The sequence below is a fragment of the Bombina bombina genome, chromosome 6 (genome assembly GCF_027579735.1).
Source record: "Bombina bombina isolate aBomBom1 chromosome 6, aBomBom1.pri, whole genome shotgun sequence".
NCBI classification, from domain to species: domain Eukaryota; kingdom Metazoa; phylum Chordata; class Amphibia; order Anura; family Bombinatoridae; genus Bombina; species Bombina bombina.
Window position 1 is genome coordinate 646,259,276 of NC_069504.1, and position 72,089 is coordinate 646,331,364.

The window sequence follows — 72,089 nt, forward strand, 5'->3', positions numbered from 1 at the left end:
GTGCATCAAAAATCGTAACAAAATTCTTCACCAAAAATCATATTTTAACAAAAAAACTAAAATTTGTGTGTAATTTACACAGGAATAAATCTAATTAAATATGCACAGTGTAAATCGTAATTTTAGTGCACTGGATGTGCAAAAATCACAGCAAAATTTGTACTTAGATATACAAAATGCAAAGCGTAATTGTTGTTTTTTCGTAAAATGGGCTGAACATGGGCGTATATGAAAATGTCTCTTTAATCCAGCATAATTCTATAAAGATTTTTGCACTGCAGATCTCACAGTTTTTCTTCGCCGACTAAAAGGTGGCAAGCTTTTCTCAAAACACTCAAAATACTTATAATCCTAATAGAAAAACACATATATACAAAAATATAGGCAAATGTACGATGCTCTATGTAGAAAGCAGCATAATGTGAGTTATATTGGCTGCAGGATTTTAATTTTAAAGTGCTCCCCCTGCTCCCTGATAACTTCGCTCTAAGAAGCGAAGTGTCCCTATCCAGCGAGCTCCTTTACTTTCAATAGAAGCCATCTCGCCACTCGCAGGGCGTGCCCCTTTTTTACGATCATTTCACCGGGACAGCCCTGCAAGAGTCGGCAATAAAAATTAGCTTTGAGTAGGCGATGTTTATAGCATCAAGCCCTTAGTCTCTTATTCACAAGGGGGAACTGATCAGAATAAAGAGAAATTGTTCGACTGAAGGGGACTATAAAAAACAGGCTACTTTAGCATTACAAAGGCTTAAAAGTAGTGGTTACACAGAAGAGGTCTTATCTAAAGCCAAAAATAATGTGGATAAAATCCCTAGAGAGGAACTATTACACACAAAGAGATCTAGAAGAGATAATGTGAATGATAAGAAATTGAAATTCATTACCAGCTATAGTTTGGAGTTTAATAAAATGTGTAATATAGTTAGAGAATATATACCTATTTTATACTCAGATCCCATTCTAAAAGAAATTATACATAACAACAACAACAAAAAAAACATTTAAAAAAGTATCACCTGCAGTTTTATACTTACGTATAGCACACTGGGAAGCCACACTAATCCCACAGAGCCCAGGGCCGCATTAATAGGATATTTAGCGCCATGCTAAACCTCCTATTGGTGTGGCCCTGAGCTCTCTGAAGAAGGGTCGAGATTAGCACGGCTTTCCAGCATGTTATAGGTAAGTATTTTATCTTTTAAAGTTAAGTTAAAGGAAATTAATATATACCGAATTTCATTAGTATATATTTGTTTTCTTTAAAATGATTGTATTAATTTGTATATTACCCATATTTTTGTAATGAATATGCATTTGTAATTAAACTAATGCACGTCTAATTAGTATTAAACAATAGTAATATACTTTATATGATACTCTGTATAATGATTTTGAGGATAAATAGGTAGATAGATAGATAAATAGATAGATAGATAGATAGATAGATAGATAGATAGATGATAGATGATAGATAGATAGATAGATAGATGGACAGAAAGATAGATAGATAGCTAGATGGATGATAGATAGATAGATAGATAGATAGATAGATAGGATGAACCTGCAACCTGCACTAATAAGAGGCTCATCTGCATTAGGATTGCACACATTCTGTACACTCCTATGTATAGATTATATACTATAGACTTGCTGCATCCCCCCCCCCCCCCCAAACACTTGTCCTCTGGTGCACTAATGGTAGTTCCGCCCCTGACAAAACTGTTTTTGTTCGCTAAAAATGTGAGATAGTAGCTGTTTAAATTTAAATTCAAACTAATGTAGTAGTATAAATTGTGTACTTCCTTCTAATGGCTGATAGATTCTCCCTGGTAATTCTCATTGGCTGATGGGTTCTTTGTACTGATGCTGGTCTTTCACATCAATGTCCCTTTATATTTTGTGGAGGGGGGGAATAGAAATTAGAACGTTGCTTAAAATTGCTCTACCTGAAGTTCAATATCCCTTTAAGTGAGCTGTGTCACAGAATATATATTATTCTAACTTACATATATTGGTCTTAAAAGGCTGTGAATCACCTAGATGTATAGAGAGTTGGTAACATTTGACAGGTTTTGCCACAGATTTAATACTTTGAGTTCCATTTGAAAGTCCTGAATAAAATCCTACATTTTATGGTTCATGAGTATTTTCAATTTGAATGTAAGCCAAATTATATATACTGGCTGCAGTTACTTATGATCTGTTATTTACTTGTACTGTTCTATATCTCCAGCTCTGGAAATAAGGTAACTACTAACTACAACACCTAGCTGTATTCATGAAAACAGAAAAAAAAACACATTTATGGAAGATTTTCTTATTTGATAATGGTATGAATATATCCAAAACATAATCATTATGAGTCTTTTATAATGGACATTAAATACTTACTGTTCCACATATGACATTATATTATACTTGTATGGGGGAAATACACCATAGTCATTTGTTTATAGTTAGTAATAATCATTATCATACACCACAGTACATAATATTTGCCTTTGAACAGCTTTAGCCAAAATTTATGATTCTGATGTATAATAATGGGGTTAAAAAAACTTTAAACAATTTAAAGGTGTATTCTGCTTCACATATGTTCCAATGCTGTTGCCCTTTATCTATCCATCATTATGGCAAAATGTATCATTATTACAGTTTTAGTTTTAGTAGTGAACCTGTCCTCCTGCAATCGTTACATGCGATGACGATGAAATGTAACTTTGTGCAAATTGTGTAAGAGCAGTTCATGTCAACCACTCCAAACAAGTGAGTATAAGGGTGATTGGTCTCTCCATCTCTGAGGTAGCAGAGAGGCAAAAGAAGCAGTTTCTGCTACTTAAATATGTGACCTGCTCTGCATAGCCTAAAAATCTGTGACTGCAGCTTCATAAATGTGTGCCTTAGTATGGCAATTCATATATATGTGTGTATAGAGTTTCATTGAAAAAATTCATTGCATTATTTCTTATTGTTTACCAGCACACATAAACTTTTTATCTGCACCTTTTAATAATTTGGTTTGATCCACTTTCTACAAATATTAAGACCAGAAGTCTACATCCTATAATAATTTACCCTAATATACTGTATATAAGTAAAGGATCAACAAATAACTATTGAGACTATAAAAGATATCAAATGTGCTCCAGCCTTGAGCTAAGTAGTTACATTCTGTAAATATCTATGATGTTATACTAAACACTCAGATCACATTATGCTCAATGGCAATGTTGTAAATTTTAACTTTTTTCTGTTATATTTTTTAAGACAAAATATTCAGTATATGATTTGTATTATTTAAATGAGAAGACAATGTAGATTAGGGTATGAATATCCTCCAGGTATAGCTAAAATAACATACGCCTAGATTACGAGTTTTGTCCGTAAAGACCCGCGGTGCTAACGCTGCTTTTTTTTCCAGCGCACCCTTAAAGGGACATGCCACCCACATTTTTTCTTTTATGATTTAGAAAGAGAATGCAATTTTAAACATCTTTCTAATTTACTTATATTATCTAATTTGTTTTATTCTCTTGATATTCTTTGATGAAAAGCATATCTAGATATGCTCACTAGCTGCTGATTGGTTGCTACACATAGAAGCATCATGTGATTGGATCACCATGTTCATTGCTTGTTAAATTATGGAAGTAAATTGTAATGTTGTTCAAATTTCTATTCTCTATCTGAATAATGAAAGAAAGATTTTGGGTTTAGTGGCCCTTTAAGACAACGCTGGTATTACGAGTTGTCTGAATGGCTGTGTTAGCCTCAGAAAAGGGAGCGTTGAGCCAAATTTAGCTTCCCTTCAACTCTCAATACCAGCGTTGCCTACGGTAGCGGTAAGCTGGAAGAAACGTGCTCGTGCACGATTTCCCCATAGGAAACAATGGGGCTGAGCTGGCTGAAAAAAAACCTAACACCTGCAAAAAAGCAGCCTTCAGCTCCTAACGCAGCCCCATTGTTTCCTATGGGGAAACACTTTCTAAGTCTACACCTAACACCCTAACATGAACCTCGAGTCTAAACACCCCTAACCTTACATTTATTAACCCCTAATCTGCTGCCCCCGCTATCACTGACACCTACATTATACTATTAACCCATAATCTGCCGATCCGGACACTGCCGCAACCTACGTTATCCCTATGAACCCCTAATCTGCTGCCCCTAACATCGCCGACACCTATATTATATTTATTAACCCCTAATCTGTCCCCCCAACGTTGCTGCCACCTACCTACAATTATTAACCCCTAATCTGCCGACCGGACATCGCCGCCACAATAATAAATGTATTAACCCCTAAACCGCCGCACTCCCGCCTCACAAACACTATAATAAATTTTATTAACCCCTAATCTGCCCTCCCTAACATTGCCGCCACCTACCTTCAATTATTAACCCCTAATCTCCTGACCCCAACGTCACCACTACTATAATAAAGTTATTAACCCCTAAACCTAAGTCTAACCCTAACCCTAACCCCCCCCCCTAAGTTAAATATAATTTAAATTAAACTAAATAAATTTACTATAATGAAAAAAACTATTCCTATTTAAAACTAAATACTTACCTATAAAATAAACCCTAATATAGCTACAATATAACTAATAGTTACATTGTATTTTAGGATTTATATTTATTTTACAGACAACTTTGTGTTTATTTTAACTAGGTACAATAGCTATTAAATAGTTAATAACTATTTAATAGCTACCTAGTTAAAATAATGACAAAATTACCTGTAAAATAAATCCTAACCTAAGTTAAAAATACACCTAACACTACACTATCAATTAATTAATTAAATTAATTAACTACAATTATCGAAACTAAAATACAATTAAATAAACTAAACTATAATAAATAAAAAAACAAACACAATTACAGAAAATAAAAAAAAATTACAAGAAGTTTAAACTAATTACACCTAATCTAAGCCCCCTAATAAAATAAAAAAGCCCCCCAAAATAATAAAATGCCCTACCCTATCCTAAATTACAAAGTATTCAGCTCTTTTACCAGCCCTTAAAAGGGCTTTTTTTGCGGGGCATTGCCCCAAAGTAATCAGCTCTTTTACCTGTAAATAAAAATACAATGCCCCCCCAACATTACAACCCACCACCCACATACCCCTACTCTAAAACTCACCCAAACCCCCTTAAAAAAAACTAACACTAACCCCCTGAAGATATCCCTACCTTGAGTCGTCTTCACTCAGCCAAGCCGAATTCTTCATCCAAGCGGTGTAGAAGAGGACCTCCATCCGGTTGAAGTCTTCATCCAAGCAGGGAAGAAGAGGTCTTCCATATGATTGAAGTGTTGATCCAAGCGGCATCTTCTATCTTCATCCATCTGGAGCGGAGCGGCAGCATCCTGAAGACCTCCGACGCGGAACATCCATCCTGACTGAACGACGAATGACGGTTCCTTTAAATGATGTCATCCAAGATAGCGTCCCTCGAATTCTGATTGGCTGATAGGATTCTATCAGCCAATCGGAATTAAGGTAGGAAAAATCTGATTGATTGATTAAATCTGCCAATCAGATTGAAGTTCAATCCAATTGGCTGGTATGCCTCAGGATGCTGCCGCTCCGCTCCGGATGGATGAAGATAGAAGATGCTGCTTGGATCAACACTTCAATCGGATGGAAGACCTCTTCTGCCCCGCTTGGATGAAGACTTCAACCGGATGGAGGACCTCTTCTACACCGCTTGGATGAAGAATTTGGCTCGGCTGAGTGAAGACGACTCAAGGTAGGGAGATCTTTAGGGGGTTAGTGTTAGGTTTTTTTTAAGGGGGGTTTGGGTGGGTTTTAGAGTAGGGGTATGTGGGTGGTGGGTTGTAATGTTGAGGGGAGTATTGTATTTTTATTTACAGGTAAAAAAGCTGATTACTTAGGGGCAATGCCCCGCAAAAAGCCCTTTTAAGGGCTGGTAAAAGAGCTGATTACTTTGTAATTTAGAATAGGGTAGGGCATTTTATTATTTTGGGGGGGCTTTTTTATTCTATTAGGGGGCTTAGATTAGGTGTAATTAGTTTAAACTTCTTGTAATTTTTTTTTATTTTCTGTAATTTAGTGTTTGTTTTTTTATTTATTATAGTTTAGTTTATTTAATTGTATTTTAGTTTCGATAATTGTAGTTAATTAATTTAATTAATTAATTGATAGTGTAGTGTTAGGTGTATTTTTAACTTGGGTTAGGATTTATTTTACAGGTAATTTTGTCATTATTTTAACTAGGTAGCTATTAAATAGTTATTAACTATTTAATAGCTATTGTACCTAGTTAAAATAAACACAAAGTTGTCTGTAAAATAAATATAAATCCTAAAATACAATGTAACTATTAGTTATATTGTAGCTATATTAGGGTTTATTTTATAGGTAAGTATTTAGTTTTAAATAGGAATAGTTTTTTTCATTATAGTAAATTTATTTAGTTTAATTTAAATTATATTTAACTTAGGGGGTGTTAGGGTTAGGGTTAGACTTAGGTTTAGGGGTTAATAACTTTATTATAGTAGCGGTGACGTTGGGGTCGGGAGATTAGGGGTTAATAATTGAAGGTATGTGGCGGCGATGTTAGGGAGGGCAGATTAGGGGTTAATAAAATTTATTATAGTGTTTGCGAGGCGGGAGTGCGGCGGTTTAGGGGTTAATACATTTATTATAGTGGCGGCGATGTCCGGTCTGCAGATTAGGGGTTGATAAGTGTAGGTAGGTGGCGGCGACGTTGGGGGGGGGGGGCAGATTAGGGGTTATTAAATATAATATAGGTGTCAGCGATGTTAGGGGCAGCAGATTAGGGGTTCATAGGGATAATGTAGGTGGCGGCGATGTCTGGTCGGAAGATTAGGGGTTAAAAATTTATATTATAGGGTTTGCGATGTGGGGGGCCTCAGTTTAGAGGTTCATAGGTAGTTTATGAGTGTTAGTGTACTTTATAGCACTGTAGTTAAGAGCTTTATGTTCCGGCGTTAGCCCATAAAGCTCTTAACTACTGACTTTTTTTTGCGGTTGGAGTCTTGTCGGTAGAGGGTCTACCGCTCACTTCTTCCAAGACTCGTAATACAGCATTAGGCAAATCCCATAGAAAAGATAGGATATGCAATTGATGTAAGGGGATTTGCAGTAGCCTCGAGTCGCGGAAAGAAAGTGAGCGGTAGACCCTTTCCTGCCTGACTCGTAATACCAGCGTTAGATAAAAAGCAGCGTTAGGACCCCTTAACGTTGCTTTTTAAGGCTAACGCAGAACTCGTAATCTAGGCGATAATATCTAATCATATAAATAATATAATAATTGTAGTTACGATAGTGAATTGAGCACAATAATTTTATTTCTCTCTGTGACTGAATTCTTAAAGGAACATTAAACCCGAATTTTTTCTTTCATGATCCAGATAGAGAATACAATTTTAAACAACATTCTAATTTACTTCTATTATCTAATGTGCTTCATTCTTTAGATATCTTTTGTTGAAGAAATAGCAAAGCACATGGGTGAGCCAATCACACGAGGCATCTATGTGCAGCCACCAATCAGTAGCTACTGAGCCTATCTAGATATGCTTTTCAGAAATGTATATCAAGAGAATGAAGCAAATTAGATAATAGAAGTAAATTGGAATGTTGTTTAAAATTATATTTTCTATCTAAATCATGAAAGATTTTTTGGGGGTTTAACGTCCCTTTAAATCCCCATAAAATGTAATAGTAATATCATGATTTATCAGTTGGACTTAGATTTGAATGTTGTTGAATCTGTTGATATCACCAAAAAACCATTTCAGTGAACACATTAAATCACTGTTGCTCTGATATTTTGCATATAGATGGACTCCCAAGGATAACTCAGGACTGACTATATTACAAAACATGGAATAATTCTGTTACACTGTGAGTCCTACCTTGTTTTCAGATTCCCATGTTAACACTGCAAGACCAATATAGACCAAGAAACCTGACAAAAAAGAACCATAAAGTAAGAGAATTCCTGCACTTGTCCAAATAAAAGAGGACCAAAAGTGACAATTATTCACACCTAAAGGAGAAACCTAGAGAGGTCAGGGTTCAGTGAGAAAGTCTAGCTGGGAAAAAACAGAGAATTGATTAGACGCATGGCTAAGACAGTGAAAGGTCACATGATGTCAAATAGTTATAGTTATTTAATGACATATCAAATCATGCTTATACAATATTGATTAAGTTCTATATGTGAGCTACCAAAGTTGGATTTTTGTCATATAATTCCAAAAATAATATAAACTTTGGCAATGATTATTACTATTATTATTTCATTTTAAATAAGTTTGTACACATAATTGAATATGGCTAATATTTCTAAATAAAGGGACATTAAACAATTGGAGATTGTACAGTACTAAAAATATTTAACTTTGCAATAAACGTTTTTGTATTTATCTTGTCCCCTTTTTTTTTGTCATTTTGAGTTTCCCTTTAACATTGAAGACTGCTACTGTAATGGGCGCTACTAGGTTGGAACCTAGGTGTTCTCACTATCTATCTTATCTACAGAGGACAATTAGTGGCAGGGATATATATATATATATATATATATATATATATATATATGTATATATATATATATATAGAGAGAGAGAGAGAGAGAGAGAGAGAGAGAGAGAGAGAGAGAGAGAAAGAGAGAGAGAGAGAGAGAGAGAGAGAGAGAGAGAGAGAGAGAGAGAGAGAGAGAGAGAGAGAGAAAGAGAGAGAGAGAGAGAGGAAGATAGATAGATAGATAGATAGATAGATAGATAGATAGATAGATGTAAAACAGACAATAGAAAAGACTGGATGGAAACCCTGTTAGATAGTTATTTTAACAATTCTATATTCCACACAGCCTTGTTTGCCCACTCTCTTTTATTGAATGAGAAAGATAAGAGGAAATCTTAGCTTCCAACATGGAGGTTCCCATTACTTTACAGAAACTGAAGTACTTTACATAAATGAAACATTTACACATATATCTTCAATAGTTAACTAACATAATTTAATATTAATATACTTTATTCTCAGTCTAATCTTTGCTTGAAATACATCATTATATCTCTAGCATTTAATATCCCTTTGCTTAGTATTGCCAAGTAGCCATCAATAAAGATAAATGCAAACCAACTCACTGTGGTCAATTGTATGAACCTGTGGGGATGCTACTGGGTTTCAGTCTTTATTGAGCATGTTCATATGTTTACTGGAAATAAGCAACCATAGCCTAAAATGATGACAATATTTTTTTATCAGGTTTGTTTATAGGAAATAGATTCACTGAGATCATATATCATGGAATATTTCTTTAGCCACCATGAAGCTGTAATAACTATATCACAATAGCGCAACTTTTAACCAATAGCTGAAAAAGAGACTGTGCACACAGGTTGTTCAAAAGCTTTATTGGCTGAAATATTTCATCAATGGTATTTAAATAATAATGTACAATCCTAAGAATGAAATATTACAACAATTATTTAAGCTTATGCTTCAGAAATAAATATGGGAATACTCAGTATAGCCTTAGGTCTTATCTGCCATCAAAATCTATAGTTGTACTTTATAAAATGTATATTGTACTTTTTGTGTACTTGTGTGTGTGTGTATAATATAACTTGTCAAAAGTTATAGGGAACTGTGAGGAAGATGCTTGTATGATCTGCGGTAGTTTCCTGATTTCTGTGATGAATAAAATATTTACCATGGCAACACTGTGTTTACATTGTATATTGAGGGTGAATCAGTCCAGCTACTTACTAATTGATCCCATGACAACTCATCAGATGGTCAAGTAAAGGCATAAACTATATGGTGAATTAATATTTTAAATATACATCTATTAAAGGGCCGTTATAGTGGAAAAATTACATACTCTATTTTCATGAGAGCATGTAATTTTAACACTAGCGACCCTGCAAATCTATGTGTTTAACCCTCTTAAATGGGTTAAACACATTGTTAAAGTATCAGTCGACACAGCTGTGAGACTGCCACTGCTGATTAGTTCCAGTGGCAACTTCCACTCAGGGACCAGTAATTCTTTGTGGTACTTTAACTATGTGTTTAACCTTATTGTGTTTGTTAAATGTAAGGAGTTGCAGGGTCACTAAACTTGTAAAATTAGTGCCTTACTTAGCAAGTGTTTTAATGACATCATTTCTATATTCTTATATTTTGATAAACATAAGCGCTGCGCAAAAACTCTGATCTTTATTTGTAAAATACAATTGAGTCTATTGAGGTATGACATGCCCTCTTGTGCTCAATAGTAGGGATGGGCGAAAGTGTAAATTTCCGAATTCGAATGTTAGAACGAATGTTATTACCGAAAATCGAATTATAAATCCGAATGTTGATAAGAACGAATATTCTTAAAAATTCTATAATCGAATGCTATTTACAGTTTTCAAATGTCACTTTCGAATTCGAATGTTTATAATTATATTGAATGTCCACATTTGAAATTTCGAATTTAACATTCTATTTAACAAATACTAGTCAGAAGTTCAATAGTTCATGTGGTAGGGCGGGAATCTAGTAAACTGATACATAATAGATTCAAATATATCATTTCTAATGTTTCTATATAGAATATTGCATAATTTGAATATTACATTTAAAGAAAGCATTAGAAATACTATTACAAATATAAATGCAAATTTTTCTAAACTAATATTTTCGAATGTAATCGTAAAATTCGAAACCGAACATTCGAAAATCGAATGTTAGAATGTTATGTAAACATTCAAAATTTGATTCGAACGAACGAATGTGTTAAAATTTGTTTCATTTGTCGAATGTTGCGAAACATTCGACCATCCCTACTCAATAGGTGATTTTAATGTGAAAACCAGATAATGGATGTTTTTTTCTGTAGTGATTCTAATATATTAATTTAAATAGTTATATAGCATGTCAAGTTTACAACTCAATTTAAGACATGAAGACCTATATCTTGATGAAGGAAAGTTGAAGGCTTTTTTTTTATTTTGTATAAGCTTTATTTCAAACGTAATATAATGACATTTTACACTCTTCTTAAAAACATTGTTGAATTACTGCTGTGCTATTTTGGTGAATACATAATGACTGTGAGTTCAGTTATTTCTAATTAATGATATATTAAGTTTATTAACAGCATCCATATATGTTGCCAATAGCTGTACAGTAGTGGGTCCCAACCATTGCTGTGCCAATAGCTAGTTAACAAATCATAAATGAGTGGTGGGAACAGACTAATTATTAACACATGACAGTGTGACCAAGTACATTTCTTTTTCCAGACCTCCATAAACATTAAAAATTAAATATCTGCCTTATATTACAGGAACCTACACAAATATATTGATTCTGCTACCTTCCTAGTTGTTCAAGATTGTTTGAATTCTGTAAACCTGGTACATTTGATGAGCTTGACAGATTAAGTATCATGGTTTTCAGACAGAAGGGTGATGCTGGTATATGGCCAGTGCTGAAAGGGGGTTGCCATTATAATAGTCCTATAACTACTGCAAAGTTTGACCAGCCAGAAGTGGCCATCTATAAAAGGTTTGGCTGGCACCATGACTCTTGTGCTCCTTCACATTGTGGGAATCCATTCTATAGAAAATAACATAATTTCCTATTACAAATTATACATTTAAACATATATGGCATTAAAGGATTACTTTCTGTTATAATTTTTAAGCTAAACAACTAACATATTAAAGTTAATAAACATTAATTAAAACCTACTGACCTATATTTTCTCCAAAACGAAGTTTCATAACGTTCTTAAAGTTATATCTTTTATTCGCCGATGATGTCACGTTATCTTGCCCACTATTTTCAGCACTGCGTGTTCAAAATACTTAAACCAATAACTTTGTGTTTAAAGCGCCATTTTGAAACCTAGGTATTGTAAACGGATTGGTACAGAGCAAAGGATACCCACGGAGTGGGTTTGGAAAACAATTAAATTTGCAGACAAGATTTCTGATATACGGTAGAGATATGTTAATGAAATGCTATTGATAAAAAGCGTATTTGGGGTAGTTAGTTAGTAACAGACATAGAAAATATTTACTTACAGTGGCCCTTTAAGTTAACTGTACCCTGTAGGTGATAGCACAGTACTGCTGAAAAAAATGTAATAATGTTGGGTTTCTATCGAAACATTGAGTTTGATCAAGCAAGACTAAGTTTCCAGCATTTGGCAGAAAACAAAATTCAACATAACTAGCATGTAAGTGATAATAAATGCCAATTTAAATTCATTTAATCTAAATCTGGTTCAGTGCATAATGTGAATTAATATAGTAATGGTTTCTGGTTATGAGCATAAGTTTTAGGGGCATCTTTCAGGCATCTAGTTCAACTTACTTTAGTTCTATTGAATCTCAGCCACTGTATGGGCTGAATGCATAAGGTCAGACCATCAGAGTTTGCCAAAGCCAGTATTTCTATTCTGGTGTTGTGTATATATATATATATATATATATATATATATATATATATATATATATACAGTATATATACAGTATATATATATATATATATATATATATATATATATATATATATATATATATATACATGTATGTTTTAATAAAATAGCCTGTACACATGCTGCAAGAGGCTCAGATAAAATTATTGCGCATGCACATATGTCTGTCACTTTTTATATGATGTAGTATTTAATAAAATAAAACTTGCTGGCATGGAAAGAAATCACACAAAATCTTTTATTTAATCTTTTTGAGCATTACTTTGCAATGTATGGATCTCTCTATTTCACACATAGCAAGATAAATAACCCAGAAGCTAAAATTTGCCTCCCTAAAATTATGTGAGGGGCCTTGCAGTACTGACAAGTCTTCTTAGATAATCTCTCTAGACCAGAAAACTTTAGAGAATTGGGCCCTTAGGGTCATATTTATCAAAGTGCGAGCGGACATGATACGATGTAGCATATCATGTCCGCTGCACATCGATAAATGCTGACTTCATCAGAACTCCTTGCGCAATACAGCCCCCTGCAGATTCGTGGCCAATCGGCCTCTATCAGGGGGTGTCAATCAACACAATTATATTCGATCGGGTTGATTTCTGTCTGCCGCCTCAGAGCAGGCGGACAAGTTAAGGAGCAGCGGTCTTTAGACCACTGCTTCATAACTTCTGTTTCTGGCAAACCTAAAGGCTCGCCGGAAACAGGGAGCATCAAACTCCATTCGGAGCTTGATAATTCGGCCCCTAAATCATATTTAAAGGGACAGTCTAGTCCAAAATAAACTTTCCTGATTCAGATAGGGCATGTAATTTTAAACAATATTCCAATTTACTTTTATCACCAATTTTGCTTTGTTCTCTTGGTATTCTTAGTTGAAAGCTTAACCTAGGAGGTTCATATGCTAATTTCTTAGACCTTGAAGGCCGCCTCTTAATTTTAACAGGTTTTTCACCACTAGAGAGTGTTAGTTCATGAATTTCATATAGATAACACTATGCTCATGCACGTGAAGTTACCTGGGAGCTATCACTGATTGGCTAAACTGCAAGTCTGTCAAAAGAACTGAAAAAGGGGCAGTTTGCAGAGGCTCAGATACAAGATAATCACAGAGGTAAAAAATATATAAATATAACTGTGTTGGTTATGCAAAACTTCGGAATGGGTAAAAAAGGGATTATCTATCTTTTAAAACAATAACAATTCTGGTGTAGACTATCCCTTTAAATACACAATAGTTAAAAATGAGGCAACATAAAAAATATATTTTAGAGATTATTCTAAATATTAACATAATCATATATTTTATTTTTTATTGAGAATGTTCAACACTTCTAAATAATGTAGTCACAGACGTGTAATTAACAGTGGAGAATGTGATAAAAGATCTCAATTTTCTGTCAGAAATCACATGATATTTTACAACTTAGTACTGAATAAAACTTGTAAAAAAAAAAAAATCTGGAAGAAAGTTTAGAGTTGAACTACTGTGTGTAGAGATACAGCAGAGATTCCCAAGTTAACACTTCAGGCCAGAGGGAGAACAGGTTTCAGAGGGTATGGCACTTGTATCAACATTAGGCAAAACGTGTCAAATGGTCACACTTCTGGACTTGTGGTGTAATTCAAATAACTGGCAGGCACTGGGAAAAAGTGAGCAGGGTTAGGACTTGTTTATAAAAAAACATACATATTGACTAACCTATGCCCCAGAATTAATAATAAGCTTTTCCCATGGCCACACAAAAAAAGCTGGTTCTCATTTGAATAGAACAGTTTGACAGAATTTTCTTTTCTTTTTTTAATTATAAGTAACCTATGCATTATTATAGACATTTGTCAGGGTACCGACATACTTATATGATAACTAGGAGACTGACATTATTATCATTATTTCATGTTTGCCTATAGGAACATTTAGTGTGTGTGGGGGGGGGGGGAGAGTCACATGACCAAATTAAAGTTTTAGTCGCAATTGAAAATAAAGAACAATACTTTTTGGTCGATATGCAACATGTAGAAAAAATGCAGCTGTCCAACATACAAAAAATATATACAAACATAGTAAACACCACCCCCACAGACATTAAACAAACTTCTAGACAGGTAGATAGATAGATAGATAGATAGATAGATAGATAGATAGATAGATAGATAGACAGATAGAGATATATTAAAGATAGATAGATAGATAGATAGATAGATAGATAGATAGATAGATAGATAGATAGATAGATGATAGATAGATAGATAGATAGATAGATAGATAGATAGATAGATGAGATATATATAGATAGATAGATAGATAGATAGATAGATAGCCATATTAGAATCCTAATACTATATATAATCTGCATTAATTACATTTACACTTCTGACTAAGTTGTAAAAATACCAGCTTGGTGGCAACCATAGATGTGCATGTTCTGCAGATATGAATGTTTGTTAATAAAAGTACTTTGTGATTTGCTAAAGAATGCACACCTTGCAATGCCCATATTAAAGGAACGTTTTAGTATAATAATAAAATGCTTTTATTCAGATAATGTTATTGTTATATGAAAGTCCCATGTTAAATATTTATTTAATCCCATTCCCTGCAATAACAATAAGCACCCAGTTAACAGGACCACTTCCAAGAAAGACATGGCCCATGATTGGTGCTTACCTGCCTAAGCCACTCCTGATTGGGTCACCAGCCACTGCTGCTTCTGGGGACATTTTACCCATTTTGCAAAGGGTTAAATACTGTTACCAAAAGGCAGTGCTTTAATAATTAAATGATCAAACACATTTGAGTACTTTATTATTCTACTAACATGTCCCTTTAATGAAATAAGTCATAAATATATTATGATATAAAACAAATGTAGCTTGAAAGGAAGTCAGGCTAGCCATAGTGGCATAACACTGAATTGCATTGTGTATTGTAGGCTAGCCCAGTGGCTAGGGAGCCCCTTGTTAGTGTTGGTATTAAAGACCAAGTGTCAATGAGAATTTGCACTAGGATACCAATACACAATTATATAGGTACTGTGTGGTTCAGGGTTAAAAGAGGCTTTTGAAATGCACTGAGGGATACTAATGAGCAGCAGTTATCTGTGAAATGAGCTGCTAATAACTTTAATTCCTGTCACTTGATGCCTTATAGTGTTTGAAATGCAAACATCTATCTGCGATCTCTTGTAATCTTTCATTTGATATTTCAACATCCCTCCCTGATCTCACTGACCACTAGTCTTAAAACAGACACAGATAAGTGATTCCTGTCTGGTTTAAATCCTGTTAGAGGGTACACCCCCAAGTGTGACTGGGTACTATATTAAACTACACTTCTTTGGTGTATATATAAAATTAAATAAAATAAATCTTTGATATGAACCATACACACAAAATAAAAACAGTGAACAGCATTAGAAATGTAATAATCTAAAAATGAATAATTTACTAAGAAACTTTTCTTAGAAAAAGTCTGCTTTTAAAAGCTATAGAGTTCTTATTTCCCTTGATTAGCTCTTTTTCAAACTGTGGTAAAAAGTTATTATTATTATTGTTATTATTATTAATAATAATTTTACATTTAAAGAGCACAAATTAGGTGCAGAAAAACCTAACTAATATCATCGCAAAGCTTTCAAATACAATATGCAACTATTTTAAGAAAGGGACGGTTTAATGGATAAGACCTCTCAACAACTTTTTTTGCATTTGCCAAGAACAATTTATACAGCATGTATAAATTGTCTGGTACTTCGTTAAGTGTCATTACAAAATCATTTCTTTATATTAAAGAATATGGGCCGATTACAAGTGGCGCGCTATTTAGCACTTTCGTTTGTGCGCAAATACCACCAGAAGTAAGCTATTAAGATGCGCAGTTTAGTGCATGTATTACAAGTTTAAAGTAAAATGTTTGCGCACAAGCGAAAGCCAATGCGCTCTAACTTGAGGCCTTCGAATATTGCAACCATGTTAACTTCTTCTCTCCATAGACTTCAAAGGAGAATGCAAACTGGGAAAAAACTAATATTTCTTTATATTTCTATATATCTAATGGGGTGTTTTGTAATATATATGGTGCTCATTGGTTATCGATTGCTATATTATGATCACTAACTTAGACAAAAGCAAAGGGAAACCTTTATTTACAATGTTTAGTATAGTATTCTCTTGTGAATTTATGAATGATGATTACAAATATTACCTGTTATGAGATGGCAGAGGTGGCGGTATATATATATATATATATATATATATATATATATATATTTATATATATATATATTTATATATATATTTATTTATTTTTTAAAAGTTTTTTTGCAAATTATATTATTGAACTAAAAGAATATATGTTTTCTGTAACATACACATGTAGGTGACAAACATATAAAATATAGGAGTTAGGTTAATTTTTTTAGGAAAAAATAAAACCTTTTAAGAACTGGGGGAAGCTCATACACTATCTATCTATCTATCTATCTATCTATCTATCTATCTATCTATCTATCTATCTATCAGATAGATAGTCTATCTATCTATCCATGCATACATACACATACATACACGCTTATACTGTATATACATACATATACTGTATATAATGGTCAAATTAGATAAGAGTTTCTAAGTTTAAGTCTAATACTTTAAAATATAGTGCTGCAACAGCATCCTATTCTATTGTGAGAGAATTTCCCGTTTATTCCTCCACATTACAAATGTTGTTGGTTGATCAAGAAAAACCACACCATAAGGGTTATATCTAACAAAAGTGATTATATGTTTTGAACTCATCTACCTAATTTATGGCTGGGAGGGACATTTCTAACTTTTCTCAGAGAAATTCTTCAGCATTTGGAAATATATTTCAAAATACACAGACAGATAGAATTGCATTTCATTCCTTTAGGGGTGAAATTGCTCACTTCTTTTTTTTTCTCAGCATCTTCTTCCCAGGGACCCCCTGCCTTGTCAGCCTCTACCCCATGAGGCTTTGATGTGTTGATGATGCCAGTGAAGGTGACAATTCACACTTCTGGAGTCTGGATAAAGCCAGAGGCCCCTCAGTCCTGCTCAGCATTCATCCAGCACTATCAGGGAAAGAAAGACATGGATAGCTATTCAGCACAATTTTACCAGCAACAGAGCAAAGGATATCAGAACTGTGTCACATTGTACCAATGTGGCTATCCAAGTTCTGAGGGATACAGCAGCCTGTCTCCAGCATCATCTTCTGACTCATGTGACCTATCTCCTCCATACATGTCTTGTTCAAAATATGAGGACTTTTTTGGCAGCATTCCTGCAACAAATACCCAGATGGCTGACAGAAGAGATAAGAATATTTCTCCAGAACAGAGAAAGAAGAGGAAGGGGAAGCTGGCATACAGTCAGCGCCAAAGTGCAAGTGAGAGGGAGAAAATGAGAATGAGGAACTTGTCCAAAGCTCTTCAGAACCTTAGAAGATTTCTGCCTCCAGCAGTGGCACCAGCAGACAAGAATTTAACAAAAATAGAGACCCTTCAGCTAGCTATGAGTTATATCTCACACCTCTCATCACAACTGGGACTTAGTGAAGAAGTCTTGGAGCAAAGAAGACAAGCTGCATTACAAGCAAATAATAGTTGCCAGTATGGGCTTAGCAGTTATATGGGTAAGCCTCAAAGACTGTGCTCACAAACTGCAAGTGAAAGCTTCAACCCAGCCACAGATCTTACGGGCCTATATTCTGAAACCAGCCCCTTACTTGCCGAACCAGTAGTTCAAGGTATAGATGCAACCTGCCAGCAGCCTTATGAAGTGCCTTACATCCCTGAATTAGAAACAGCCACGCTACAGCCTCACTATACATCTACCAGCACACTATCCCAGCCACAAGATCACTACTATACCACAGGCCCACAACAGCTGGTAAGTGACACTATTATGCATACTCTGATACTCTGTCTTAGATATATTAAGCTGAATCGAAATGCTATGTTACTTTTTAACTGCAAATATTTCTTCTTTTATTATAAATATTTTATCATAAGTGGTAGAATTTAAAGAAAGGGGAAAGCTCTCAAAATTGCAATGAGTCTCTTCAACAAAACTTCACTGAAATAAAATGGACTCACTAATGAGTCATCTAAGCCACATGCTCTCTTTGAAACTGAACAAGTATCCTTTATAACATACCTCTGTTTCCTGAGAGCATATTGAAGTAGGCGCATGAATGTGCATGTGTCTTCAGTACTGTATGTTAGCAGTGTTTGCAATAATGTTTGTAACAATGTTATACACATAGTGCTCAAGAAACGTGCATACTCCTGAGCCTACCTCAGTATGCTCTCATGAAAAGGAGCTTAATGTCAACAATAGATTTATCTTATATATATTAATATTTGAAAAACAAGTAATGCATGTCCCTCTGACATGAAGATGGCTGAACTAGAATGTTCATTCCTAACCATTTTAATTTGTTTAGTTCTCATTTGTTGTTCTTAAAGGGACAGTCTGAACCAGAATTGTTATTGTTTAAAAAGATAGATAACGCTTTTACTACCCATTCCCTAGCTTTGCACAACCAACATTGTTACATTAATATACTTTATAACATTTAAACCTCTAAATTTCTGCCTATTTCTAAGCCGCTACAGACAGCCTCTTATCACATGATTTTTATAAGCTTTTCACAAGACATAACTAGTTCATGTGTGTCATATAGATAACATTGTGCTCACTCCCGGAGTTGTGCACGACACAGCACTAATTGGCTAAAATGCAAGTCAATAGATAATAAATAGTCATGTCATAAGGGGGCTGTCAAAAGAGGCTTAGATACAAGGTAATCACAGAGGTAAACAGTACATTCATATAACCATGTTGGCTGTTCAAAACTGTGAAATGGGTAATAAAATTATTATCTATGTTAACTGTCCCTTTAACTGAATACTTTCAAAGCACTTTAATTAACCATTATGCCTATTTTCCTTTTATTTTGCAGATTACTTGTGACAGTTACTCTGATCTGGCTCACATATGGAGGAGAGAACAATCACACGCTTGAACATAACACTACGGAAAACACATTTTATTTCATAAATTATTACAATTTTAATATGTAAATAGATAATACTAATTATATGGATTTCTATTTTTGTTATATTTCTATTTTATGTTTGCTGTTGCGTTTTAAAAATATGTAAAGCTGCAAATATTTATTGTATAATAAATTTATTTATAAAATACATAATAAAACTACTTTGTCTTGCTTATAAAAGAGACAGTAAGTACACACCTTGTAATTACAAGACATATATGTTGTTTTGCTATAGAATAACATATCCGCCAAGTTCAAACATTTTCAAAAAGAATTAAAGTGATTGTAAAGTTTAATGAATTACTGCCTGGTATCTAAAAATAATATTAAAATCAGGGTCACTTTAATTCATTAAACTTTACAATGACGCTTCTTTTTAAAAATATTTACCATTGTGTTGTGGTAAATATAACGCTGATCCTCCACCCGCTTCAAGTTCTCATACTGTATTTAACATGTGGATGACAAATCTGGCTTCCTCCAATCGTTGTGTGCCCCCTTTGGCGTCCAGCTCGTGGGGCACTCAACAACTGGAGGAAGCCGGATTCGTCAACCATATGCTAAATACAGTAGGAGATGCGAGCGGGAGGATCGGGTGATTATTACCATAAATAATTGTAGAAAAGAAGCGTCATTGTAAAGTTTAATAAGCGCACCTGTTTTTAAGATTATTTTTAGATACTGGGTAGTAATTTAATAAACTTTACAATCACTTTAACCTTGTTTCCTATATAAAAAATTAAATATACAAACTTAACCCACCTCTTTCCTTATTTGGAGGAGCCAGTCTGAGCATAGTATAGATATTATCTGCACTAAAATATTTAATTATACTGCAGCCTAATAATGGATGGTTTTACAAAAATATTAATTACACCTCCCTTATTGCATGGGGGTGTAATACAAAAATTGGTAAACTGAAAGAAAAGAAGAAAAAAAAAAGAGTAAAAACAGAGACCTCCTATCCAGCAACAGGCTTTTAATACTCTACTTGAGTAGAATCACTACAGTTCTATGAGTAGAGATATCTGATCACAACATTATTAGACAATGTGACACACTATTTTAGATCTGTTCTCCAGATCACACTTTGGATCAGTAAAATTCCACTATAAATTTTAAAATCAAATTGTACAAAGCTCTTTCTAGGTCATTAACCAAACTAAATAATCTTCAACTATTTTAAATATAGTATATCCAACACATTGGTCACATTAAACAAATATCTTTGAAGTATTTAAACAGCCTTAGATAAATTAAATTTTTATAAAATACATACATAAAGAAGAAATCTTATAAAAACTGACTTTTTTAAAGGGCAATATAAATTATATTTATGAAAAGTACCAAAATTAATGAAATATTTTTTTAACTATTTACTCACGCTCCGAAAAAAATATATATATATTTCTATTTATACTTTTAAATTTCATACTTTATATATTTTCAAATTAAAACATTTCACTTACTATAAAGATACACTATTCAATGACCCTGGATAGTTTAAAACAACTATTGTTAAGGGGGCAGTAAAATACAGTAATTACTAGATATTTCTGTTGTGTTAACAGAAATGTTTAAAGCAAAATAACAACTTGTTTGCTGCAATTATTTTTTCAATAGCCAAACTCCACCCCTCCCTTGCCTTTTCTTGGAGGAGCCAATGTGGGGTTGAGTCTGCCGCTGACAAGGCTAGTCAAGGTCATTATAAAGTGAATTGTTTTGCAATTGTTATCTGTTAAATCCAATTAGGGAAATCTATGAAGCAGGGAAGCCCTGTGAAGTCAGCAGGGTGCATTTTCAGCTCTAAGGATGTGAGAATCCACAGTTTTCAGAGCTATATTACACAAAATGAAGGCAAAATAAACAATGAAAGTATAATGCAGAGTTGTTGCACATAACTAAAAAAAAATGTTTAAGGTGTCTGCTGTCCCTTTAAATATAAACATTCTACTAATGAAAAGGATGGAACCAGTTTGTGTATGCTGTGCTAGCTTTCTCTCTTTCTGTGATGGTACCTTGTATGTCCAGTGGTGCCCTAGGCACTGGGAAATCTGCTAACCCCCAAACCCAAACATTTTTACAGATATTCTGCTCATATATTTTTCCCAACTGAACACATGGAGGGATTATGTACCCCAACAGTGATTTGTAATAAAAATGTATATATAAAACAATTAGAGAGCATAGGAGTGTGGAGACAGGATGCCTTTAAACTACCCCTCAACATTTGTTTCCCCCCTATTGCTGCCCTAGGCACAGTTCTGGTTTACCTAGGCCAAAATATGCTCTCCTCGACATCATCAGAATATGCAAATGAGTATACACTGAAATATTATTAATAGTTGGCCGGTCTGTACAAAATTATCATGGTGGTAATTCTAAGCAAATTATTTGCAAGATGCTGGTCTCTGCATTTATATAAGGCATCTTACAAGGCGTTGCTAACATGTAAATAATTGTTTGTGTAACGCAAAACATGCTAAGTTACATTCATGCGCAACAAGTACTGTGTTTACTGAGCAGAAAAAAAACGTTAGTGATCCAATTAGTAGCAGCAGTGACACGCACGACCTGACAATCACTGGAGTTAGATACATATTAACTGCTAAAATAAAACCACTTATAAAACATAATTTATACTTACCTGATAAATTTATTTCTCTTGTAGTGTATCCAGTCCACGGATCATCCATTACTTATGGAATATATTCTCCTTCCCAACAGGAAGTTGCAAGAGTCCACCCACAGCAAAGCTGCTATATAGCTCCTCCCCTAACTGCCATATTCAGTCATTCGACCGAAAACATGCAGAGAAAGGAAAAACCATAGGGTGCAGTGGTGACTGTAGTTCAAATGAAAAAATTACCTGCCTTAAAGTGACAGGGCGCGCCGTGGACTGGATACACTACAAGAGAAATAAATTTATCAGGTAAGCATAAATTATGTTTTCTCTTGTTAAGTGTATCCAGTCCACGGATCATCCATTACTTATGGAATACCAATACCAAAGCTAAAGTACACGGATGATGGGAGGGACAAGGCAGGTACTTAAACGGAAGTTACCACTGCCTATAAAAAAAAAACCCTTTCTCCCAAAAATAGCCTCCGAAGAAGCAAGGTATCAAATTTGTTAAATTTGAAAAAGTATGAAGCGCAGACCAAGACTCCGTCTTGTAAATCTGTTCAACAGAAGCCACATTTAAAAAAGGCCCAAGTGAAAACCACAGCTCTAGTAGAATGAGCTGCAATCCCTTCAGGAGGCTGCTGTCCAGCAGTCTCATAAGCTAAATGAATTATGCTTTTTAACCAAAAAGACAGAGAGGCTGCTGAAGTCTTTTGACCTCTCCTCTGTCCAGAATAGACAACAAACAAGGTGAACGTTTGATGAAAACTGTAGTAGCTTGTAAGTAAAACTTTAAAGCACAAACCACGTCCAATATTGTGTAATAGACGTTCCTTCTTTGAGGAAGGATTAGGATACAAGCATGGAACAACTATCTCTTGAGTGATGTTCTTGTTAGATACCACCTTAGGAAAAAACCCAGGGTGGTACGCAGGACTACCTTATCCGTACAAAGGACCAGATAAGGAGAATCACATTGTAACACAGATAACTTGGAGACTCTACGAGTCGAGGAAATAGCTACCCAAAAGGAACTTTCCAAGATAAAGATTGATATCTATGGAACAAAAAAGGTTCAAACGGAACTTCTTGAAGAGCCTTAAGAACCAGGTTTAAGCTCCATGGTGGAGCAACAGTTTTAAACACAGGCTTGGATCTAAGCAAAGCCTGACCAAATGCCTGAACGTCTAGAATACCTGCCAGACGCTGGTACAAAAAAATAGACAGAGTAAAAATCTGTCCCTTTTAAGGAATTAGCTGACAACCCTTTTCTCAAAAACATCTTGGAGAAAAGATAATATCCTGGGAATCCAGGCTTTACTCCATGAGTAACCCTTGGATTCATAACAATCAGATATTTACACCATATCTATGTTCAATTTTCCTAGAGACAGGCTTTCATGTCTGTATTAAGGTATCAATGACTGACTCGGAGAAGCCATGCTTTGATAACATCAAGCGTTCATTCTCCAGGCAGTCCATCTCAGATTGATTCTATTTAGATGGTTGAAAGGACCCTGAGGTAGAGGGACCTGTCACAGAAGCAGAGACCGTGATGGAAAGGATGACATGTCCACCAGATCTGCATACCAGGTCCTGCGTGGCTACGCAGGCGCTGTCAAAAACACCAAAGCCCTCTCCTGCTTGGTCTTGACCTCCGAAGGAAATCTAACTCCCCCGGAAGAAAAGTCTGACGACTTAGAAAATCCACCTCCCAGTTCTCAACACCTGGGATATGGATAGCTGATAGACAAGAGTGAATCTCTGTCCAGTGAATTATTGTAAGACTTCTAACATCACTAGGGAACTTCTGTTCCTCCTTGATGGCTGATGTAAGCCACAGTCGTGTATATTGTCCGACTGAGTATGATGTACCTCAGAGTTGCTAACTGAGGCCAAGTCTGAAGAGCATGGTATATCACTCCCAGAATATTTATTAGAAGGAGGGTCTCCTCCTAAGTCCACTATCCCTGAGCCTTCAGGGAGTTCCAGACTGCATCCCAACCTAAAAGGCTGGCATCCATTGTAACAATTGTCCCATCTGACCTGCGGAAGGTCATACCCTTGGACAGATGGACCCGACATAGTCACCAGAGAAGAGAATCTCTGGTCTCTTGGTCCAGGTTCAACAGGGGGACAAATCTGTGTAATCCCCGGTCCTCTGACTGAGCATGCATAGTTGCAGCGGTCTGAAATGTAGACGTGCAAACGGTACTATGTCCCTTGCCGCTACCTATTAAGCCGATTTCATCCATGTACTGAGCCACGAAGGGCGCGGATGGGATGAAAAACACGGCAGAAATTTAGAAACTTTGACAACCTGGACTCCGTCAGGTAAATTTTCATTTCTACAGAATCTATCAGAGTCCCTAGGAGGGAAACCCTTGAGATTGGGGATAGAGAACTCTTTCCTTGTTCACTTTCCACCCATGTGATCTCAGAAATGCCAGTACTACGTCCGTATGAGACTTGGCAATTTGGATGTTTGACGCCTGTATCAGGATGTCGTCTAACTAAGGGGCCACTTCTATGCCCCGCGGCCTAAGGACCGCCAAAGCGACCCCAGAACCTCCATAAAGATTCTTGGGGCTGTAGATATCCCAAAGGAAAGAGCTACAAACTGGTAATGCCTGTCTAGAAAGGCAAACCTGAAAAACAAAGGTGATCTTTATGCATCACAATGTGAGGATAAGCATCCTTCAAATCCATTGTAGTCCTCTATTGACTCTCCTGGATCATAGTTAAGATGGTACGAATAGTTTCTATCTTAAATGACGGAATTCTGAGGAATTTGTTTAAGATCTTTAGATCCAAAATAGGTCTGAAGGTTCCCTCACCTTGGGAACCACAAACAGATTTGAGTAAAAACTCTGTCCCTGTTCCTCTCTTGGAACTGGATGGATCTCGTACACAATGTAAGAATGCCTCCTTCTCTATCTGGTTTGCAGATAATTGAGAAGGCGAAATCTCCCCTTTTTTGGGGGGGGAATCTTTGAAATCCAGAAGATATCTCTGGGATATAAATTCCAATGCCTAGGGATCCTGGGCATCTCTTGCCCACGCCCGGGCGAAGAATGAAAGTCTGCCCCCTATAGGATCCGTTACCGGATAGGGGTCCATTCCTTCATGCTGCCTTAGAGGCAGCAGCAGGCTCCTTGGCCTGCTTATCTTTGTTCCAGGTCCAATTGTCTCCAGACCGCCTTGGACTGAGCAAAAATTCCCTCTTGTTTTGCCTTAGAGGAAGTGGATGCCACACCTGCCCTGAAGTTTTAAAAGGCACGAAAATTAGACCTTTTTTTGGCCCTTGATTCCTATCCTGAGGAAGGGCATGACCTTTTCCTCCAGTGATATAAGCAATAATCTCCTTCAAACCAGGCCCGAATAGGGTCTGCCCCTTGAAGGGAAGTTAAGTAGCTTATTTATTAAAGTCACAACAGCTGACCATGATATAAGCCATAGCGCTCTGCGCGCCAGTATAGTAAAAAACAGAATTCTTAGCCGTTAGTCTAGTCAAATGAACAAAGGCATTGGCTAGCATAAGCTTGTCAAATATATTCATCCAATGGAGTCGCTAACTGTAAAGCCTCATCAAGAGACTCAACCCAGAACGCCGCAGCAGCAGTGACAGAAGCAATGTATGCAAGGGGCTGCAGGATAAAACCCTGTTGAATAAACATTTTTTATCCATTGGATCTAAAAAGCACAACTGTCCTTGCCAGAAGTAGTGGTATGCTTAGCTAGAGTAGAAACTCTTCTCTCCACCTTAGGAACTGTCTGCCAGAAGTCCCGTGTGGTGGTAACTATTAGAAAACATTCTTCTAAAAAATAGGAGGGGAAGAGAAAGGCACACCTGGTCTATCCCATTCCTTATTAAAAAATTTTTTAGTAAACCTCTTTAGGTATTGGAAAAACATCAGTACACACCGGCACTGCATATTATTTATCCAGTCTACACAATTTCTCTGGCCCTGCAATTGTACACATTCATTCAGAGCAGCCAAAGCCTCCCTGAGCAACAAGTGGAGGTTCTCAAGCATAAATTTTAAATGTAGAAATATCAGAATCAAGTTAAATCATCTTCCCTGAGTCAAAAAAATCACCCACAGACTAAGCATATTGTGAGGTAGTATCATACATGGTTCTTAAAGCGTCTGTATGCTCTGTATCTACCCCCAGAGCTATCTGCTTTCCTTTAATTTCAGGTAGTCTGACTAAGGCCTAGATTTGGAGTTCGGCGGTAGCCGTCAAAACCAGCGTTAGAGGCTCCTAACGCTGGTTTTGGCCGCCCGCTGGTATTTGGAGTCAGTGATTAAAGGGTCTAACGCTCACTTTTCTGCCGCGACTTTTCCATACTGCAGATCCCCCTACGCCATTTGCGTATCCTATCTTTTCAATGGGATCTTTCTAACGCCGGTATTTAGAGTCGTTTCTGAAGTGAGCGTTAGAGCTCTAACGACAAAATTCCAGCCGCCTGAAAATAGCAGGAGTTAAGAGCTTTCTGGCTAACGCCGGTTCATAAAGCTCTTAACTACTGTACCCTAAAGTACACTAACACCCATAAACTACCTATGTACCCCTAAACCGAGCTCCCCCCACATCGCCGCCACTCGATTAAAATTTTTAACCCCTAATCTGCCGACCGCCACCTACGTTATACTTATGTACCCCTAATCTGCTGCCCCTAACCCCGCCGACCCCTGTATTACATTTATTAACCCCTAACCTGCCCCCCACAACGTCGCCGCCAGCTACTTAAAATAATTAACCCCTAATCTTCCGACCGCAAAGCGCCGCCACCTACGTTATCCCTATGTACCCCTAATCTGCTACCCCTAACACCGCCGACCCCTATATTATATTTATTAACCCCTAATCTGCCCCCCTCAACGTCGCTGACACCTGCCTACACTTATTAACCCCTAATCTGCCGAGCGGACCTGAGCGCTACTATAATAAAGTTATTAACCCCTAACCCGCCTCACTAACCCTATCATAAATAGTATTAACCCCTAATCTGCCCTCCCTAACATCGCCGACACCTACCTTCAATTATTAACCCCTAATCTGACGACCGGAGCTCACCGCTATTCTAATAAATTGATTAACCCCTAAAGCTAAGTCTAACCCTAACACTAACACCCCCCTAACTTAAATATAATTTACATCTAACGAAATTAATTAACTCTTATTAAATAAATGATTCCTATTTAAAGCTAAATACTTACCTGTAAAATAAATCCTAATATAGCTACAATATAAATTATAATTATATTATAGCTATTTTAGGATTAATATTTATTTTACAGGCAACTTGGTATTTATTTTAACTAGGTACAATAGCTATTAAATAGTTAAGAACTATTTAATAACTACCTAGTTAAAATAATAACAAATTTACCTGTAAAATAAATCCTAACCTAAGATATAATTAAACCTAACACTACCCTATCAATAAAATAATTAAATAAACTACCTACAATTACCTACAATTAACCTAACACTACACTATCAATAAATTAATTAAACACAATTGCTACAAATAAATACAATTAAATAAACTAGCTAAAGTACAAAAAATAAAAAAGAACTAAGTTACAAAAAATAAAAAAATATTTACAAACATAAGAAAAATATTACAACAATTTTAAACTAATTACACCTACTCTAAGCCCCCTAATAAAATAACAAAGCCCCCCAAAATAAAAAAATTCCCTACCCTATTCTAAATTAAAAAAGTTACAAGCTCTTTTACCTTACCAGCCCTGAACAGGGCCCTTTGCGGGGCATGCCCCAAGAATTTCAGCTCTTTTGCCTGTAAAAGAATAAATACAATACCCCCCCCCCCCAACATTACAACCCACCACCCACATACCCCTAATCTAACCCAAACCCCCCTTAAATAAACCTAACACTAAGCCCCTGAAGATCTTCCTACCTTGTCTTCACCATACCAGGTTCACCGATCCGTCCTGGCTCCAACATCTTCATCCAACCCAAGCGGGGGTTGGCGATCCATCATCCGCTGCTGAAGAGGTCCAGAAGAGGCTCCAAAGTCTTCCTCCTATCCGGCAAGAAGAGGACATCCGGACCGGCAAACATCTTCTCCAAGCGGCATCTTCGATCTTCTTCCATCCGGTGCGGAGCGGGTCCATCTTGAAGCAGGCGACGCGGATCCATCCTCTTCTTCCGTTGTCTCCCGACGAATGACGGTTCCTTTAAGGGACGTCATCCAAGATGGCGTCCCTCGAATTCCGATTGGCTGATAGGATTCTATCAGCCAATTGGAATTAAGGTAGGAATTTTCTGATTGGCTGATGGAATCAGCCAATCAGAATCAAGTTCAATCCGATTGGCTGATCCAATAAGCCAATCAGATTGAGCTTGCATTCTATTGGCTGATCGGAACAGCCAATAGAATGCGAGCTCAATCTGATTGGCTGATTGGATCAGCCAATCGGATTGAACTTGATTCTGATTGGCTGATTCCATCAGCCAATCAGAAAATTCCTACCTTAATTCCGATTGGCTGATAGAATCCTATCAGCCAATCGGAATTCGAGGGACGCCATCTTGGATGACGTCCCTTAAAGGAACCGTCATTAGTCGGGAGACAACGGAAGAAGAGGATGGATCCGCATCGCCTGCTTCAAGATGGACCCGCTCCGCACCGGATGGAAGAAGATCGAAGATGCCGCTTGGAGAAGATGTTTGCCGGTCCGGATGTCCTCTTCTTGCCGGATAGGAGGAAGACTTTGGAGCCTCTTCTGGACCTCTTCAGCACCGGATGATGGATCGCCAACCCCCGCTTGGGTTGGATGAAGATGTTGGAGCCAGGACGGATCGGTGAACCTGGTATGGTGAAGACAAGGTAGGAAGATCTTCAGGGGCTTAGTGTTAGGTTTATTTAAGGGGGGTTTGGGTTAGATTAGGGGTATGTGGGTGGTGGGTTGTAATGTTGGGGGGGGGTATTGTATTTATTCTTTTACAGGCAAAAGAGATGAAATTCTTGGGGCATGCCCCGCAAAGGGCCCTGTTCAGGGCTGGTAAGGTAAAAGAGCTTGTAACTTTTTTAATTTAGAATAGGGTAGGGAATTTTTTATTTTGGGGGGCTTTGTTATTTTATTAGGGGGCTTAGAGTAGGTGTAATTAGTTTAAAATTGTTGTAATATTTTTCTTATGTTTGTAAATATTTTTTTATTTTTTGTAACTTAGTTCTTTTTTATTTTTTGTACTTTAGCTAGTTTATTTAATTGTATTTATTTGTAGCAATTGTGTTTAATTAATTTATTGATAGTGTAGTGTTAGGTTAATTGTAGGTAATTGTAGGTAGTTTATTTAATTATTTTATTGATAGGGTAGTGTTAGGTTTAATTATATCTTAGGTTAGGATTTATTTTACAGGTAAATTTGTTATTATTTTAACTAGGTAGCTATTAAATAGTTCTTAACTATTTAATAGCTATTGTACCTAGTTAAAATAATTACAAAGTTGCCTGTAAAATAAATATTAATCCTAAAATAGCTACAATGTAATTATAATTTATATTGTAGCTATATTAGGATTTATTTTACAGGTAAGTATTTAGCTTTAAATAGGAATCATTTATTTAATAAGAGTTAATTAATTTCGTTAGATGTAAATTATATTTAAGTTATGGGGGTGTTAGTGTTAGGGTTAGACTTAGCGTTAGGGGTTAATACATTTATTAGAATAGCGGTGAGCTCCGCTCGGAAGATTAGGGGTTAATAATTGAAGGTAGGTGTCGGCGATGTTAGGGAGGGCAGATTAGGGGTTAATACTATTTATGATAGGGTTAGTGAGGCGGATTAGGGGTTAATAACTTTATTATAGTAGCGCTCAGGTCCGCTCGGCAGATTAGGGGTTAATAAGTGTAGGCAGGTGTCGGCGACGTTGAGGGGGCAGATTAGGGGTTAATAAATATAATATAGGGGTCGGCGATGTTAGGGCAGCAGATTAGGGGTACTTAGGGATAACGTAGGTTGCGGCGGTTTACGGAGCGGCAGATTAGGGGTTCATAAAAATATGCAGGTGTCAGCGATAGCGGGGGCGGCAGATTAGGGGTTAATAAGTGTAAGGCTAGGGGTGTTTAGACTCGGGGTACATGTTAGAGTGTTAGGTGCAGACGTAGGAAGTGTTTCCCCATAGGAAACAATGGGGCTGCGTTAGGAGCTGAACGCTGCTTTTTTGCAGGTGTTAGGTTTTTTTTCAGCTCAAACAGTCCCATTGTTTCCTATGGGGGAATCGTGCACGAGCACGTTTTTGAGGCTGGCCGCGTCCGTAAGCACCGCTGGTATCGAGAGTTGCATTTGCGGTAAAAATGCTCTACGCTCCTTTTTTGGAGCCTAACGCAGCATTTGTTTGAACTCTCGATACCAGAGTTAATTTTATGGTGCGGCCAGAAAAAAGCCCGCGGAGCGTTAACAGCCCTTTTACCGCCAAACTCCAAATCTAGGCCTGATACTGCTGCCAGAGTATTATTCACCACCTTTGCCATGTCTTGTAAAATAAACGCTATGGACGCCCTTGATGTACTTGGCGCCATTTGAGCGTGAGTCCCTGAAGCGGGAGTCGAAGGGTCTGACACGTGGGGAGAGTTAATCGGCATAACATTCCCCTCGACAGAATCCCCTGGTAAAATAAATGCTATGGGTGCCCTTGATGTACTTGGCGCCATTTGAGCGTGAGTCCCTAAAGCGGGAGTCAAAAGGTCTGACACGTGGGGAGAGTTAGTCGGCATAACTACCCCCACGACAGAATCCTCTGGTGATAATGTTTTTAAAGACAAAAAATGATCTTTATTGTTTAACATGAAATCAGTACATCTGGTACACATTCTAAGATGGGGTTCCACCATGGCTTTAAAACATAATGAACACAGAGCTTCCTCTATGTCAGACATGTTAGAACAGACTAATAATGAGACTAATAAGCTTGGAAAACACTTTAAATCAAGTTAACAAGCAAATATATAAAACGTTACTGTGCCTTTAAGAGAAACAAATTTTGTCAAAATTTGAAAAACAGTGAAAAAAGGCAGTAAAACAAACGAAATTTTTACAGTACATGTAATAAGGTAACAGAGCATTGCACCCACTTGCAAATGGATGATTAACCCCTTAATGCAAAAAACAGATAAAAAAAACGACATAGACGTTTTTAAAAACAGACACAACAAAACTGCCACAGCAGAGCTGTGGATTACCTTCCCTATAAACGATTTTGGAAGTCTTTTTAGCCCTTTAGAAATGTCCTGTAGTATTCATGGGACTGCTGAGGGAATCTGGATAATTCATTTTGTAATTTTAACTACGCAAAAAAGCGCTAAATTAGGCCCCTCCCACTCATATTACAACAGTGGGAAGCTTCAGTTAACTGTTTCTATGCAAAATTTAAGCCAGCCATGTGGAAAAAACTTAGGTCCCAATAAGTTTTATCACCAAACATATGTTAAAAACGATTAAACATGGCAGCAAACGTTTTAAAACACATTTTTACAAGAGTATGTATCTCTATTAATAAGCCTGATACCAGTCGCTTTTACTGCATTTAAGGCTATACCAACATTACAGTGTTATCACCAATGTACGTTAAAAAACGATTAAACATGCCAGCAAACGTTTTAAAACACATTTTTATAAGAGTATGTATCTCTATTAATAAGCCTGATACCAGTCGCTATCGCTGCATTTAAGACTTTACTTACATTACTTCGGTATCAGCAGTATTTTCTTAGTCAATTCCATTCCTAGAAAAATATTTTACTGCACATACCTTATCTGCAGGAAAACCTGCACGCCATTCCCCCTCTGAAGTACCTCACTCCTCAGAATGTGTGAGAACAGCAAATGGATCTCAGTTACGTCTGCTAAGATCATAGAAAAACGCAGGCAGATTCTTCTTCCAAATACTGCCTGAGAAAAACAGCACACTCCGGTGCCATTTAAAAATAACAAACTTTTGATTGAAGAATAAACTAAGTATAAATCACCACAGACTCTCACGACCTCCTATCTATGTTGAGGCTTGCAAGAGAATGACTGAATATGGCAGTTAGGGGAGGAGCTATATAGCAGCTTTGCTGTGGGTGGACTCTTGCAACTTCCTGTTGGGAAGGAGAATATATTCCATAAGTAATGGATGATCCGTGGACTGGATACACTTAACAAGAGAAATAATGTTTAAAAAATGTATGTTTTACAAGTACTATCTGTGCACTGCGTTTCTTCATATGCAGTATCTATATAAACTATAATTTACTGTCCTTTCATTAAGCAAGTAATACTTATGCTGACATGAATTGCAAAACATCCCTTAGAAAGATAAAATGCCAAAATTATCAGTGATATATTTATAGCTTTCAGCCCCAGAATACACTGCAATGCTTATTCATTATGCAGAACTAAACATTTTATATAATCAAATCTCACAATGTTTTTGTCCCTTTAAGCCAGCCCTGCTGCAAACTATATACCTGCATAAACCTTATTTCTTTCATGTAATTAGCAAGAGTCCATGAGCTAGTGACGTATGGGATATACATTCCTACCAGGAGGGGCAAAGTTTCCCAAACCTCAAAATGCCTATAAATACACCCCTCACCACACCCACAAATCAGTTTTACAAACTTTGCCTCTGATGGAGGTGGTGAAGTAAGTTTGTGCTAGATTCTACGTTGATATGCGCTCCGCAGCAAGTTGGAGCCCGGTTTTCCTCTCAGCGTGCAGTGAATGTCAGAGGGATGTGAGGAGAGTATTGCCTATTTGAATGCAGTGATCTCCTTCTACGGGGTCTATTTCATAGGTTCTCTGTTATCGGTCGTAGAGATTCATCTCTTACCTCCCTTTTCAGATAGACGATATACTCTTATATATACCATTACCTCTGCTGATTCTCGTGTCAGTACTGGTTTGGCTATCTGCTATATGTAGATGAGTGTCCTGGGGTAAGTAAGTCTTATTTTCTGTGACACTCCTAGCTATGGTTGGGCACTTTGTTTATAAAGTTCTAAATATATGTATTCAAACATTTATTTGCCTTGACTCAGAATGTTCAACTTTCCTTATTTTCAGACAGTCAGTTTCATATTTGGGATAATGCATTTTAATTTAACATTTTTCTTACCTTAAAATTTGACTTTTTCCCTGTGGGCTGTTAGGCTCGCGGGGGCTGAAAATGCTTCATTTTATTGCGTCATTCTTGGCGCGGACTTTTTTGTTGCAAAAATTCTATTTCCGTTTCCGGCGTCATACGTGTCGCCGGAAGTTGCGTCATTTTTTGACGTTATTTTGCGCCAAAGATGTCGGCGTTCCGGATGTGGCGTCATTTTTGGCGCAAAAAAGCATTTAGGCGCCAAATAATGTGGGCGTCTTATTTGGCGCGAAAAAATATGGGCGTCGCTTTTGTCTCCACATTATTTAAGTCTCATTTTTTTATTGCTTCTGGTTGCTAGAAGCTTGTTCTTTGGCATTTTTTCCCATTCCTGAAACTGTCATTTAAGGAATTTGATCAATTTTGCTTTATATATATGTTGTTTTTTCTCTTACATATTGCAAGATGTCTCACGTTGCATCTGAGTCAGAAGATACTACAGGAAAATCGCTGTCAAGTGCTGAATCTACCAAAGCTAAGTGTATCTGCTGTAAACTTTTGGTAGCTATTCCTCCAGCTGTTGTTTGTATTGATTGTCATGACAAACTTGTTAAAGCAGATAATATTTCCTTTAGTAAAGTACCATTGCCTGTTGCAATTCCTTCAACATCTAAGGTGCAGAATGTTCCTGATAATATAAGAGATTTTGTTTCTGAATCCATAAAGAAGGCTATGTCTGTTATTTCTCCTTCTAGTAAACGTAAAAAATCTTTTAAAACCTCTCCCTACAGATGAATTTTTAAATGAACATCATCATTCTGATTCTGATGATTCCTCTGGTTCAGAGGATTCTGTCTCAGAGGTTGATGCTGATAAATCTTCATATTTATTTAAAATGGAATTTATTCGTTCTTTACTTAAAGAAGTACTAATTGCTTTAGAAATAGAGGACTCTGGTCCTCTTGATACTAAATCTAAACGTTTAAATAAGGTTTTTAAATCTCCTGTAGTTATTCCAGAAGTTTTTCCTGTCCCTGATGCTATTTCTGAAGTAATTTCCAGAGAATGGGATAAATTGGGTAATTCATTTACTCCTTCTAAACGTTTTAAGCAATTATATCCTGTGCCGTCTGACAGATTAGAATTTTGGGACAAGATCCCTAAAGTTGATGGGGCTATTTCTACCCTTGCTAAACGTACTACTATTCCTACGTCAGATGGTACTTCGTTTAAGGATCCTCTAGATAGGAAAATTGAATCCTTTCTAAGAAAAGCTTATCTGTGTTCAGGTAATCTTCTTAGACCTGCTATATCTTTGGCTGATGTTGCTGCAGCTTCAACTTTTTGGTTGGAAACTTTAGCGCAACAAGTAACACATCGTGATTCTCATGATATTATTATTCTTCTTCAGCATGCTAATAATTTTATCTGTGATGCCATTTTTGATATTATCAGAGTTGATGTCAGGTTTATGTCTCTAGCTATTTTTAGCTAGAAGAGCTTTATGGCTTAAAACTTGGAATGCTGATATGGCTTCTAAATCAACTTTACTTTCCATTTCTTTCCAGGGTAACAAATTATTTGGTTCTCAGTTGGATTCCATTATTTCAACTGTTACTGGTGGGAAAGGAACTTTTTTACCACAGGATAAAAAAATCTAAAGGTAAAAACAGGGCTAATAATCGTTTTCGTTCCTTTCGTTTCAACAAAGAACAAAAGCCTGATCCTTCATCCTCAGGAGCAGTTTCAGTTTGGAGACCATCTCCAGTCTGGAATAAATCCAAGCCAGCTAGAAAGGCAAAGCCTGCTTCTAAGTCCACATGAAGGTGCGGCCCTCATTCCAGCTCAGCTGGTAGGGGGCAGGTTACGTTTTTTCAAGGAAATTTGGATCAATTCTGTTCACAATCTTTGGATTCAGAGCATTGTTTCAGAAGGGTACAGAATTGGTTTCAAGTTGAGACCTCCTGCAAAGAGATTTTTTCTTTCCCGTGTCCCAGTAAATCCAGTAAAAGCTCAAGCATTTCTGAAATGTGTTTCAGATCTAGAGTTGACTGGAGTAATTATGCCAGTTCCAGTTCCGGAACAGGGGATGGGGTTTTATTCAAATCTCTTCATTGTACCAAAGAAGGAGAATTCTTTCAGACCAGTTCTGGATCAATATTGAATCATTATGTAAGGATACCAACATTCAAGATGGTAACTGTAAGGACTATCTTACCTTTTGTTCAGCAAGGGAATTATATGTCCACAATAGATTTACAGGATGCATATCTGCATATTCCGATTCATCCAGATCATTATCAGTTCCTGAGATTCTCGTTTCTGGACAAGCATTACCAGTTTGTGGCTCTGCCGTTTGGCCTAGCTACAGCTCCAAGAATTTTTACAAAGGTTCTCGGTGCCCTGCTGTCTGTAATCAGAGAACAGGGTATTGTGGTATTTCCTTATTTGGACGATATCTTGGTACTTGCTCAGTCTTTACATTTAGCAGAATCTCATACGAATCGACTTGTGTTGTTTCTTCAAGATCATGGTTGGAGGATCAATTTACCAAAAAGTTCTTTGATTCCTCAGACAAGGGTAACCTTTCTGGGTTTCCAGATGGATTCAGTGTCCATGACTCTGTCTTTAACAGACAAGAGACGTCTAAAGTTGATTGCAGCTTGTCGAAACCTTCAGTCACAATCATTCCCTTCGGTAGCCTTATGCATGGAAATTCTAGGTCTTATGACTGCTGCATCGGACGCGATCCCCTTTGCTCGTTTTCACATGCGACCTCTTCAGCTCTGTATGCTGAAGCAATGGTGCAAGGATTACACGAAGATATCTCAATTAATATCTTTAAAACCGATTGTTCGACACTCTCTAACATGGTGGACAGATCACCATCGTTTAATTCAGGGGGCTTCTTTTGTGCTTCTGACTTGGACTGTAATTTCAACAGATGCAAGTCTTACAGGTTGGGGAGCTGTGTGGGGATCTCTGACGGCACAAGGAGTTTGGGAATCTCAGGAGGTGAGATTACCGATCAATATTTTGGAACTCCGTGCAATTTTCAGAGCTCTTCAGTTTTGACCTCTTCTGAAGAGAGAATCGTTCATTTGTTTTCAGACAGACAATGTCACAACTGTGGCATACATCAATCATCAAGGAGGGACTCACAGTCCTCTGGCTATGAAAGAAGTATCTCGAATTTTGGTTTGGGCGGAATCCAGCTCCTGTCTAATCTCTGCGGTTCATATCCCAGGTGTAGACAATTGGGAAGCGGATTATCTCAGTCGCCAAATGTTGCATCCGGGCGAATGGTCTCTTCACCCAGAGGTATTTCTTCAGATTGTTCAAATGTGGGAACTTCCAGAAATAGATCTGATGGCGTCCCATCTAAACAAGAAACTTCCCAGGTATCTGTCCAGATCCCGGGATCCTCAGGCGGAGGCAGTGGATGCATTATCACTTCCTTGGAAGTATCATCCTGCCTATATCTTTCCGCCTCTAGTTCTTCTTCCAAGAGTAATCTCCAAGATTCTGAAGGAATGCTCGTTTGTTCTGCTGGTAGCTCCGGCATGGCCTCACAGGTTTTGGTATGCGGATCTTGTCCGGATGGCCTCTTGCCAACCGTGGACTCTTCCGTTAAGACCAGACCTTCTGTCACAAGGTCCTTTTTTCCATCAGGATCTGAAATCCTTAAATTTAAAGGTATGGAGATTGAACGCTTGATTCTTGGTCAAAGAGGTTTCTCTGACTCTGTGATTAATACTATGTTACAGGCTCGTAAATCTGTATCTCGAGAGATATATTATAGAGTCTGGAAGACTTATATTTCTTGGTGTCTTTCTCATCATTTTTCCTGGCATTCTTTTAGAATACCGAGAATTTTACAGTTTCTTCAGGATGGTTTAGATAAGGGTTTGTCCGCAAGTTCTTTGAAAGGACAAATCTCTGCTCTTTCTGTTCTTTTTCACAGAAAAATTGCTATTCTTCCTGATATTCATTGTTTTGTACAAGCTTTGGTTCGTATAAAACCTGTCATTAAGTCAATTTCTCCTCCTTGGAGTTTGAATTTGGTTCTGGGAGCTCTTCAAGCTCCTCCGTTTGAACCTATGCATTCATTGGACATTAAATTACTTTCTTGGAAAGTTTTGTTCCTTTTGGCCATATCTTCTGCCAGAAGAGTTTCTGAATTATCTGCTCTTTCTTGTGAGTCTCCTTTTCTGATTTTTCATCAGGATAAGGCGGTGTTGCGAACTTCTTTTGAATTTTTACCTAAAGTTGTGAATTCCAACAACATTAGTAGAGAAATTGTGGTTCCTTCATTATGTCCTAATCCTAAGAATTCTAAGGAGAAATCGTTGCATTCTTTGGATGTTGTTAGAGCTTTGAAATATTATGTTGAAGCTACGAAATCTTTTCGTAAGACTTCTAGTCTATTTGTTATCTTTTCCGGTTCTAGAAAAGGCCAGAAAGCTTCTGCCATTTCTTTGGCATCTTGGTTGAAATCTTTAATTCATCTTGCCTATGTTGAGTCGGGTAAAACTCCGCCTCAGAGAATTACAGCTCATTCTACTAGGTCAGTTTCTACTTCCTGGGCGTTTAGGAATGAAGCTTCGGTTGACCAGATCTGCAAAGCAGCAACTTGGTCCTCTTTGCATACTTTTACTAAATTCTACCATTTTGATGTATTTTCTTCTTCTGAAGCAGTTTTTGGTAGGAAAGTACTTCAGGCAGCGGTTTCAGTTTGAATCTTCTGCTTATGTTTTTCGTTAAACTTTATTTTGGGTGTGGATTATTTTCAGCAGGAATTGGCTGTCTTTATTTTATCCCTCCCTCTCTAGTGACTCTTGTGTGGAAAGATCCACATCTTGGGTAGTCATTATCCCATACGTCACTAGCTCATGGACTCTTGCTAATTACATGAAAGAAAACATAATTTATGTAAGAACTTACCTGATAAATTCATTTCTTTCATATTAGCAAGAGTCCATGAGGCCCGCCCTTTTTGTGGTGGTTATGATTTTGTATAAAGCACAATTATTCCAATTCCTTATTTTATATGCTTTCGCACTTTTTTATCACCCCACTTCTTGGCTATTCGTTAAACTGATTTGTGGGTGTGGTGAGGGGTGTATTTATAGGCATTTTGAGGTTTGGGAAACTTTGCCCCTCCTGGTAGGAATGTATATCCCATACGTGACTAGCTCATGGACTCTTGCTAATATGAAAGAAATGAATTTATCAGGTAAGTTCTTACATAAATTATGTTATTAGACAATCAGACCTGAGATGATACCTATCATGTAAATGTTGTTTTATGTATAATTACAGTAAATGGCATAGGCTAAACAGATACCAACCAGGGGGAAAAAATGCAAGTTAAAGGGACATGAAACACAAAAAATTTCTGTCATAATTTAGGTAGAACATACCATTTTAAACAGCTTTCCAGTTTACTTCTATTATCAAATTTGCTTCATTCTCTTGGTATCATTTGTTGAATGAGCAGCAATGCACTACTGGTTTCTTACTGAACACACGTGTGAGCCAATGACAATTGGTATATATATGCAGCTACCAATCATCAACTAGAACCTAGTTTCTTTGCTGCTCCTAAAATTACCTAGATAAACCTTTCAGCAAAGGATAACGAGAGAAGGAAGCAAATTAAATAATAGAAGTAAATTGGAAAGTTGTTTAAAATCACTCACATGCTCTTTGTGAATCATGAAAGAAAAAAACTGTTCATGTCCCTTTAATGTATAGTAACATCTAGTGGTCAGATGCTGAATTACAAACTATAAGGTTCAGTTGAAGGACCATTAAAAACGGTAGAATTGCATAATCAAGAAATTCATACAAATATAATGCAATAACACTTAGGGCCCCATTTATCAAATGCCTTACGCACAAGGTTCTTTCCCGGGAACCTGTCTGCCCAGATTTCTGGAGAGCGGGCAGCATTTGCTGCCCATATTTATCCATGCAGAAGTTGCTGCTTGTGCCACGCTGCCCCCTGCTCTCACTAGGCCCATTGCACGCAAGCAGGGCTGTCAATCACCCTGGTAGGACTAGTCCAGGCTGATTTTAATCCACCAGCTCAGAGCTGGCATATAGGTTAGAAAACATTGTACTGATGATGACAATCATAAAATACAAATATGTACTGCATATACAGTGAACGCTTGCACATGCTCAGTAGAAGCTGGTACCTCAGAAAGTGTGCATATAAAAAGATTGTGCATATTTTGATAATGGAACTCAATTGGAAAGTTGTTTGCATTCACATGCTCTCTCTGAATCATGAAAACATGAATTTTGACTTTAGAGACCTTAATAGGCCTAGTGTAGTCACAAAGAGCCTCCCATATATTAAACATAAACCCATAAAGTCTAAACCATAAGAAAAACACACAGACACCAAGAGTGGAAGAAAGACTGGAGGCCGTATGTGTTTATTTAAGATAACATATTATATAACTGACTAAACATTTAACCTAGGTTGAGGGCAAGTGAGCCCCCAACTACTCAGAACAGCCAGATGTCAGAGGCCCTACCAGAATCAAGACAGACAATGCTCCACCCAAACAGACACAATAAGGTTTTTGGAGTACTTATGACCTACTGTAAATGAGAGAAAGGGCACTTCAGGCCACCACCTGCTGTAGCTGCCCCTTCTAGCATTCCAGCCATCACTCCCCCAACATACCTAACATCAACAAAGGCTGCAACCTCCCACTGCTAGAGTGTGGTAATCACTCCAACCCTTAGGGGGCCCTAGACATCACCAGGCCATCTTAACCGGTTAATTGATCTGGAGGGAGAGAAATGTTAAAGGGACACTAAACCCACATTTTTTCATTCATGATTCAGATAGAGAGGCCTATTTATCAAGCTGTCAACCGCAAATATACGCTGGAATTCTGCAGCGTAATTGTGGCCAGCCTGATACGCCCTATTTATCAAAGTCTACAGACCGGCAAAAGTTGAAATTTGTGATGTAACATATGATCCGCCGGTCTCAGTCTGACACAGATTGATGCTTATGTCATTACAGATGTTTCGAATACAAATTTGGCACTATCTGACAACTTTTGCATTTATCAAATTTCTAACAGGTACGCTTGCCACTATTCCAGCCCAGTGTACCTGGTTTTCAATCCACCACCCTGGAGGCCGCGGATGCCATAGGAATCAATGGGAGTCTGAAAGCAGCGAAAGCTTATGTTCGATGCTCCCAGATATCCCATTGATTTCTATGGTAGAATAAAAGTTACGTTTACACTTAACACCCTAACATGAGCCCTGAGTCTAAACACCCCTAATCTGCTGCCCGACCTCACCGCCACCTACATAATGTTATTAACCCCTATCCCGCCGCTCCCGGACCCCGCCGCCACTAAATAAAGTTATTAACCCCTATCCCGCCGCTCCCCGAGCACACCGGAACTTAATAAATGTATTAACCCCTAAACCCCTGGCCTCCCACATCACTACTACTTACTAAACCCATTAACCCCTAAACCGCAAGCCCCCCACATCGCCATAAACTAAATTAAGCTATTAACCCCTAAACCTAACAACCCGCTAACTTTACATTAAATATTAACTCATCCCTGTCTTATAATAAATTTAAACTTACCTTTAGAATTAAATTAAACTATATTAAGCTACTAATTAACCTACTCTAACTATTATACTAAAAATACATTAAACTATATTAAACTATTAATTAACCTACCCTAACTATTATACTAAAATTACATTAAACTATATTAAACTATTCATTAACCTACCCTATTATACTAAAATTACATTAAACTAACAATTAAAATAACTATATTACATATTTAAAAGCCTAACCCTACTCAAATTATTTAAATCTACTATTAAAAATTACTGTTACAACAAAAAAATAAACACTAAGTTGCACAAAATAAAAAACACTAAGTTACAAAACAAAAAATAAGCACTAAATTACACAAAATAAAAAATAAATTATCAAATATTTAAACTAATTACACCTAATCAAATAGCCCTATGAAAATAAAAAATCCCCCCCCCCAAAAAAAACCCCTAGCCTACAATAAACTACCAATGGCCCTTAAAAGGGCCTTTTGCGGGGCATTGCCCCAAAGAAATCAGCTCTTTTACCTGTAAACAAAAATACAAACAACCTCCCCAACAGTAAAACCCACCACCCATACAACCAACCCCCCAAATAAAAACCCTATCTAAAAAACCTAAGCTCCCCATTGCCCTGAAAAGGGCATTTGGATGGGAATGGCCCTTAAAAGGGCATTTAGCTCTTTTTCTACCCAAACCCCTAATCTAAAATTAAAACCCACCCAATAAACCCTTGAAAAAACCTAACACTAACCCCCAAAGATCCACTTACACTTTTTGAAGACCCGACATCCATCCTCAACGAAGTGGCCGAAGTCCTCAGCAGAAGTCTTCATCCAAGCGGGCCGAAGTCTTCATCCAAGCTGGCAGAAGTCTTCATCGAGACGGCATCTTCTATCTTCATCCATCTGGCGCGGAGCGGCTCCATCTTCAAGACATCCGGCGCTGAGCATCCTCTTCTTCCGACGTCTTCTGAACAATGAAGTTTCCCTTTAAACGACATCATCCAAGATGGCGTCCCTTACATTCCGATTGGCTGAAAGAATTCTATCAACCAATCAGAATTAAGGGAGGAAAATCATATTGGCTGTTGCAATCAGCCAATAGGATTGAGCTTTCATCCTATTGGCTGATCCAATCAGTCAATAGGATTGAGCTTGCATTCTAATGGCTATTCCAATCAGCCAATAGAATGCAAGCTCAATCCTATTGACTGATTGGATCAGCCAATAGGATAAAAGCTCAATCCTATTGGCTGATTGCAACAGCCAATAGGATTTTTCCCCCTTAATTCCGATTGGCTGATAGAATTCTATCAGCCAATCGGAATGTAAGGGACGCCAACTTGGATGACATCATTTAAAGGGAAACTTCATTGTTCAGTAGACATCAGAAGAAGAGGATGCTCCGCGCCGGATGTCTTGAAGATGGAGCCGCTCCGCACCGGATGGATGAAGATAGAAGATTAGTGATGTCGCGAACCTAAAATTTTGGGTTCGCAAACGGCGAACGCGAACTTCCGCAAAAGTTAGCGAACTGGCGAACCGGGCGAACCGCCATAGACTTCAATAGGCAGGCAAATTTTAAAACCCACAGGGACTCTTTCTGGCCACAATAGTGATGGAAAAGTTGTTTCAAGGGGACTAACACCTGGACTGTGGCATGCCGGAGGGGGATCCATGGCAAAACTCCCATGGAAAATTACATAGTTGATGCAGAGTCTGGTTTTAATCCATAAAGGGCATAAATCACCTAACATTCCTAAATTGTTTGGAATAACGTGCTTTAAAACATCAGGTATGATGTGGTGTCGATCAGGTAGTGTAAGGGTTACGCCCGCTTCACAGTGCGCAGGGTAGGTGATATACCTGCCCTGACCATGCTTTGCAGACCAGGTATCAGTGGTCAGATGGACCCTTGCTCCAACACTGTGTGCCAGACATGCCATTATAGCAGACTTATATGGCTTTGGCGTTGCTTTTTGGTAATTAGAAGGCTGCTAAATGCCACTGCGCACCACACGTGTTTTATGCCCAGCAGTGAAGGGGTTAATTAGGGAGCATGTAGGGAGCTTGTAGAGTTAATTTTAGCTTAAGTGTAGTGTAGTAGACAACCCAAAGTATTGATCTAGGCCCATTTTGGTATAAGTCATGCCACCATTTCACCGCCAAATGCGATCAAATTTTTTAAAAAAATTATTTTTTTTCGCAATTTTAGGTTTCTCACTGAAATTATTTACAAACAGCTTGTGCAATTATGGCACAAATGGTTGTAAATGCTTCTCTGGGATCCCCTTTGTTCAGAAATAGCAGACATATATGACTTTGGCATTGCTTTCTGGTAATTAGAAGGCCGCTAAATGCTGCTGCGCATCACACGTGTATTATGGCTAGCAGTGAAGGGTTTAATTAGGTAGTTTGTAGGGAGCTTGCAGGGTTAATTTTAGCTCCCAAACAGCTCCATTCCCTCCCCCACCCCACAATTGTCCCCGCCATCTTAAGTACTGGCAGAAAGTCTGCCAGTACTAAAATAAAAGGTTTTTACATTTTTTGTAATTTTTTTTAGCATATTTACATATGCTGTGGTGTAGCATCCCCCCTTAGCCCCCAACCTCCCTGATCCCCCCCCCCAAAACAGCTCTCTAACCCCATCTGCTATTATTTCACAGTCAAAAAAAGTGTTTTTTTTTTTTAAATGTACACTACTGTTACACCAGATATGAGTGGTGGCACTGGGCAAGTGGGCACAGTATACGCTGTGAGCCTGACACACACGCTGGCAGGCAGGCAACTGCAATTAGATTACACAGGATCAGATGAGTCCTTCGGGACTGTAGTGGACACTGAATACACTAGCCTAGCTATCGTTTTCCCTATTAAATCAGCAGCAGCTACACTGTCCCTTCTCTCACTAAGAATGCAACTTCCGAATGAATCTAAAATGGATGCTGTCCAGGAGGTGGGAGGGTCTGGGAGGGAGGGTCTGCTGCTGATTGGCTGGAATGTGTCTTCTGACTGTGAGGTATAGGGTAAAAGTTTACTCAATGATGAGGAATAGGGGGCGGACCGAACATCGCATATGTTCGCCGTCCGCGGCGAACGCGAACATGCTATGTTTGCCGGGAACTATTCTCCGGCGAACTATTTGCGACATCACTATAGAAGATGCCGTCTGGATGAAGAGTTCTGCCAGCTTGGATGAAGACTTTGGCCGCTTGGATGAAAAAAAAAAAAATAAATTTTATTTTGTGTAATTTATTGTTTATTTTTTTTGTAACTTAGTGTTTTTTATTTTGTGTAACTTAGTGTTTTTTTATTTTGTGTAACTTAGTTGTTATTTTTTTGTAACTTAGTAATTATTTATAGTAGATTTAAATAACTTGAGTAGGGTTAGGTTTTTAAATATGTAATATAGTTAATTTAATTTGTAGTTTAATGTAATTGTAGGATAATAGTTAGGGTAGGTTAATTAATAGTTTAGTATAGTTTAATGTATTTTTAGTATAATAGTTAGGGTAGGTTAATTAGTAGTTTAATATAGTTTATTTTAATTCTAAAGGTAAGTTTAAATTTATTATAAGATAGGGATGAGTTAATATTTAATGTAAAGTTAGCGGGGTTGTTAGGTTTAGGGGTTAATAGCTTAATTTAGTTTATGGCGATGTGGAGGGCTGGCGGTTTAGGGGTTAATAGGTTTAGTAAGTGGTAGTGATGTAGGAGGCCAGGGGTTTAGGGGTTAATACATTTATTTAGTTGCGGTGGGCTCCGGGAGCAGCGGGATAGGGGTTAATACATTTATTTAGTTGTGGTGGGCTCCGGGAGCAGCGAGATAGGGGTTAATACATTTATTTAGTTGCGGTGGGCTCCGGGAGCAGCGGGATAGGGGTTAATACATTTATTTAGTTGCGGTGGGCTCCGGGAGCAGCGGGATAGGGGTTAATACATTTATTTAGTTGCGGTGGGCTCCGGGAGCAGCGGGATAGGGGTTAATACATTTATTTAGTTGCGGTGGGCTCCGGGAGCAGCGGGATAGGGGTTAATACATTTATTTAGATGCGGTGGGCTCTGGGAGCAGCGGGATAGGGGTTAATAACTTTATTTAGTTGCGGTGGGCTCTGGGAGCAGCGGGATAGGAGTTAATAATTTTATTTAGTTGCGGAGGGGTCCGGGAGGGGCGGGATAGGGGTTAAACATTTTAGTATAGTGGCGGTGTTTAGTGACAGGATATAAATAAAGTTGGGAAAAAGCCGAATAGCAGCGAGATCGATGACTGTTAGTTAACAACAGTCAGCTGTTCATCGCCCTGTACTTGGTGCGCGGCTTTTTGACAGCTTTTTTGATAAATAAAGAGAGTGTATTCAGGTCTGTGGCCGCGATGTTAGGCAATGTTAGGCAAGCGTATTGATGCCGGCGAATGCAGCACAGTTGAAGGCTTGATAAATAGGCCTCAGAGCATGCAATTTTAAGGAACTTTCTAATTTACTCCTATTATCAAATTTTCTTTGTTCTCTTGCTATCTTTATTTAAAAAGCAGGAATATGATGCATAGGAGCCAGCCCATTTTTGGTTGAGAACCTGGGTTATGCTTGCTTATTGGAGGCTAAATGTAAGCCATCAATAAGCAAGAGTTATCCATGGTGCTGAAACTAAAATATGCTGGCAACTAAGATTTACATTCCTGCTTTTTAAATAAAGATAGCAAGAGAACGACAACAATTTGATAATAGGAGTAAATTAGCAAGTTGCTTAAAATGTCATGCTCTATCTGAACCATGAAAGAAATTTGGGTTTAGAGTCCCTTTAACATCCAGGAGGAATGAAGGGTAATTTGCAAAGAGGATCAGGCCTGGTACAGTTCTGCTTATAAGGGATACGTCTGTCTACAGCAACCCTGAACTGCAACATACACTGTAGTTGCAAAAACACTCACAGATCCTTGTGACACTCCAGGCCTATCTGGCTCTTCACTTACATTATCATATATGCACATTTAAAAAGCATAACTCTATACATTTAAAAGGATGTTACCCATATGCTACATACCTGTAAAGTAACACATCCCAATGTAAAGGAACGTTAAACATCCAATCAGGATGCTTGTCCCAGGACTTACAATGAAGCATGCATCTGGCATGTGCAGACACAGTCAATTTATGTCCCTCCACATTTTAAGGGAGTTTACTATGAAATCTTGCAAGATCATGTTGAAATCCTGCAAGAATATAGTAAGCAAATCACTGATGATGCTGACTGGCTGCGTGTTTATTCGTGTTCTTCAAGATAAAGATGAAGGTTAAAATTGGAAAAAAAGGGGGCGTGTCCAGGTGGTGGCTATGCAAGGATGCAAAAGTAGGAGCTTCTAATAACATTATAAACAATATCAAAAAAGAAAGTAGATACTCCAAAATAAGGAGTTTCTAAAAGTCTAGGAATAACTAGCACAACTATACAAAAAAGAAATGAAAATAAGGAGAATTGCAATGAACCAAATACAAAATACACTTTATTATACTAAAAACACACTCATACAAGGGATCCCATTATTCACACATAAATCAACCAGCTAAGCAAAATCTGGTGCACCAGATGGAGAGTTCGATAATATTATATAAATGATCCGCTGTAGGATGTTATCATTTGTAATCCAAATTTGAATAAGTCAAACCAGAAAGAGGCAATCAAATTATATCTCTCATAGTGCCGCAAAGCCAGGTGAACCAGGCATCAACCACAACCGAAATATACACAAGACACGTTAGCATGGAGAGGAGGAGCTGTTACCAACGCCTATTACCAGGTATTACCAGATGTGACTACCGCAGAAAAGTTCCTTCAGCAAGCAAGAGTCAGCAATTTTACCTGTGACCTATACGCGAACGCTCCTCCTGCCTTCACTGCTTCCAACAGCGTGTTGCCTTCTGGGGTGATCCTGGACATGGGGGGATCCCATGAAGACAGAAAGCTGCAACGCAGCGAAGGCAGGAGGATGTGGTGTACCTTTAAGGTATCTCCCCTCCCATTCCTTAATCCACCCTATTTAAAGCTCTCATTTAGACCTTAGCCTTGCCTGAAAATTGAAGCTTATTGCTATTGTTGCTAAGTATTTACTTATTTGAGCCTATTATTTCTTCAGGTCAAAGCCAAGCCTTATATTTACTTACTAACACTCTCAGGAGTGTATTTCCTACATTCTCTTTAAACTTTACTAAAACTGATCTTTACATTCTGAGCCAGTTTTCAACTAAAGTTCCTCTAGCGAGTTACCGGTGCTTCCAGGATCACTACACCTCCTAAAGGACGGATCTTCATACCGCGGCGTTCCGGATGTTAGTCACACTCACACCGGACTCCCACGCACACGGAGCTACAGGTCTGTAAGGAGAACTGTTTGGTAAAGGTATCGTTACAATTTCTTTCCTATATGGGTATATCCTGATACTTTGTTTTTTGCATAACGCCTAACACACTGTGGTTTTATCTGTGTTCCAAACTTACAGCAAGCTGCTGAATTCCGCTGTATTGCTAAGTAAACCTCAACTCTATCTTGTTACCAATTACCAAAGCATTTAATCTGTGTCTTTATCGTCTGATATTATATCTATCTTTGGGAACTAAAGCAATTTGTAAAGAAATCAAACACACTTGTCAAGTGTATATGTATGAAGGAGTGTCTGAGACCTGTACATATTTTAGTATGAACGTAGTGTGAGTGTGTGAAGATTTAACGCTGAACTACCAATGGAAACTCTCCAAATATGTTATCTTTGATCACGACTCAGTACTTTAAGTCTCATATCATTGCTGGACTATATCTTTAAGACCAGAAGTACTTCCTTTCATGTTGAAACAATATAATATCATTTCATACAAATTGTGGATACAATCTTAATGTGGAATTTCTCGATAAACCTATTCCTCATTTAAGTGAAATCTTCTCTAAGCAAATATTCTCACTGTATACCCTCTATGTAATATAGTCATTGTTACTTGGTGGGTACTAATTAGGAGATACACTACCTTTTAAGGTAGATTAAAGTTGCAAGGTAAACTCAGGTTACCACAGAGGAGCGTTCACGTATAGGTCACAGGTAAAATTGCTGAATACCTGGTAATAGGCGTTGGTAACGGCTCCTCCTCTCCATGCTAACGTGTCTTGTGTATATTTTGGTTGGGGTTGATGCCTGGTTCACCTGGCTTTGCGGCACTATGAGAGATATAATTTGATTACCTCTTTCTGGTTTGACTTATTCAAATTTGCATTACAAATGATAACATCCTACAGCGGATCATTTATATAATATTATCGAACTCTCCATCTGGTGCACCAGATTTTGCTTAGCCGGTTTGATTTATGTGTGAATAATGGGATCCCTTGTATGAGTGTGTTTTTAGTATAATAAAGTGTATTTTGTATTTGGTTCATTGCAATTCTCCTTATTTTCATTTATTTTTTGTACAGCTGTGCTAGTTATTCCTAGACTTTTAGAAACTCCTTATTTTGGAGTATCTACTTTCTTTTTTGATGCTGTTTATATTGATCTTTTCTAGGATGCACCTGTTTTCATAATTATATTGAATTAACCTACCTAACTTTAAAGTGTGCTACCCTTACCTTTTTTATGATGTTTAGCTTCTAATAACACTTGAATAATCTGCCAATTATTTGCAAATATGAGTGGCATTGTTATCATTCTTTTTATGAAAAGGCTTAACAGAAGCTACTGTATTAACCGATATCACAATTGTGCTAAACGTAAGCATATTAACCCCTTAGTGACCACAGCACTTTTCCATTTTCTGACCGTTTGGGACCAGGGCTATTTTTACATTTCTGCAATGTTTGTATTTAGCTGTAACTTTCCTCTTACTCATTTACTGTACCCACACATATTATATACTGTTTCACCATTAAATGGACTTTCTAAGATACCATTATTTTCATCATATCTTATAATTTACTATAAAAAATATATATAAAATATGAAGAAAAAATGGAAAAAAACCACACTTTTTCTAATTTTGACCCACCAAATCTGTTACACACCTACAACCATCAAAAAACACCCCTGCTAAATAGTTTCTAAATTTTGTCCTGAGTTTAGAAATACCCAATGTTTACATGTTCTTTGCTTTTTTTTCAAGTTATAGGGCAATAAGTACAAGTAGCACTTTGCTATTTCCAAACAATTTTTTTTTTACATTGTAACACTGATATCTGTCAGGAATCCCTGAATAACCCTTCACATGTATATATTTTTTTAGTAGACAACCCAAAGTATTGATCTAGGCCCATCTTGGTATATTTCATGCCACCATTTCACCGCCAAATGCGATCAAATAAAAAAGATTGTTAACTTTTTCACAAAATTTAGGTTTCTCATTGAAATTATTTACAAACAGCTTGTGCAATTATGGCACAAATTGATGTAAATGCTTCTCTTGGATCCCCTTTGTTCAGAAATAGCAGGCATATATGGCTTTGGTATTGATTTTTGGTAATTAGAAGGCTGCTAAATGCTGCTGCGCACCACACTTGTATTATGCCCAGCAGTAAAGGAGTTAATTAGGTAGCTTGAAGTGAGCTTGTAGGGTTAATTTTAGCTTTATTGTAGTGTAGTAGAAAACCCAAAGTATTGATCTAGACCCATTTTTGTATATTTCATGCCACCATTTTAACACCAAATGCAATCAAATTATTAAAATTACTGAAATTGTTTACAAACAGTTAATGCAATCATGGCACAAATGGTTGTAAATGTTTCTCTGAAATAGCAGACATACATGGCTTTGGCATTGGTTTAGTTATTAGAAAGCCGCTAAATGCCCTGCGCACCACACTTGTATTATGCCCAGCAGTTAAGGGGTTAATTAGGTAGCTTGTAGGGTTAATTTTAGCTTTAGTGTAGAGATCAGCCTCCTACCTGACACATCCAACCCCCTGATCCCTCCCTGACCCCCCTTAAACAGCTCTCTTCCCTCCCCCAAGTCACAATTGTCACCACCATCTTAAGTACTGGCAGAAAGTCTGCCAGTACTAAAATAAAAGGCTTTTATTTTTATATAGTTATTCTGCAGTGTTGGATCCCCCCTTAGCCCCCAACCTCCCTGATGCCCCCCAAACCGCTCTCTAACCCTCCCCCCTCTACCTATTTTCTGCCATCTTGGGTACTGGCTGCTGTCTGCCAGTACCCAGTTTGTTAAAATAAATAAATTAATTTATTTATTTTTATACAAAACTATTTTTCTGTAGTGTAGCTGCCCCCCTCAGTACCCTACCCACCCTCTCCCTCTATCCTTTGCACTTTTCTGTAGTGTAGCGGTCCCAGTCCCACACACTCCTGCACACTCCTGTCCACCCGTGCACGCTCCCACCCGCTACCGGCACAATCATCTGGCCTGACAGGAAGAAGTGGATCAGAGATGGGCCGCCCACCCGCCTCCCTGCGAAGGCTCCCACCTACTATCGATTGGCACCATCGCTGGCTGATGCAGAGAAGGCCACAGAGTGGCTCTCTCTGCATCAGTGGCTAAAGAAAGGGTATTGCAGGATGCCTCAATATCGAGGCATCACTGCAATACCCTGAAAGCGCCTGGAAACCGCAGAGGACGTGCCAGGCATGTCCTTGGTCATTAACTGACACCTTTTGGAGGACATGCCTGGCACGTCCTTAGTCGTTAAGGGGTTAAAGGGATAGGAAAGTCAAAATTAAACTTGCATGATTCATATAGAGCATGTAATTTTAAGACACTTTTAAATTCACTTCTATTTTCAAATGTGCTATGTTCTATTGGTATCCCTTATTTAAATAGAATATGCACAGATCCTACACTAGTGGAAGCTAGCTGCTGATTGGTGCCTGCACACATTTGTCTCTTGTGATTGGCTAACTATATGTGTATATCTAGTTGCCAGTAGTGCAATACAGTTCCTTCAGCAAGGGAGCCGCATAGACTGCAACTCAGCAAGGTACTGGCGGGAAGTTGGGTGTAGTTGACTACTGCCACTGTAATCATTTCAACTTCAAGCTGCTTCCCTGCCCGGGTCTACTGTTGAGGAACTTGAGGACATTGATCGTTTCACTTTCAGGACGGTAAGTAACTCAGATTCAGTCAGAGCAGGAGCAGATGACTGAGTATGTTTTACTTGCAAGTCCCAGAATTTCAAGAAGTTTCCTTTTCTTATTGTATGTATGAGACATGTTGGCAAGAAGTTATGCTGAATAGCTAATAGTAAGATGCTAAGATCTTCGGGTTTCCTAACATGTTAAAAAAAACACAAATCTGTTATAGCCGGTGGTGGGTGGAAGCAGGGCAGGCTATAACGGATTTGTGTGTTTTTTTTAACATGTTAGGAAATCCGAAAATGTTAGCAACTTACTATTAGCTATTCAGCATAACTTCTTTCCAACATGTCTCTCACACATACAATGAGAAATGCACTATTCTGGATTTATTGGGACTGGCTGTGAAGTGATGTAGTGACAACACATGGCAGTGGACTGTGGAACAGATTTACATTAAATTTATGTTGAATTGAATTACATGTTTTTGCTATGCAAATCACTTTTCAGTTATTATAATTTTTTTTATATTCTGTTACCTATTATAAAATCAATAAAAAAAACAAAAAAAACCCTCTTTTTTATTGTAAGTGTGGCGCTTTTTTGCACATCAGCTAAGAACTAAACATTAGCTCTTAGCTGATGTGCAAAAAAAGCGCCACTCTTACAATAAAAAAGTTTTTTTTATTTTTTTTATAATAGATAACAGAATATAAAAAAATATTTTAATAACTGAAAAGTGATTTGCAAAGCAAAATCATCTGAAAAGGCAGAATAAAATACAAATATAAACAGTGCATTAAAGTTTAATAAAGTGCAGCAGTTATTAGCAGCAAAGGAACTATGAATTCAAAGAGAAATGTCCAAGAGCACATGTATCACCCAAATAAGAAAAGGGACTAAGGGAGGCAGTATACAGCACAGCAGCTGATAATGTATAATTATGTGGTAATGAGTAGAGTGAGCGCTAAAGGTTTAGTACATTTTTTTTACAGTTGGATAAGGTGACTGTCAGTTGCCTCATTTCTTGTTGGGAGCATTTCTGTTAGTACAGCCTCTGAACACTTTGAGATAGATTTCAATCTTACCCTAATCCCATCTGAAAACTACTTTTACCACCTTACTTGTCAACTTTATTAGAAACACCAGATGCCTCTAAAAGTCTTTATCAACATCATAATTCTGTCAGACTGTCTTATACCTGTTATCTGTCTGTTTTCCCCAACTGTCTAAGTACAGGATACACTTTTGTTCATACCTTGGTAGCAGATTTTGATTAGTTCCACTAACCATGACAAAAAAAAAGCCTGCTGATACTGGAGCTTGGCATACATAGGGAAACATTTTCGTAAAGGGGCTACATGTTGGTAATCCACAAATAAAAATCATCATGAAAAGATGAGTTTCAATCAAATAAGGTCAGAAAGCACCATTATTCTGTTGAGGAAAACATACAAATGGGGAAATAATTGCTTGCGATTACAATTTTAGCCTCCTCTAAGTAAACCTGTTAGTTTAAGAATTAAAGGAAGGGAGATGCACTATATTGATTAGAGTGAGGGAAGCATACATTAAATAAAACTACAGCTATTCCACATATGTACAATAATTCTGTTGTCAGTAGTTGGTTCCTCTGGATAATACAATTACAACTCATTTCTAGTCTCATAATGCTGACCAGATGAGTGCCATATTTGAGATGATTTCCAGTGACTGTTTGGGGCTGTGTTTGGAAAGTCTCCCTTTTGATTCATGACATGATGTTGTCCATGTGAATCATGGTAATCCTTTTTAAAAATGTGTGCTTGATCATGTTTATTATGACCATAATGACCATCAGGAGTTGTCCCTGATTTATGCACACCTCCAGTGAAGAGATTATGTCCAGTCTGCTCTGTATCCCAGACAGATACAGAGCAGACATCATCTCTTTACTGGTGGTGTGCATAATTCAGGGACAAATCCTGGTGGTCATTATGGTCATAATAAACATGATCAAACACACAAGAATCCAGTCTTGTTAGTGCTCATCATAACTTTCCCAAATGGTGGCAAAGAGTTTTGGTTTGAATTATGTGCCATTGAACTTGGAGGAGAAAATGGTATTCCACTTGAAGGATACCTGGTGGTATTATTCACAGTGGGTCCAAGAGATAGTACTCCAGCATGTCCATGTTTCAGCGGATTCAAAAATGGCCACTTTGGAGAGCCCAGTGCTATGTCTGCTATAACCATACTCTGTTAAGTGCTCCCCAGTATCATTTGTTTTAAAACCTTTTTCGATTAAAGTTTGGATGTTTTAACCTTTTGGGAGTGGATCGACTCTTCTTCTTTTCTGCACTTTGGAGAGCACCTGATTGAGGACTGATGCAGCAGCTGTGTTATTTGTTACTGCAGTTTGTGCCAACGTAATCCTTTGCAGAGACACATATTGAGAGTGTGCACTCACCATTGTTTTTAAGCCTCCCTTTTTCATGGTTATTTGATTTCATTAGGTACAAACTCCATATATTTTATGTCTGTTCAGTCAGAGGATGCAGTAGCTCTTTTTATTTGTATTTTTTCTCTGTGTCTCTATTTATTTAAAGACTGCTGTTAACTTGTAATTCACAAATCAATTGAAAGCTGTTGCATCGTGTTTTTAATATGTGCTGCTTTTATACAAGTTTATATTAATAAAAGGAGATAATGAATTCTCATCTGAGTCATTTAAAAAAATATTTGTAATTATTGCAGTTGTTAAATGTTTTGAGAAATAATGCCACTGTACAGTAACTGGTTAAACACATAGTCAAAGGGACAGGACATTCAAAATTAAACTTTCATGTTTGAGGTAGAGCATGCTATTTTAAAAGACTTTTCCAGTTATTTATATTTTGAAAATTAGCATTGTCTTAAAGGGACACTAAACCCCAACATTTTCTTTCATGATTCAAATAGAGAATACAATTTTAAACAACATTCCAATTTACTTTTATTATCTAATTTGCTTAATTCTTTAGATATCCTTTGTTGAAGAAAGAGCAATGCACATCGGTGAGACAATCACAAAAAGCATCTACGTGCAGAAACCAATCACCAGATACTGTGCCTCTCTAGATATGGTTTTCAGCAAAGTATATCAAGAGAATGAAGCAAATTATATAATAGAAGTAAATTAAAATTTTGTTTAAAATTGCATGCTCTTTCTAAATCATGAAAGAAAATATTTGGGTTTCATGTCCCTTTAACCCCTTAGTGACCACAGCACTTTTCCATTTTCTGACCGTTTTGGGGCCAGGGCTATTTTTACATTTCTGCAGTGTTTGTATTTAGCTGCAATTTTCCTCTTACTCATTTACTGTACCCACACATATTATATACCATTTTCTCACCATTAAATGGACTTTCTAAAGATACCATTATTTTCATCATATCTTATAATTTACTATAAAAAATTATAAAATATGATGAATTTTTTTTTTTAAAAAAACACACTTTTTCTAACTTTGACCCCCAAAATCTGTAACACATCTACAACCACCAAAAAACAACCATACTAAATAGTTTCTAAATTTTGTCATGAATTTAGAAATACCCAATGTTTACATGTTCTTTGCTTTTTTTGCAAGTTATAGGGCAATAAATACAAGTAGCACTTTGCTATTTCCAAACCATTTTTTTTTTTTTCAAAATTAGCAATAGTTACATTGGAACACTGATATTTGTCAGGAATCACTTTTTCACAAACTTTTTCACAAACTTTAGGTTTCTCACTGATTTATTTTACAAACAGCTTGTGCAATTATGGCACAAATGGTTGTACATGCTTCTCTGGGATCCCCTTTGTTCGGAAATAGCAGACATATATGTCTTTGGCGTTGATTTTTGATAATAAGAAGGCCGCTAAATGCTGCTGCGCACCACACTTGTATTATGCCCAGCAGTTAAGGGGTTAATTAGATAGCTTGTAGGGTTCATTTTAGCTTTAGTGTAGAGATCAGCCTCCCACCTGACACATCCCACCCCCTCATCCCTCCCTGACCCCCCTCAAACAGCTCTCTTCCCTCCCCCACCTCACAATTGTCACCGCCATCTTAAGCACTGGCAGAAAGTCTGCCAGTACTAAAATAAAAAGCATTTTTTTTTTTTTAGTATTTTATATATATATATATATATATATATATATATATATATATATATATATATATATATATTCAGTCTGCAGTGATGGATCCCCCCCATACATCTCTCTAACCCTCCCCCTCTACCTATTTGCCACCATCTTGGGTACTCGCAGCTGTCTGCCAGTACCCAGTTTGCCCCCCAAAAAGTCTCTTTTTAATTTTTTTTTTATTGCAAATAATTATTTTCTGTAGTGTAACTGCCCCCCTCAATAATCTACCTCTCTCTCTCTCCCAGATCGCTTGTGCAATATCCCCCCTCCCTCTCCATCCTTCATAAACATTTAACATCTAATTGTGCGCATGCAAAAAACCCAACCCGCCCCCCGGACGCTACCGCCGACTACCGCGCACACTTGAGAAGCAACAGATCCAGAACCAGACCATCAATGGCCTGCCCACCTGCCTCCCTGCTGCTGCTCCCACCCACCAATGAAAGGTACCATCGAGGGCCAATGCAGAGAGGGCCACAGAGTGGCCCTCTCTGCATCGGTGGGTAAAAAAGGGGATTGCAGTGATGCCTCAATATCAAGGCATCACTACAATACCCTGGAAGCAACTGGAAGCGATCATGATTGCTTCCAGCGCTTCAAACCCCAGAGGACGTGCCAGGCATGTCCTTGGATGTTAAGAGTAGTTTTTTGGAGGAAATACCTGGCACGTCCTCGGTCGTTAAGGGGTTAACTGTTACTGGCCCCATGTCAGCAAATCAAATTAATTTTTGAAAGGAACATGAAAGTCATAATTAAACTTCCATCATTCAGATAGAAATTGCACTAATTCTTTTGCTATCCTTTGTTGAAGAGCATACATAAATGGGATGTGCACATGCGTTTCTTGAGTATTGATAACTTGTTCTTTATGTAAAATTTGTATGGTAAATTATTTCTATTTTTACAATACAGTAGTGATTAGAGAAGAGATTGTGTATCATTCTAATTGCTTAGTAACTGGCACTGTTCCACAGAATTGTGTGAGTGGGTATGTGAGCAGAGTGTGTGTGCAGTGTGTGTGCCAGTGAGCAGAGTATGTGTGCTTTATTCTCCAGGTAATCAACACATTTCAGATGAGCTGGTGCTTTAGGGCTTTAGTTTCTAAACCATGGTCCTCAAGTACCCCAAACAGGCCAGGTTTTTATTATAGCTGAATCAGTGCACAGGTGAAGTAATAAGCTGATCAGTAACACAGTGGTTACTAACTTGCTCTCGCCCATCAGCTGATTATTTCATCTGTGCACTGTTTCAGCTATAATTAAAACCTGCCCTGTTGGGGGTACTTGCGGCCCGCGGTATATCTTCGGCGTATCATATCTAATGCCTCACCAGCCTCTGACTTCACCGCACGTCACTGCTTTATATCCTCTCTCAGTGAGTATCCTTGTAAGTTCCTTACTTTGTTCTACAAAGTCACTTTTATCAGAGCAGTTCCTTTTTGTTCTGAAAAATTGCCCATGGGGTTTCGATTGTGGGACACTTGGTGGATGGTTGCTTTTACCGTGCAAAAGTGTATTGCCTGAAATAGGCTTTCTATAGATAGTAGTATCTATTCTCCCAGTCTGATTATTTGACCTCAATAAAAGGTCCAAAAATACTATGCTGTTTTTGTTTGTCTCAGATGTAAATTTTAGACCCCAAATATTCTGATTACGGTATTCCAAAAAGCCATCAGTCTCATCAACGTTTCCTGTCCATATAAATATCAGGTCGTCAATAAATCTGTAGTAAGATTTTATTGAGCCCATATGGATATTGCTACCTCCAAATATTTGGGCTAGCTCCCACCAGCCCATGGTTAAATTGGCATATGATGGGGCAAATTTTGCCCCCATGGCGGTGCCCCTTACCTGGAGGTAGTAATGTCCATTGAAACTAAAATAATTATGGCTTAGGAGAAACTATGTTACTCTCAATATAAAGCCAATGAAGCTGGATGTGAAGGCTGTATCTCTTTGAAGAAAATATTTCATTGCGCTTATCCCCATTTTGTGTGGGATCGATGAATACAAGGACACCACATCCACAGTTAGCCAACTGTAGTGTGGTTCCCAAGTAAGATTTTCTAAAATTTGCAATAAATGTTTAGTATCTCTTAAATAACTACACAAATTGGGGACCAAAGGTTGGAATAAGCTGATAATGGTTCACAGAGGGAGCCTATCCCTGAGACAATGGGATGCCCCTTAACCCCTACCAGAGATCTATCTAAACAATTGTGAGGATTCTCATTAAGAATTGGGTATAGTTCATTTTTTAACTTCATTATTAATTTTATATTATCATGAAGTATTATTACTGTATCCTATGACAAAAAGTTAGACCCTAACAACTTGTTAATAAAAGATAAAACTAGAATGTTGGTTTATTTTCAACCCAATTTTGTGATGCATATTTATGAGTAGTACATATCTACATATTGCCCTGATGTTAAATTGTTCAAAATATGAAGCTCATAGAATTAAATTGGTTATCATAGTTTATGACTGCTTCTAAATATGGTTTCTGTAGCTGTATAAAAATTTAACCTTATAAGGCTGTGTTTCTTTCTTTCTTTATGGGCTTAAATGTTTAACCATGTATATGTAACTCAAATTCTTGTATTAATTATTATATTGTATCATATTATATATGTTTACTCATATTTGCAAACTGGAGAGTGATATTCAGATCTATAATCATATGACCATTGATTATCCAATAGTGGAGCAGCTAAAGGTATATATTTTAACATGTGTTCTTAATTATTAATATGTCTATGAGTAAGGCCTTAACATGTCAGACAGAACGTTTTTCCTCATGCTGTTTGAGCTTTTTTAAAGAATTTAAATAAATGCTTGGATTTTTTTTACGAAGATTGTGCTGGCTTTTTCTACTTTTATATATATATATATATATATATATATATATATATATATATATGTGTGTGTGTGTGTGTGTATACTGTGTATATATATATATATATAAATATATATATATATATATATATATATATATATACACACACACACAGAGAAGCACACTCACAGGAACAAACAACTGGCTCAATACTATTGTTAGCCTGTTCTATGGTGATTTACCACCTGGGTGCAGCTTCTTTTAGCCCAGTAATGCTTTTCACAGAGAAGAACCTTCATGTAGTATATCAGTCTGATCCCGCCTATTACGGTCAGTCCAGCCCAGAAATACCAGGCAATTCCTCTCTGAACAAGGAACACAGCAACCCCAGACGATCGTTTCAGCCTTCATTGGGCTTCGTCAGTGAGGTAGCCATATTCCTCTAAGCACACTGAGCAAGGAGGCCACGTCTGGTTTCCCCTTTTTCCGATAGGGAGACTAAATACATACAGAGAGAAGCGCACTCACAGGAATGAACAACCGGCTCAATAACATTGTTAGCCTGTTCTATGGCGATTTACCACCTGGGTGCAGCTTCTTTTAGCCCTATAATGCTTTTCACAGAGTAGAACTTTCCTGTAGCATATCAGTCTGATCCCGCCTATTACGGTCAGTCCAGCGCTGAAATATATATACTGTATATTTGTGTGTTTGTGTATATATATATATATATATATATATATATATGTGTGTGTGTGTGTGTGTGTGTAGTACTGTGATATACCTTTAAGGTATATCCCCGCCCAGGTCTATCACCAACCTATTTAAGGAGCTCATTTACATCTTAACACTGCCTGAAAATTGAAGTAGTAGTTATAACCTCGTTTGTTTAACTATTTTTACCTCTCCAGGTCTTATTGAATATATCTGGCAGTTTACTTTTAACTCCTATCACTCAAAATCCACTTGCTACTGAAGTTACTCTTTGTATTTTTTTACTGTCGGATCTTTTGTCCAACTATTTGCTCAGCCGTTACCGACAACCTCTCCACTGGATCACTCCGCATCACTACCAGGACGGACCTCCATTCTCTGGCGTTCTGGAAGTCAGCCACACTCACACCAGTCTCCTATGCCGAACGGTATTGTATTCTTCTGGGTTGATCTTCAAACTAAGGTACCGCATTACATAGTACTGTATCCCTGTATTGAATATCTTCTACTCAGCCACCGCCCATTACTTGATATTGCGACAGCAACTATTCATTATCTTACAGTATATGCTAAAACCGCAACTTTTTCTACTAACCTGTGAATCCTTCTTACTCTGCTTGCCTGCATTATTAACCCACTGCCAGCTACGCTATATTTCCGTGGAACCTTAACAATTCATATTTGGATTATTACTATTTATCATATCTTGTGGAGTGAATGAACAGTGTACATATTTTAAAGTGAGTTTGTGTGAGTGTGTGAAGAAACAAATTATCTATACGGATAAATCATATTCATCTCACACACTGGGAGTAAAGTTTGCTGAGCATTGCTATAAAAAGTGACATTACCTTTGGATCAGTTTAACCCTTAGATCTCTGAGGCTTAAGGATACTTATCAGCACTATTCATTGCTATTGGATCTGACAAATATCCATATATTTATATATAAACTAAGTATCTGTGAACATATTATTACCTACAATCTTTCTGAGGATATTTTGTGTGATATTCTCATTTACTTGAAACCTTCTTCAGTAACTAATCTCTCTGTATATTCCCCAGTTAACATAGTTATTGTCATCTGGTGGATACTAATTAAGAGATACACTACCTACTAGGTAGACTAAAAATTCATGGTACACCTAACCTTGAGTTAACAGTATTCCTGTACCTCACATAATTTTCAGGCCCTAAAAAACTTCATTGGTATTGAAAAAGTTTAATAAATACTAATTACCATGAATCTTGAAGAAGTAAAGAATGAATTTACAAATATTTACCAAAAACTTGACTATCTTGCCCGTGGTCTCACTGAGGTAAGAACAGAGACTATGGCTTTAAAAAATATTATTAAGGATTGTATGTCCACAAAAGAATCTGAAGTACCTGAACCTCACATTCAACACCCTGTTCCATTCTCTGGTAAAAGAAGTGAATTCAGAGACTTTAAAAACGCATGTAGTTTATTATTTACATTAAAACCGCGGACATATCACTCAGACCGAATTAAAGTGTGTACAGTGATCTCTTATTTGCAAGGTGATCCTCGTACCTGGGCAAACCGATTCTATGAAACTGACAACCCTATATTGAATTCCATTCAAGATGTTTTCACTGCGATGACTAATCTGTATGAATATACTAATAACCAATTATATGCAGAGACACATTTGCGCCAGTAAAAACAGGGCAAACGCACGGTTGAAGAATACACCACGGACTTCCAGATGTGGGCCACTGATTCTCAGTGGAATGAGATCAGTCTCAAAAACCAGTTCCGACTAGGGTTGTCCGAAACTTTAAAGGATGAACTATCATGAGTAGAGTTCCCTGAAACTCTAAACTCCTTCATAAAACTAAGTACAACTTTGGATCGTAGACTTCGGGAAAGACGAGCAGAGAGAGCAACGACTGAAACACCTATAAGACGTCCTTTTGTATCCCATTCTAAAAAAACCTTCCACCAGCACTACCCCCATGGAGATTGGCACTATAAAGGGACCGCTCACGCAGGAAGAAAAAACCAGGCGAAGACTTGGAAACCTTTGCCTGTATTGTGCCAATAAAGAACACTCCGTCTCAACATGTCCTCTATTACCCAAGCAAAAAAGGGGTAAGCTAAGCAAAATAAACCATCTTCACAGTTTAGTAAATTTAACACATATGCTAATCCCTCTCTCTTTACAGTGGGACCAGACAAACATACAAACTAAAGGTCTAATTGACTCAAGAGCTTCTGAGAATTATATAGATGCAAGTTATGTTGAAAACAATAAAATACCACTAGTGTGTAAGCAAAATCCGGTGTTTGTTAAATTAATTGACGGGAGACTGATACAGAAAGGGCCCAGAACACATCAGACTATACCCCTACTGATAACCACTGACTCACTACATTTGGAATACTTGACTTTTGATGTCCTGCCTAACTCGATATATTCCATCATATTGGGATATACTTGGTTAAGCAGACATAATCCCACAATAAATTGGGCACAACACACCACCACTTTTAACTCACCTTACTGCCAAAAAACATGTTATCCACATTCCACTATTTCTCTAACAATAAATGGTGTTCCTGAATCCTACGAGGATTTGGCTGGAGTTTTTGATATGAAAGAGGCCGAAAACCTACCTCCTCATAGAACATTTGATTGCCCCATTGACATCATACCAGGTTCCCAAAACCCACATGGGAAAATGTATCCATTATCTCAAACTGAATTGACCTATCTTAGATCATACTTATATGAAAATCTTAAAAAAGGGTTTATCTCACATTCTACTTCACCCGCAGCTGCAGGTATGTTTCTGGTAAAGAATAAAGATGGGACATTACGTCCAATTATAGATTACAGAGCCTTGAATGCCATCACAATAAAAAATAGATACCCCCTACCTCTGATCCCCGAACTTTTAGAACGTTTAAATGGTGCAACCATTTACACTAAACTAGATTTGAAGGGGGCCTACAATTTAATCAGAATAAAGGAGGGGGACGAATGGAAGACAGCATTTCGTACACGGTACGGACTCTTCCAATATAAAGTAATGCCGTTTGGACTTACAAACGCCCCCGCAACGTTTCAATTTTTTATAAACGAAATTTTTCATGATTTAACTGATATTTGTGTTATAATATATCTCGATGATATATTAATCTATTCCAAAGACCAAGCACAACATGAAAACCATGTAAGATGGGTATTGACCAGATTAAAAGAACACAAATTATATGCTAAACAGGAAAAATGTTATATTCATGTAAACTGTATAACATTTCTTGGTTACATAATAACACCAAATAAGATAGAGATGGACCCCGAAAAGATTACAGCCATAAATAATTGGCCCATACCTACAACAATAAAATCCGTACAACGCTTCATCGGATTTGCAAATTTCTACAGGAAATTTATTAAGAACTTTTCCTCAATTGTGAAGCCCTTAACACAGTTAACAAGTAAAACACAAACATTTAAATGGACAGAGGAAGCTCAAAAAGCTTTCACCACTCTAAAGCAGTACTTCACAACAGCCCCTATCTTACACATGCCAGATTATGAATTAAAATTCATTGTAGAAGTAGATGCTTCAAACACAGGAATAGGAGCTATACTATCTCAAGTAGACAAAGTAACCTCTAAACCTCATCCAATAGAATTCTTTTCCAGAGCATTGACTTCGGCAGAAAATAACTACAGTGTTGGCGACAAGGAGCTATTGGCCATAAAATGTTCACTAGAACATTGGAGGCACCTGTTAGAAGGCACTAAGGAAGCCTTCGTAATCTATACAGATCATAAGAAGTTGGAGTATATAAAAAGAAGTAAGACTCTAAGTGCTCGTCAAGTAAGATGGTCATTATTTCTGGATAGATTTAATTTCTACATCACCTACAGACCGGGACATCAGAACACCAAAGCTGACGCATTATCACGTCAATTTGATTATTTTCCTGGACAAGAGAATGTAGAATCCACTATTCCAATTGAGAAAATCGTGGGAAACCTCACCACATTAGAGGAAGAGGTACTAGAAGTTTTGAAGACTGAGATAAGTCCACCCAAAACTTGTACCAAAGACCCAACCACAGGTCTATTATATCACAAAGAAAAACTGTATATACCTGAAAAATTAAGAAGAGTTGTTCTCAATTATACCCATGACAGCCCAATGTCTGGACATATGGGAATACAAAAAACTATAGACTTGACTAGACGACACTTCTGGTGGCCTCATTTAGAACAATATATTCATGACTATATCATAAGCTGTGATACTTGTGCCCATAACAAAGTAGAACACAAAAAACCCATAGGATTACTCATGCCTCTGCCCATTCCTGATAGGCCTTGGTCCACCATAGCAATGGATTTTATAGTAGACCTGCCTATGTCACAACAATTCAATACCATACTTGTTATAGTAGATCACCTTACCAGGTTAGCACATTTTATACCACTTAAAGGACTACCGACTGCTAAAACCACTGCCAGAATATTTATAGATTTCATTTTTCGCCTACATGGTTTACCTACAAACATTATCACAGACAGAGGTACTCAATTTACCTCCACTTTTTGGAAAACTATTTGTAAAATATTACACATTAATCCCAGATATTCAACAGCTTTCCACCCTCAAACAAACGGTTTAACCGAAAGGTTAAACCAGACGTTAGAGCAGTATTTGAGGTGTTATATCACTTATTTGCAGGATGATTGGGAGTCATATCTCCCCATGGCAGAGTTTTCATATAACAACTCAAAATCATCATCCATAAAAATGTCACCATTTTATGCCACCTCACCCAGTGACTCAGAATATGCCCAGACACTGCAAACACGAATGGATTTACTCAAATCTCATTTAGCTGAAGCCAAAGAACACCAGAAACATTACTATGATTCAAAACACAGCCCACACCCTAACTATAAAATAGGGGATAGGGTTCTACTCTCAACTAAGAATCTTAAATTACACATACCAAGTAAAAAATTGGCTAACCAATTTATAGGACCTTTCACCATTAATAAGATTGTGAATGCTAATGCAGTAGGACTGAACTTACCTAAGGACTATAAGATACATACGACATTCCATGTATCACTACTAAAGCCATATCAATCTAATGCTCAAAAATGTAACCTGAATACGCCACCTGCCATGCTTATTGATGATCAAGAACAATATGAAGTCCAAGATGTACTCAATTCCAGGATCAACCGTAACAAACTAGAATATTTAATTAGATGGAAGGGTTATGGTCCTGAAGAGGACTCTTGGTTACCACATTCCGATATTCATGTCCCTCGTATTCTCAAGAGATTTCACTCTCGTAATCCTTCCAAACCTGCTATGGAATCCCCTGGGGTGATTCCTTAGGGAGGGGGGTATGTGATATACCTTTAAGGTATATCCCCGCCCAGGTCTATCACCAACCTATTTAAGGAGCTCATTTACATCTTAACACTGCCTGAAAATTGAAGTAGTAGTATAACCTCGTTTGTTTAACTATTTTTACCTCTCCAGGTCTTATTGAATATATCTGGCAGTTTACTTTTAACTCCTATCACTCAAAATCCACTTGCTACTGAAGTTACTCTTTGTATTTTTTTACTGTTGGATCTTTTGTCCAACTATTTGCTCAGCCGTTACCGACAACCTCTCCACTGGATCACTCCGCATCACTACCAGGACGGACCTCCATTCTCCGGCGTTCCGGAAGTCAGCCACACTCACACCAGTCTCCTATGCCGAACGGTATTATATTCTTCTGGGTTGATCTTCAAACTAAGGTACCGCATTACATAGTACTGTATCCCTGTATTGAATATCTTCTACTCAGCCACCGCTCATTACTTGACATTGCGACAGCAACTATTCATTATCTTACAGTATATGCTAAAACCGCAACTTTTGCTACTAACCTGTGAATCCTTCTTACTCTGCTTGCCTGCATTATTAACCCACTGCCAGCTACGCTATATTTCCGTGGAACCTTAACAATTCATATTTGGATTATTACTATTTATCATATCTTGTGGAGTGAATGAACAGTGTACATATTTTAAAGTGAGTTTGTGTGAGTGTGTGAAGAAACAAATTATCTATACGGATAAATCATATTCATCTCATACACTGGGAGTAAAGTTTGCTGAGCATTGCTATAAAAAGTGACATTACCTTTGGATCAGTTTAACCCTTAGATCTCTGAGGCTTAAGGATACTTATCAGCACTATTCATTGCTATTGGATCTGACAAATATCCATATATTTATATCCACGTTAGTTGACTATTAAAATTGGTAAACTAAGTATCTGTGAACATATTATTACCTACAATCTTTCTGAGGATATTTTGTGTGATATTCTCATTTACTTGAAACCTTCTTCAGTAACTAGTCTCTCTGTATATTCCCCAGTTAACATAGTTATTGTCATCTGGTGGATACTAATTAAGAGATACACTACCTACTAGGTAGACTAAAAATTCATGGTAAACCTAACCTTGAGTTAACAGTATTCCTGTACCTCACAAGTACTGAGGGTAGATGCTTGTTGTACTATAGTGCTAATGTCTGCACTTGTTTTAAATTGAACCTGGTGTGTGTGTGTGTCTGATGTGCGTGTATGTATGTATGTGTGCTGTGTGTGTGTCTGATGTGCATGTATGTACTGTATGTATGTATTTATGTGTGCTGTGTGTGTGTCTGATGTGCGTGTATGTACTGTATGTATGTATGTGTGCTGTGTGTGTGTCTGATGTGCGTGTATGTACTGTATGTATGTATGTGTGCTGTGTGTGTGTGTGTCTGATGTGCGTGTATGTACTGTATGTATGTACTGTATGTATGTATGCATGTGTGCTTTGTGTGTGTGTCTGATGTGCCTGTATGTACTGTATGTATGTATGTATGTGTGCTGTGTGTGTGTCTGATGTGCGTGTATGTACTGTATGTATGTATGTGTGCTGTGTGTGTCTGATGTGCGTGTATGTACTGTATGTATGTATGTGTGCTGTGTGTGTGTGTCTGGTGTGCGTGTATGTACTGTATGTATGTATGTGTGCTGCATGTGTGTGTCTGATGTGCGTGTATGTACTGTATGTATGTATGTGTGCTGTGTGTGTGTTTGATGTGCGTGTATGTACTGTATGTATGTGTGCTGTGTGTGTGTGTCTGATGTGCGTGTATGTACTGTATGTATGTATGTGTGCTGTTTGTGTGTCTGATGTGCGTGTATGTACTGTATGTATGTATGCGTGCTGTGTGTGCGTGTCTGATGTGCGTTTATGTATGTATGTATGCATGTGTGTGCTTTGTGTGTATGTGTGGGGGGTAAATGTAGACTTGCAAAGTTATTTTTTGTTCAGATAATTTGAAAGCTGTGCAAGCTTTATACATTGTGATTACTTCATTACTACTTGACGTTCCTAAATCTGTGCAACACAGCCTAGCCTTAAAGGGACACTAAAGTCAAAATAGACTTTTATGATTCAGTTAGTGCACAGAATTTTAAGACACTTTCCAATTTACTTCCATTATCAAATTTTGTCTTTTTATATTCAGATTTTCTGGGGAAGAAACTCCTACTGAGCATGTGCACAAGCTCACAGGGTATATGTATACTAGTCTGTGATTGGCTGATGTCTGTCACATGATACGGGGGGGGGGTGAAAAATGGGAGAAAAAATAAATTTGCCAGAAAAAATCTACTGCTTATTTGAAATTCAGAGTAGGTGTTATTGCATTGTCTTTTTATTATACACTAGTTAATTATTCAATTGTACTGCATTTAATGGTCCTTTAATAGGAATTACTGTCATAGATTATTTACACTGATTAGCTGGTCTGTGTGGCAATTTATAATACTCACATTTACAGTACAGTAACATTTTATCTCATTATGCCAACTTTACTTATACTAAAAATTATACTAATAAGGAATCTGAACACTTCATTGGAAGATTTGGGAAATATGACAACTGTAAGCCCTTCTGGTTGAAAATAAAATTGCTTTGAGTACCTTAGATTGGTGACATCAAGAAAATAAGTTTTTTTTTGTTTTTTTTGAGGGAGGGTTATATTAGATTTAATATCTTTCAGAAATGTTTGCAGTGGATTAAAAAAATCGTAATTATAAAAATCACAACTACCATTTTTATTCAGATATCACGGTTTAATGAGGTCATAGTTTAAAAGCTAGTAGCTGGTTACAGATTCTGAGAAATGACTAATTTATAAATATGATGTAGGTTGATGATACTGTACTAGGAAACATATGCGGAGAGAAAGCTGCAGTAAAAGCTTTTAAAGCAGGGTTAGACAGAACTAGGCCTATGGGAACTATGGTATTCACACTTATAGTTTATCCCAGCGCAAAGTGCACAAACTTTGCGATAGTGATAGTGTCCCCCCTCACGAAGAACAGTGCTAATAAAGAGTGTGATTTACTGGTGAAGCAACTCTGCCTTGAGTCTAAGAGACACTAAGTTCTAGATATTTGTGCCCTCCAGTTGGACATATTTTAAGATATATTTGTGTCACGCCAAGCACCGCAAAGTGGGTAAAGGCTTGGTTATACGGTAATAAAGGGTAGAGCTTCTTATCAATACTCTACGCAAGGAGAACATTTAAACATTATTATGACAATAACAATTTAACAGGACGGTTCGCCTTCAAAGAGGAACAGTATAAAAAAAAAAAAGGGGGTGATACACTTTTATCTCAATAGCAGAAGTTCAAAATGTTTTTTTATTACGCTTGGTATGGTAATATGTAAAGATTGTTTGTATCTGAAGTTTACAAAGGCTGCTAAGGGAATATTGGAAAAATGCAAATTGATGTGCCTTGAGTTATACTTGAACAAGACGGCTCTCAATAGTCTGTTTCCTTTTTCCTACTTATCTGTTGTTTCCTGGAAAAATGATCTATAACAAAGTAAGATACTCTGTGTAAGGCAAGGGGGGGAAAATATTTTTTAACAGAATATAGCTTGTATAATCCTCTATTTATATTTATCTCTCTGAGAGTGACAGTGGATGCCTGTTGAACATACTAGAGCAATATAATTATTGGTATATCCAGTGATATGTAAAGAGACTGCACTAGAGTGCGCCCATTGCAGCTTAGTTCGCCTTTTTGCCTAGAATGTCTAGGTTTCCCCGGCAAAAGTAATTGTTTGTAACAAATTCAAGATATCCAGTATAAAGCCGAGGAAAAGCACCCCTCAGTAGAATATAGCCGACATAATTTTGTATTATTAAATGAGCTCTGAGAAGTTAATAGAGACTGCTAGTGCAATAGTTAAGAGCAAGAAGTTATTTGGTGAAATCTAGCTATTTTTGAATGAGGCCATATTAGAGTGTTCTTATCAATGTTTCCTTTAATCCTGCCTACTTTATCCTTTGCTTCCCGATAAAAGTTCGGCTTCTAATAAATACTAGATAGACTGTGTAAGGCAGGGGGAAAAGTATTACTTTGCAAAATACAGGTTACATAATTTTGTTAAAAGACTGCATCAGATTGCTTTTAGCAGTCTATATTTGTTTCTGCATATGTTTATCTGCCCTCTATATTAGAGTGGAGACAAAAGTGTTCCTAATTTGTTGTATAGAGGTTATTGGTTTCCTCCTTGATACAAAGTATTTTGTTTAAGGAAAATAAGATATAATATAACTAGAGAAAATATCTATTACTAGACTACAGTCTGCATAATTGTGAATATATAACTGATCTCTGTGAGGTTAGCAGAGCTGGTTAAAGGAACCACTAAAAGCTGTAAAGCTACGGGTAACTCTGCTATATTGTAAGAGACTGCGTTAGAGTGTGCCTAACACTGTTTAGCCCCATTTGTTTATTTTTGTGTGCTACATTAGTCTAAGTACTGTGTATAACAAAGACAAGTTATAGTGTGTAAAATAGGGGAAGGTATTTTTTGTATATAGGGTATTATACCTAAAGGTGGAATAAAGACAACTACATTTCTGAACTGATTTGTAAGGGGAGAGATAGTCCCGAACTTATCTTCCCCGTAGGCGGGACATCCGATTATATTTGCTCATAAGGCACTGTTATCATAACAATGCACGGTGTATAGTTTAACTTTATCTTCTCATGAGCCTACACAGGCGATTTCTAAGTATAAATGGAGCCCCGGAGGAATGCCTATGAGAGGAGGGGCTAATGACCTCACTCTAGGCATAGGGGCGTGGTCACATGAGCCGTTGCTCACTTGCTGTTTGGCTGAGCAGGAGAGAAGACCTGCGAAGAGAAGCGATACTTACCATGGAGGATTTTCAGAAGATTCTGTCGACGGTCCAGGAGTTGCTGTCTTCGAAGGGTGAAGAATGGATCCGGAAGCGTCTGGCGGTGGAAGAAGATACCGGAACCGGAGGAGTTGTCACGGCGGGCGGTGAAGCATCCAGGCCTGCGCGAAGATCCCGTCCGCCAGAGAGGTTGAGACCAACGACCGGGAAGAGACAGGAATCCGGGAGCCGTAGGAGGAAGCCGGTGAGGTCGTCAGCAGGAGGAGCGGGTCAGCGGATGGCGTCGGCGAAGAAAGGAGGAGCTGCAGGAAGTCGGACAGGAGCAGGGATCATCAGCAGAACGGACGAGACGCGGTTTCTTCATGGAGAAGCTGCAGCAGGTAATTCTTCTTCTTTTTCAGGAGCCGTTTTCGTACGTAGTGACGAAGTGGAGTCAGAAGAAGCGGAGATGGCGGCAGGTGAAGAAGAGTCGAGTGAGGCCTTTCACGTAAGTAATTTGGCGCCAAGAAAGGAGATGACGGCAGCACCAGGCCTAATTAATTCATCGCCTCAGGAATTGTGCACGGCCGCTAGGCCTTTAGGGTTAAAGGCCTTACCAGGCCCAAGTAATGCAAGGCACTCAGAGTCATTTACGGCCTCTAGGCCTTTAGGAGTTGCAAGCGGGGGTACGGAGTACCTTCAGGGGGACAAAAATTTAATGGCATACTCGGGTAAAGAAAGAAATTTTGAGAGCAGGGGACAGGAGTTGTTTACGGCCACGAAGTCAAGTATGGCGCATGATGATTTTCACGGGGGCCATTTTAGAATGGCAAACCAGGATAAATTTGTAACGGCCATTGAGCTTATGAAATCGAAAGAAGATTTCGTAAATCATGCTAAAGCAGGAAACATTACGGCTAATAAGCCGTTAGCTGATAGAGCTTCTGCTCCAACAGGAAGGAAAGCAGTGGAAAAAAGGAAGCACTGCTATGCAGTTTCAGGAGGTAAAAACGTTGAGAGGGATGCTAGGCCAGAGAGTTTAAAAAATTGGGAAAGTGTCAGTGTAGGTGAGAGTAGCAGAGAAGGGTTTTAGAGGGAAAATAAATGTAGTGATAGAGCAAATGATTTTGTTGTTAGGGAGGCTGCCTCTAGGCAGGTTAACGTTTCTTTTTCCTCAGATTCTGTGCATTCTAGATTTATGCCAGCCGGCCAGAGCAGTGATACGCTTCCTTCTAGGATGCAGGAGGATGCAGGTTCATTATGGATTGACGAACAGTATAGCGACTTCGGGGAAGAGGAGGAGCAAACGGCGTTGTCTGGACCAGCAGCGACGGAACAGGTAAAAAGTTTAGAAATGTTATCACAATTAATCAGGGCACTAGTTCCGGACAGTGGTAATTCTAAAGGTAACAGGTTAAGTAGCATTTCAGGGGATAATCCTATGGTTAGAAATTATTGTGAAAGGGTTTTTCTTAGCAGGGGCTCTAGTGATAGGGGTGTTAGTCATTATGATAGAGGGTTAGCTAACAGGGAATACGCATCCTCTCAGCCTCAGGTAGTCCAAGGTGAAAGAAAAAGACAGGAAGAAAGTTCCAGGAGTCCAGTGTCACGGCGGCGGGAGAGATCCCGTTCGCCTATTACGTTCAGAAAAAATAAAGAACCAGGTGATGCTTCTTTTTGGGGATACCTGGATAAGCAGTCAAGGGAGAGAGAGAGACCCAGAAGGTCTAGGACTCCTGTAAAAAGGAGACAAAATGAAAGAGAGAAACAGAGAAAAGGCAGTGAATCAGCACATCAGGAAACAAGGAGGGATACAGTCATTGCAAGGGAGAATCCTGTAATGTCCCATACTGCAGGTGAGAGTACAAGTACAGATGTGGTTCCTGATGTGAATGCCTCTGATGCAAGGTGTGAGTTGATGTTAAAAGGTTTGAAAGAGTTAGTTTCCCAGTTGGAAAATAGTGGACCGGCGAGTGTCATTGGCACTTCGGGCCCTGTAGGTGTTTGGGTTCCCCAAATTGTGCCCTCTGGGGGTGGTCCTCCGGAGCAGGCTGGTTCTGTAATTTTAAGTAGTGCAAGTATGGTTGGGCAATCTAAAGTATCTGATCAGGCTTTTAGACGCCCTTGTTTATGTTCTGTTGGGCCTCTGGGTATTCATTTAACTTTAGAGGTAAAAGAAAAGATTTGGAGGAGAGAGTTTATTGAAATTTTCTCCCTGCTCCCGGTGGATCAGGTGTTTGATATTAAAGAGGATCGCAAAAGAAAATTTAGGAAACTGCCAAAAACATTATCTAATTGGTCAACTGCTTTTTGTATTTTGGCAAGTGTAATTGGGGAAAAAAGCCCTGAGCTTTGTTCTTCCCTTTTTTGTTATCTCAACGAAATTGCTAGTGCTTGTCGTACATATGGTGGTCTTGCATGGTGGAAGTATGACGAGCAGTTCCGTCAACGTTTGGCGGTTCGGCCAGAGATGAGATGGGATGATAGGGATATGGGCATATGGTTGGAGCTTATGACACCATTAAGGTCCCAGTCCTTTCGTGGTTCAGGATTAGGAAGCAATGCTTCCTCTTCAACATCATCAGCAGTGGCCCTCAGAAAAGGGCTTTGTTTCCAATTTAATGAAGGAGCCTGTAAATTTGGGACAGCTTGTAAATACAAGCATGAATGTTCCTTTTGTGGAGGAATCCACTCAAGTGCAAAGTGCTTCAAGAAAGGTAAATCTTTCACAAAAGGAGACAGTGCTATTCAAAGCCAGGACGCCAGTGAAAGTCGAAAAGATGGCGCCGTGGTTAGAATTGTACGGTAGGAAAAAATCTAAGCAATTGGATGCGAGCACTTTATTGAAAGGTTTTTCTGTAGGTTTTTATATCCCCTTTTCAGAGGGGATTGAATCTGTTTTTGCTGGGAATTTGAAGTCTGCATTGGATTTTCCTGAAGTGGTGATGGCAAAGATTCAGAAAGAAATTTCGTTGTGTAGGATGGTGGGCCCTTTTGAGGCCCCTCCTTTTAAGAACTTACGAGTTTCCCCTTTGGGAGTTATTCCCAAGAAGGTTCCAAATCAAATTTAGATTGATTCATCATTTGTCCTTCCCGAAAGGTTTTTCGGTCAATGATGGT

The 72,089-nt window shown here is 37.7% G+C and overlaps 1 protein-coding gene across 1 annotated transcript; it reads left to right on the top strand.

Annotated features, from left to right (window-relative positions):
* The first annotated feature begins 17,618 nt into the window (after window positions 1-17,618).
* On the top strand, window positions 17,619-46,226 carry LOC128664545 (uncharacterized). Its single transcript, XM_053719363.1, has 2 exons — window positions 17,619-18,419; window positions 46,116-46,226. Exons 1-2 carry the CDS (start codon window positions 17,619-17,621, stop codon window positions 46,224-46,226), a joined length of 912 nt encoding a protein of 303 aa, XP_053575338.1.
* Window positions 46,227-72,089: the final 25,863 nt, after the last annotated feature.

What these genes read in the sequence shown, in the direction of transcription:
- LOC128664545 (XM_053719363.1), top strand. Translation starts at nt 17,619, where the DNA reads ATGGATAGCTATTCAGCACAATTTTACCAGCAACAGAGCAAAGGATAT. An exon ending in CCACAGGCCCACAACAGCTG is followed by an intron (nt 18,420 to 46,115) that starts GTAAGTGACACT and finishes CCACATTTTAAG; the next exon opens with GGAGTTTACTATGAAATCTT.